This window comes from Eretmochelys imbricata, chromosome 23, assembly GCF_965152235.1.
Source record: "Eretmochelys imbricata isolate rEreImb1 chromosome 23, rEreImb1.hap1, whole genome shotgun sequence".
Classification (NCBI taxonomy): Eukaryota; Metazoa; Chordata; order Testudines; family Cheloniidae; genus Eretmochelys; species Eretmochelys imbricata.
In genome coordinates, this window is record NC_135594.1 from 1,475,393 (window position 1) to 1,536,340 (window position 60,948).

At 68.6% G+C, this 60,948-nt stretch overlaps 4 protein-coding genes across 5 annotated transcripts in view; 1 reads left to right on the plus strand and 3 right to left on the minus strand.

Annotated features, from left to right (window-relative positions):
• SIPA1L3 (signal induced proliferation associated 1 like 3) overlaps positions 1–10,969 on the plus strand; it is a 112,600-nt gene extending 101,631 nt beyond the window's left edge. Inside the window, exons 16-22 of one of the 2 annotated variants that reach the window (XM_077840083.1) lie at positions 337–558; positions 3,623–3,785; positions 4,203–4,404; positions 5,301–5,444; positions 8,240–8,345; positions 8,972–9,053; positions 9,335–10,969. In XM_077840083.1, the coding sequence (XP_077696209.1) occupies positions 337–558; positions 3,623–3,785; positions 4,203–4,404; positions 5,301–5,444; positions 8,240–8,345; positions 8,972–9,053; positions 9,335–9,481 (1,066 nt within the window). In that variant the 3' untranslated portion in view covers positions 9,482–10,969. Of the gene's footprint in view, positions 1–336; positions 559–3,622; positions 3,786–4,202; positions 4,405–5,300; positions 5,445–8,239; positions 8,346–8,971; positions 9,054–9,334 lie in introns of those variants that run through there. The other variant, XR_013348630.1, reaches the window with a different exon arrangement.
• A 1,961-nt stretch (positions 10,970–12,930) lies between these two features.
• On the minus strand, positions 12,931–25,607 carry DPF1 (double PHD fingers 1). The gene is made up of 12 exons (XM_077840094.1): positions 25,561–25,607; positions 21,361–21,521; positions 19,535–19,642; positions 18,988–19,115; positions 18,697–18,786; positions 18,354–18,432; positions 16,823–16,957; positions 16,163–16,213; positions 15,234–15,353; positions 14,683–14,795; positions 13,141–13,222; positions 12,931–13,001 (listed from the first exon to the last, which is right to left on the minus strand). Exons 1-12 carry the CDS (start codon positions 25,590–25,592, stop codon positions 12,931–12,933), a joined length of 1,170 nt encoding a protein of 389 aa, XP_077696220.1. The 5' UTR covers positions 25,593–25,607.
• Positions 25,608–32,049: 6,442 nt separating this feature from the next.
• NUMBL (NUMB like endocytic adaptor protein) lies at positions 32,050–44,009 on the minus strand. Its single transcript, XM_077840243.1, is given in 11 exon segments — positions 32,050–33,063; positions 33,065–33,400; positions 33,402–33,583; positions 33,942–34,094; positions 34,379–34,669; positions 35,417–35,588; positions 36,269–36,409; positions 36,637–36,711; positions 37,092–37,166; positions 37,603–37,743; positions 43,947–44,009. Coding segments are annotated over 10 exon segments (1,692 nt in total). The 5' UTR covers positions 37,729–37,743; positions 43,947–44,009; the 3' UTR covers positions 32,050–32,922.
• Positions 44,010–46,632: 2,623 nt separating this feature from the next.
• COQ8B (coenzyme Q8B) lies at positions 46,633–57,998 on the minus strand. The gene is given in 16 exon segments (XM_077840676.1): positions 46,633–47,107; positions 47,945–48,031; positions 48,519–48,584; positions 49,371–49,478; positions 50,012–50,153; positions 51,190–51,283; positions 51,508–51,589; positions 52,132–52,272; positions 52,489–52,574; positions 52,943–53,068; positions 53,331–53,408; positions 53,847–53,913; positions 54,313–54,493; positions 54,495–54,622; positions 57,383–57,491; positions 57,875–57,998. Coding segments are annotated over 15 exon segments (1,773 nt in total). The 5' UTR covers positions 57,485–57,491; positions 57,875–57,998; the 3' UTR covers positions 46,633–46,822.
• Between the last annotated feature and the right edge of the window lie 2,950 nt (positions 57,999–60,948).

Consider the following 60,948-nt stretch of genomic DNA (forward strand, 5'->3'; position numbering starts at 1 on the left):
CCAGCAGGTCAAATGTTATCAGACAGGGCTGGTTTGTAAAGTTCCAGTGTTGCTTTAAATGCTCAGACATGCCAAAGCCCAGGAGACTGGGCCACGTGCTAGTCTCTGGCCCAAACCCAGCGCTACCGTGGAGCAGCAGAGTTTTAATCCCAACCCAGAAACCGCCCGGGTTTTGTAGCGGTTGCATTGTTTTAGAATTGGTGATGAAAGGCTACCCCGTGGGTCATCCCAGAGTGGCTTGTTTCCAGCTGGGGGGCACTGGTGCTGGGGGTGAAATCAGATTTCCGCCTGACCTGGAATTGATTTGCTTTCATTTTTTTTTGTTTTACTTTGTAGTAATTTCAGTTTGCGACAAGGCCGTCCTGCTCAGGGTTACAAAACACCCGTGGCTGAGAATCCCAGGCCCCCACACATGTCCCAGTCCAGCTCATTCCAGCTGTCTGCCTCTGTCCCCAAATCCTTCTTTTCCAAACAGACCAGCAGGGGCAAGCCTGCGTCGGGGTGGAAGAGAGCCGAGGAGACCCCCACAAGACCTGTGGCCTTCAAAGACCCAAAGAAGTAAGTGCTTCTCGTTGAACCGCCGGCTGGTGGGATGGGGCTGAGCAGAGCACCAGGCGTGTGTGATCTCTGCCATGGGGAGCACATTCCGGGGAATGGTACTCGAGCGATAGCCTTCAATAGCTTGCTGTTGTTATACAGACAAAACTGCACAGGATCGTTTCAGGGGACAAGACAAGATATCACGTTTATTAGAATAACACAATTTGATTTAAGACCAATAACTAATATCTAATACCTACGTACATAGACGCACCCCCCCCCCCCAAATGTTCTGCAGCTGCTAGATAGTTACCAGTCCTGAATGTAGCTTGAGTTTATGGCTTGTGGCGGCGAACTGGCCAGGAAAGCCGGGCACAAGGAAGAACTGGGTCTCTGTTGGGCATGCACCGATGCCCTTCCATGTTGGCAGCAGAATGTTACCTTCCAAAGTCTTCCATCTCACCCATCCTTTTTGTAGGCTTTAGTTTGAATCCAGAGTCTATAGGTCTTGCTGTGTCAGGCTGCCTCTGGGTCCGGTGTGAGTGATCACCCTCAATTGCAGACCTGACTTTCAGCCTGGGACCTGGCTTCAATGATTCTTCAATTGTACTTCTGTTCTTTTCTTTTGAGGGTGGACTCTTCTTACTTTGTCAGGGCTGTTGTCTGCATCTTCAGCCCTTGGTGTTTACACTTTATTTTATAAGGACCGGCTGGGGCTGGAGGTTGAGTCCATCATCCATCCATCCCTCATTCCCGCATCGAAACTACACTCATCAGGTTACAGCAGGGTTTAGCGAAAATGAAGTGAGCGTTGTACAGTGGAGTTTGGGTTACACCATGGCCACGTGTAAGGAACGGCAAACAGGGAGCAGACGTTCCCATGTTGAGGCCGTGCAAGTTTCAGTGATTTAAGCAGCAACTGGGTTGAAAATGAAACTCAATTAGCCAGTTCTTGGGGTACCTGGTTTTATGAATGGATGTGGTTTCATTCATAAAACTTTACTTATGAAGTTATGTTAATAAAGTGAACAATTAAAAACAATTTCATGGATCAGTTCTACGCCATGAGTTCTGAGCCGAGCCCGTCTGCATGTGGGAGCCGCGCTCACTCCCAGGCGAATGCTGCGGCTGGGCCAGCCAGTGCCCACTACCTCATTCCACCCTGTGCCCCCAGCCTGGGCAGCTCTTGCTTGGCACCTGAAGAGATGGGCATGGGTGGGCCCCCGTGCCCCTCAGCGCAGGTCTGGAGCTGCTGCTAGCACGTGGGCCTGAGTGCAAGGTAGGAGGAGCTGGAAGAAGGGGGCTGAGTCTCCCCCCACACTCTCTCAGGCTCTGGCGTCTCTGCATGGGTGGCTGTGCCCACAAGGATGCATGGCAAACCTGGCTGGTGCCAGCCCTCCCCAGCACAAGAGGGTTAAGCCAAAGGTCGGAGAGGATGGCGGCCGTGTGCCTGTCTCAGACGACTCCTGCCTGGCTGTGGCGCTGGTGCGAGCAGTGGCTGCTTCCCAACGCCTGGCGCTGGGCTTGGAGCCCGAGAGATGGGCACCTGCCTGCCCTGTCCACCCCGCGCCAGGATCCCTCCTGCAGCAAACAGGCACCCTCTCAGGGCCCTGCACACCAGGGAGAGGTGTGCAGCAGTGCCCCCAAGCAGTGTGGCCGCAGGAGCGGCTGCCTGGGGGCTGCACCGCTGATGCTCCGCCTGGAGCTCCCAGCTACCCGCGGGCCCAGGCAGGTCAGTGCTAAGTCTACAGGGACGCTCTGTACTCCTGGCGCTGGCTTCCAATTGTCTCCTGCCAGCTACTGGGGCCACAGAGACGCCCAGCTGGACCCAGGGCCATTGACTGGTTCATGGAGCCAGCGTCTTGCCAGGGGTCGAAGGAGGAAGAGCAGAGGGGCCAGTGGTAGCATTCCCGCCAGAGAGGGGCCGAAGCCGGCCTGGCGAGAGCCAAGCCCTTGGCGTTCCCGTCGGCCCCGCTCGGGCACCGGCTGTTTGTTAGCTGCATGGCGAGACGCGCTGTGGGCCTGTCATTGCCGCTATCCTGCAATCCAGCTCTGCAAGAGGCAGCTGGGAGCCACGGCTCCTGGCCTTTCAGCTAGCAAGGCTGGTGGATGAAAAGGAGACTGAAGCTGTGGCCACATTCCTGGGGTTTAGGGCCTCCTCTTCTCACTCGTGGGATCCGGGTGGTTCCCCTGCCTCCTGCAAAGGCTAATAAACGGAGCAGCCACTGGCGTCGCCTGGCCCCACTGGATCTGTTGCTGCTCCCGCGCTGGCCAGGAAACAAAAACCACCCCAGAAAAGCCAGAATTGGGCCAGCCGCTGCCTGGACAGTTCAGAGCTTTTCCAGCCCATCTCTGCTGGGCATCAGGAGGGGCCTGCTCCAGCTCGGGCTGTCGAATCACACCACCCGTGAATCTCTCCTAATCACACATGCCCAGTGGGGAGGGAACTGGGCAGGGGGTCAGGACTCCTGGGTTGTAGCCCCACATCTCACCTGCTCTGTTCCTCAGTTTCCCTGCCTATCTCTGTGTTTGTCCAGACAGTGTGCTCTTTGGAGCAGGGACTGTCTCACTGGGCCTGGACAGCGCCTAGCGCATCGGGGCCTGTGTAGCACCCAGCGGGGCCCCCATCTCGGTCGGGGCCTGTGCAGCGCCCAGCACGACCCAGTGGGGCCCCCATCTCAGTCGGGGCCTGTGGGCACAGCTGTCCTACAAATAACTCGCACCAGGCAGAAGTTCGTGAAGAAAATGATTGTTTCCATTGCTCCTGCATGGGCTCACTGCTTTACAAATGGAGTCCTGGCCCAGAGAGATGATGAGTGAAGCCCAAATCCACCCTGAGCACTGCGGGAGACAGAGTTTTCCGCAGGATTCAGATGAGCAGGGGGTGGGGGCTCTCCTGACTGCGAGAAGGGCTGTAAACACCCAGGAGTCTTGGGAGGCAGATGCCCCTCTTGCCTCAGGGCACCTGGTTCAGGTGGCCCTGTGCCTGCAGGGCAATGACCATCGGGCCTGCCGTGCCCTTGGCTAACGGGGGCTGCTCCTGGAGCCAGTCTCTAACCACGTCCCCCCCACACTGCTCTAGGCAAATTGACGTGAACACCAAGAACGTCTTCGGGCAGCCCAGGCTGCGGGCGTCGCTCCGGGACCTGCGCTCCCCGCGGAAGAACTACAAGTCCACCATTGAGGACGACCTGAAGAAGCTCATCATTATGGACGGCTTGGGCCCGGAGCAGGAGAGAGCCATGGTGGGTGCAGGTCGATGGGGTGGGCCCCACAAACAAGGGGGACTCTGCTCCCTTCCATCCATCTAACGGCAGTCAGGCGCTGGAAGGGGGTGATGTTTGTGCTCCAGTGGGCAGGACTGCTCGGTTCTGTTCCCAGTTCTAGGCAGGGAGTGGGGGCTGGGGAACCAGGACTCCTGGGTTCCATCCCCAGCTCTGTCACTTATCTAGTGTGTGACCTTGGGCGAATCCTTTCCCCTCTCTGTGCCTCAGTTTCCCCTCTCACACTGTACTGTGAGGTCTTTGGGACAGGGACAGTCTCTCACCCTGGTTCTGTGCAGTCCCCATCCCCGGTCTCCGATGAGGCTTCTCGGTGCTACTGTGACACTCCCAGTAGCAACCCCTGGGTGCTACCGGAAAGTAACTGTGTTTCTGCGACAGTCTCCGCAGAAGACTCTCCAGCGGACGTTGTCAGATGAGAGCCTGTGCAGCGGGAGGAGAGATGCCAGCTATGCCAACGCCACCTGCTTCGAACAGTCCCTGGCCAGCGACGTCCTCTTCACCAGCACCTACCCCTCCAACACGCTGCCCACCCGGCGGCAGCACCCGCAGCCGGGCACCGGGGGCCTCCCCGAGAAGAAATGTGAGTATGGCACGGGTCTTGGTTAGAGCCGGGGGCTGGCAGCCCGGACTCCTGGGTTCTGTCCCTGGCTCTGGAAGGGGAGTGGGGACTGGTGGTTAGAGCAGGGGCCCAGGAACCAGGACTCCTGGGTTCTTTCCCCAGCTCTGCCCTGGCCTGCTGTGTGACTCCAGCTGTGTCACCTGCCCTTGCTGTGAAAGGGGACGGGGATGTCCCGTGGTTGGGAGGCCCTAGGTGACGAATGTGAGAGACGCAGGGCAGCGTGTGGCGTGGGTGCTGCCGTGATCCCGGTTCGCCAGGGAGCGCACGCAGCGCCCTGCCTGGCAGAGAGGTGCCCTGCGCTGCACGTGTGCTTGGTAGTAGACGAGAGCTGGGTCTCCCCATGGGCAGGCGCAGCTCCCCTCTGGGAAGAGCCAGGGCGTCTCCACCCAGCACCAGGCGGGAGTCCTTGGACCGTCACAGGACCGGTCCCTCCCTCCCTCCCTCTCCCGTGTGCCTCTGCCCGGACATGTCATTGCACCTCGGTCCCTCCTCATTCCTGTGAGCGGCAGTGAGGCCAGGCCCCACTGGCAGGTCTCCCCAGGCTCCTGGGGAAGGGCGGGGCTGGGGTGTGCGGGGCTGGTCTGAGCACAGTCCTAGTGTCCGTTCCAGGAGCCGGGGCAGGGCTGGATCCAAGGGCTGGAGCATGTGGATTCTGCAGACCAGCCCCATGGTGCTAGCGGGGATGATTCGTTGGCCTACAAGCTGGGGGTGCTCATCCCTGGGCTACATTTGGCCCTGGCGTAACCACAGGGCAGTGGGTGGGGGGCTGGCAGCAGGACAGAGTGCTGCTCCAGGGAGGTGCTGGGCTTGCTTTCCGGTACTCCGAGCATCCTCTGACCCCTGTGCTCTCCCCAAAGCCACCATCTCTGCCTCGGAGCTGTCACTGAGCGACGTACGGGACAAGCCCACGAGACGCCTCGACCCGGGGCTGATGCCCCTGCCCGACACGGCAGCTGGCCTGGAATGGTCCAGCCTGGTCAATGCTGCGAAGGCCTATGAAGGTAGGAGCGCCCTGAGTCTGCAGAACGCTCGCTCCCCGTGGCCAGGGAGCTGCGCCCTGCCACACTGGAGGTGGTGCTGCTGGCTGCCAATCCACGTTAGCCAAGCCATGCCCAGACAGCTGCGGCGTTGGGAAATTATTGCCCAGTTAATGGCAGTGAGAGGGAAACCGAGGCACGACCTCCCTTTGCAGGAGGCGACGGTGATTAATACTGACCATGGCATTGTTGGCCGTAGAGCTCTGAGATCAGAGCTGGGCAGAGGGCAGCAGAGTGGGGAGAAGGGCTGGGCAAGGTGCTGAACTAGGGGTACGGGGCATGCTGCAGCACCCCCTGGCTGGAAGTGGTTTCCATCACATCCAGGGTTTACAGTTCAGTTCAGTGGCTCTCAGCCCCCACTGTATGCATTGTTCCAGCACCCTGGGGCTGGGGGCAGCAGGGTAGGACGTGATATGGGGGTTTCTGGGACAGTGACGGGAAGTGGGTATGAATTGGGGGTTTCAAAGGCAAGTGGCTAACGTGCGTCATCCGTGCACCGTCCCTGTGAGCCTCTGTCCCTCCGCTCCATCTCTGCCTCCCTCAGCTCCGACTCGGAGCCAGAGAGCCCCAGGCCAGCGGGACCAGCGGAGTCCCTCCACGCTGCCCCCTGCCAGCTCAGCACTTGGTCAGTGTCCTCCAGAGGGAGGGGCAAGCCCCCAGGTTCAGAGCCGTCCTGGGATTTGGGGGGCTTGGCTCAAGCCCCCAGAGCGGGAGCAGATTCCAAGGGGCGAGTGTCCCGGTCGGGTCTCTTCGCAGGGAGGGGCTCCCGGCTGCGGGGTGTCTGTAGGGTGGCGCTGGGCGTGCGAGGAGGCCCCAGCTCTTCGGAGTCGCCGTAAGGAGACAGTCTGCGCTGGGTGGGTTCCCTGCACTGCAGGAGCTTGGAGCAGCTGGTCACAACAGTCCCTCCGCTCATTGCTCGGATTCCCTCGCTCCCTCCCCCTAGAGCTGCCCTGCCAAGTGATGTCTTTGCTGCTGCCCAGCCCCTCGTGTGGCTGCCCTCCCCTCCCTGGCCAGCCCCACGCGGCCGGCCACGCCCAGGGCACTGGAGCCACAGGCTGGGAAGCAAAGGTGTCCGGACCTGTCGACTCTCCTGTCCATGCGTCACGCTCACGTCCCGGGAGCCCCACCCCGGGGTTCTGGCAGGGCCGGGAGACGCACGGGAGCCCTTGTCGTGCCACTCAGGGAGAAATACGGGCGCTCCCAGCACCCTCCCGTGACCGAGACCCCTCCCCAGGTAGGAGGCTGTTCCCTGGCTCTGTGCCAGCACCAAGACCCCACTGCTGCGGTGAGTGTTTGGGACCCCGTGGTCCTGACTTGGGCAGCACTGTTAGTGGTTAGAGCACAGAGCTGAGCGCCAGGAAGCCCCAAATTCTGTCCTCTGGAGTGCAATGGGGCCTGGTCAGGGGGAGGAGGGGTGGGGGGTGGGTCTAGTGCTGAGCATTGGCTGCACCCCATCGGCGTAGGGGGGGAGCAGGGCCCCCTGTATCCCATCAGCTCACGCAGCCCTTCTGCGTTGCTGCCTCTCCCTACTTCCAGCATCGTGGGGTGGGGGGGGTCTGCTGGTGGGGTGCGTCCCCCTGCTGTGGTCCCTGCACCAGCCCTCACGGGTCCCCTTGCGTTGTGGGGTGAGCCGCCCCCCTGCTCCTCTCCGTACCCGGCTGCCGCCTCTAAACAAAGCTGGGTCCCCCATGCCATCGCGCCTGTGACTCCCGCTGCCGCCCGCAACCCCAGGGAGCCATGGCCTCGCCAGCCTCCTCGCTGACATGGCAAAATAGACAGACCCTGTTGGGACAAGGCTGCTAGCCTGGCGGAGAGGAGCTGTGTGCCATGGGAGGCCAGCGCTGGGAGCGCAGGCCTGGCCCGTGCCTTAGCAGGGAGAACTGAGCCCCCACAGACTCTCACCGCCCTGTCTCTTCCCATTCCCTCATTGAAATGTACCTATCGGGGGGGGGTTGGGCAGCTGCTTCAGCCCCACACAAATACTGCCCCCCCATTCCTAACCGTGTCCGTTCCCAGTGAAAGGGAAATTTCAACCCCCGAATTTCTGCTTGGAAGAGAAAGGCGTGTAGCCAGGGTGAGCAGCAGGGCAGCACAGCGAGGGTTAACCCTGGAAGGTGCTGCAGGTGGCCGGGGAGGGGACAGTACTTCACCCGGCATCCCAGCTGGTCCAGGGGCTAGGCCTGTGCCCGGTGGGGTGTCCTGCGAGTGCTCGGCATACCGGTGCTGTGGAGACTGGCACCCCATAGGCCAGAGTTGCCGGGGCTTGTGCCACTGGCATTTCCTCCTGGGTGCATTTGACGTAGTTCGCATTTGGCCGTGGCACATCATCCATGGCACGCACGGCCCTGCCTGGGAGCTTGTCCTGGACCAACCGTGCAGGAGTCACACTGGCCGTTCCCAGGAGGGGCAGAGAGCCCAGCCAGCCCTTAGCCCGGTCTCTGCCCCCGACTGCTGGCCATCTGTGCTGCAGGACGGGCTCCCCTCAGGCTGAGAAAAGCCTCGATTGCAGCCTGGGTCTCCCCCCCCCACCGAGGCCCACGGAGGGCCGGGCGGGCCGGGCGTGAGTCAAGCCGAGGGCACTGCCTGGTGACTGGGCTCTGGGAGGAGCTCCTCTCCAGCACACAGCTCTGCAAACAGCTTCCGGCGAGGGCTGATGCGGGCAGTGCTCAGGCCCAGGGAGTGCGGGTGCCCTCCAGGCAGGGCCGAGCTGCCTAGGCAGCATGGGCGCGGCAAAGCAAACCCCCTCCTTTACCTTGCAGTGCAGAGAGCCGTCTCCCTCTTCTCCCTCAACGACTCGGTGCTGAGCCCCGCCGCCCCGCCAGCGCACAGCCCGGGCCCCACGCCCCGCACCACGCCCACCATGAGGTAAGCGGGGGCGCCTGGTTCTGTGCCCGGGTAAGCCCCGGCCCCTCTCCGTAACAGGGCAGACACGGCTGGGTGGGCTGGGCAGGTGGCTGGCGGGACAGGTGTGTCTAGCAGCAGTCGGGGCAGCGAGCGCCTTCCAGGCCTGGGCTGTGGGCGAGGGCAATCCAGTGCCTCTTCCTGCTGGCAGGAACCCAGCCGACCTCACATGGCCGGCGTGTCATGGCGCTGCAGCCAGAGTGCCACGGGGCAGGGCCCCGTAGGAGCAGTCTGCTAGCTATAGGGGAGCGGGGGGCAGACACTGCAGCCTCAGCCGGCCTGCCTGGCGGGAGCCCCCCATCAAGGCTGCATCCTCACGCCCCTGGTTCTGTGTGTGTCTGTAGGGTGGTGCTCGCATTTCATCCATCCCCATCTCACACCCACAGCCTGGCCAAGGAGACTGTTCCCCCACCCCGAGGCTGCCCTGGCCTGTGCTCCCGGGGCTCCCTGCACCAGCGGGTTAAGCCAGGAGGCTGCCCGGCATGCCCAGGGGCTGCAGCAGGTCTCCACAGCCCTGCCAGCTCCTCTTGTCTGCGCTGGGTCCCCATTGCCGTGGCGAGATGCACTGACCCATGTTTTCCCCTCCCCAGCGAGGAGCTGCCCCTGGACCTGACGGGGAAGGTGTGTCAGCTGGAGGCCATGCTGAAGCAGCTACACAGTGACCTGCAGAAAGTAAGGGGCTCGCACCAGGGCTGCCCCCCTCCCCTTCTGTCGGCCCCACAGGGCACCCCCTTCTCTCTGCCGCTGGGCAGCCTCTCGGAAAGCTCCATCGGGCGGGCGTGCCTGCCTGTGCCCGGGGGCTGGGGTGCCTAGCAGGTTTGAGGCAGGCGGGCTGGGAGTCAGGACTCCTGGGTTCACTCCTTGCTCCTGAGCCGTCAGCAGGCTGGTAGCCCAGCTGGGGGTGGGGCTGGCTGCAGCTGGGAGCTCTCCAAACACCCCCCTCTCTCGCTCAGGAGAAGCAGGACAAGGTGATGCTGCAGGCAGAGGTGGCCAGTCTGCGCCAGAACAACCAGCGGCTGCAGGAGGAATCGCAGACGGCCAACGAGCAGCTGCGCAAGTTCGCCGAGATCTTCTCCAGCCCTGTGGATAAGGAGCTGTGAGCTGCCCCTCTCGGGCGCCAGGTGCCAGGCACACCCAGCGCTGTACTGAGATCTTCTCCAGCCCTGTGGATAAGGAGCTGGGAGCTGCCCCTCTCGGGCACTGGGTGCCAGGCACACCCAGCGCTGTACTGAGATCTTCTCGAGCCCTGTGGATAAGGAGCTGGGAGCTGCCCCTCTCGGGCGCCAGGTGCCAGGCACACCCAGCGCTGTACTGAGATCTTCTCCAGCCCTGTGGATAAGGAGCTGGGAGCTGCCCCTCTCGGGCACTGGGTGCCAGGCACACCCAGCGCTGTACTGAGATCTTCTCGAGCCCTGTGGATAAGGAGCTGGGAGCTGCCCCTCTCGGGCGCCAGGTGCCAGGCACACCCAGCGCTGTACTGAGATCTTCTCCAGCCCTGTGGATAAGGAGCTGGGAGCTGCCCCTCTCGGGCGCCAGGTGCCAGGCACACCCAGCGCTGTACTGAGATCTTCTCGAGCCCTGTGGATAAGGAGCTGGGAGCTGCCCCTCTCGGGCGCCAGGTGCCAGGCACACCCAGCGCTGTACTGAGATCTTCTCCAGCCCTGTGGATAAGGAGCTGGGAGCTGCCCCTCTCGGGCGCCAGGTGCCAGGCACACCCAGCGCTGTACTGAGATCTTCTCGAGGCCTGTGGATAAGGAGCTGGGAGCTGCCCCTCTCGGGCACTGGGTGCCAGGCACACCCAGCGCTGTACCCCAGGCTGCCGGCTGGGTGGGGGCAGCAGTGACCTGGATGACGCAGGGCACTGGGGAAGCTTCTGATGTGCTGGAAGGGGCCTGTGCTTGGAAGCAGCATTGCCGGCCCTTCCACGCCTGCACCATGCCCCTGGCAATATGTGGCTAAACACGGGGATTTACTGCTCCGTCACCCTCCAGGCGGTGCTGTGTGTCAAGCCAGGGATCCGTGTCTGTTCTCTGCCACACCACCAGGATGTTCTTGGGGCACCAGTGCCAGACGTTAAACCTCATGCAAAGAGCACTGCTGGGCACCTGGGCCGGGACAGTGACTTCCTCACCCTGGAGGGGATCTGACCCGTTGGGGGGTAGGGGAGATCTTGGGCACGCATCGTCCAGGGCGACTGTCTCCTGGGCGTGAACCTTTACTAATCTAGGAAATATCCCTGTGAAATGACTTGATTCCAGCCGTGGGTACTGGAACAGCCCTTCTGCACTACGTTACACAGCCTGCATCTTCTGGCCAGGTCCCCCGGCCGTCTGCCACGGACATAGCACTATGGGGCTGGACGGGGTCGGTCGCTGTCACGGCCGCTGGGGGGGGCAGGGTTTCGGGTGTATAATAATTATAATGGGATGGGATCCATACCTGGGAGAGAATATAAAAATCGCCCCTGCCTCTGGCGAGCACCCCTCAGCGCTAAGTTATTTTCCAGAGAAGGCACTGCTGAGTGCGGGTCAGGCCCTGCAGGCAGCTTGCCATGTAAATGTTCTTTATAAAACACTATATTTGTATAAAGGAGACGCTTTGTAAGGCTCTTTCCATGCGATTTCTGTACACGGCGCCAGGCGGCGGGGAGCATTTGCAGCGGCCACGAGGTAAAGCAAGGAGCAGCGTGTGCCGGGGAATGAACCTGCGGTTACTGCGCTTGGTGGGTAACCGTAAGATCCGCAGGGCGTGCGGTGGGAGAGACGTCTGTCACCCAGAGCGGCTCCTGGGCAGCTAGATCAGCGTGTGGCCGGTGGGGTGACCCCCCAGAGCACCCCCCCAATTCCCTTTTATAGCTGCCTCCAGAATCCAAGCCCAGCGCTAACAGCGGGGCTCCGGGTAGCCGCCTGGGGAGGCTTTCCTGGGGGCTTGCCCGGATATGGCCCGTTGTTGCTTTACTTCTTTGGCCACGCAGTCACGGGGCAGCAAGGTGCTAATTTCATGTCGGTGCATGAAATCTCTTGTGCCCCAGCGAGCAGGCACGGGCCAGGTTCCCGGCGGTGCTGCGCATCGCTTCCAATCAGCTGGACATCGCAGCCTCCTGATTGACCCTGCTGGGCGAGGGGGCAGCACCCCTCCCCACCTCTCCTTGGGCTGGGGAAGGGAAGACCCTGGGCTGCAGAAACTGCCCGAGCCCGCGGCTGCTGCCTGTCCCGTCGCGGCGTGTTAGCTGCAGCTGGTGTGGCCAGTGCACCATGGCCCCGTGCCCAGGTCAGGAGCCCCCGCCGTGGGCTGCCATCTGCTCAGCCATGAATTCAGCCTGATGGGAGGGCTGAAAATCCCCTTTATCCTGAGCACCGTGACCCCAGCAGGGGCCTGCTACCATAACATCACTCCCCCCCAGAGTGCAAAGATTAACCCAGCAGCTTGGGGTATAATCTGGGTAAAAAGTAGGTCACACCTGAAGGCTGCACCTAGCAGCCCCCACACATACCACAGGGGGGGCTGGGTACGCTGGTTGCTGTGATGCCCAGGGCCAGGGGGTGCTGGCCAAACTCCCTGTGTGCACCCCATCTCTGGGGGTGGAGGGGCTGGGAGCCTGGACTCCTGGCTTCTCTCACCAGCTTGGGGAGGGGAGTGGGGTCTAGGGGTTAGACGGGGGGGGGTGGGAGCTGGGACTCCTGGGTTCTCTTGCCAGCACTGGGGGGGGGGTCTAGGGGTTAAGGGGGGGGCTGGGAGCCCGGACCCCTGGGTTCTCTCGCCAGCTCTGGGGAGGAAAGACGCCAAGGCCGGGCCATGGACCATGGTTTAATGCACAGAACAATCCAAGCACATTGCAGACGGCAGAGTACCAGCACGACACCATGAACGAGGGGCGGGGGGGGGCCGTGCGGGCGGCGGGAATTGCCCCCGGGCTGACCACTGCTCGAGCCCCCACCTGCCCCTGGCAGCTTTTTTACCCCCCCCCCCTTTTTTTGAACCAGGAACAACAGAAAATAAACACCCACATCAAACAGCTTTAGTGAGGGGCACTGCCCCCCCCCACGGTTCCTCTTGTACTAAAATAAATACACCCCAGCTGGCTGGGGGGGCCCCATGAGATGCCGCACGGGGGCCTGTGCCAGGGAACAGGGGAGCAGCAGTGAACGCACTAGTCCCCCCCACCCCAGCACTAAGGGCCTGGAACAGCTGGGGGGGGGCAGTGCTCCCCCCCCCCCCCACTGATGGTCCCCACCCAGCCCCGGGAAAAGGAAAAACAAACAATTCTATTTCCACATCATGCAAAAGCCCCTTCCCCTGCATCCCCCAGCCAGTCGGGGGGGGTCTCTGGGGAGCAGCCCCCCCCCCGGAGCACCCAGGCCCAGCACGCCCCACCCCCCCCACCTGGAGTTATGGCTTTGAGGAGGATTTTGGCTGGGGGGGGCATAGGAGCCCCCCCGGGTGCAGGGTTTGAGGGTGCTGGAGTCTGGGGGCGCATGGCTGGGGGGTCCTCCCACTCGCTCTGGTGGCGGTGCCCCCCCAGGGAGCCCTCTCGGGGGGGGCAGCGGCTCTAGGTGAGCGTGATGTAAGCCGAGGCCTTGTCCTTCAGCAGCCGCAGACACAGGTCACAGCTCCAGCTCCCTGTGGGCGGGGGGAGAGCGTCAGCCTGGCCCCCCGCCGGCCCCCCCGCCGGCCCCCAACCTAACCCGCAGCCCCTCCCTGCAGGGGAGCCCCGGCCCATCAGTCCCCCCAGCCAGCCTTGGGGGAGCGGGGGGCTCACCTTCGGGGGGCTCTGCCATGGGGGGGTTCAAGCAGTACATGTGGTAACCCCGGTCGCAGTCGTCACAGAACAGCAGCTGGTCCTGCCGGGGCAGGGGGGGAAAGGCAGGTCAGTGGGGAGCAGTGACCCCCGCCTCCCCTGGGGGGCGCCCGGGGCAGCGATGGGACCCACTCCTGGGAGGGGCAAGAGGGAGGGAGGGGCTGGCAGGTCTGGGGGGGGAGGTCAGGGCCTGGCAGGTTCGGGGGGGGGCAGGGGGAACAGCAGGTGGGAGCGGGGGGCTGCAGGGGGAGGCGAGTACGGGAAGCGGGGGGCTGGCGCGTACGGGAGCGGGGGGCTGCAGGGGGAGGCGCGTACGGGGAGCGGGGGGCAGTTAGGGGCTGCAGGGGCTGGCGCGTACAGGGAGCGGGGGGGGGGCAGGGGAACAGCAGGTGGGAGCGGGGGGCTGGCGCGTACGGGGGGCGGAGGGCTGCAGGGGGAGGCGCGTACGGGAGCGGGGGGCTGGTGCGTACGGGGAGCGGGGGGCAGTTAGGGGCTGCAGGGGCTGGCGCGTACGGGGAGCGGGGGGCTGGCGCGTACGGGGAGCGGGGGGCTGCAGGGGCTGGCGCGTACGGGGAGCGGGGGGCTGGCGAGTACAGGGAGCGGGGGGGGCAGGGGAACAGCAGGTGGGAGCGGGGGGCTGGCGCGTACGGGGGGCTGGCGCGTACGGGGGGCGGGGGGCTGCAGGGGGAGGCGCGTACGGGAGCGGGGGGCTGGTGCGTACGGGGAGCGGGGGGCAGTTAGGGGCTGCAGGGGCTGGCGCGTACGGGGAGCGGGGGGCTGGCGCGTACGGGGAGCGGGGGGCTGGCGCGTACGGGGAGCGGGGGGGGCAGGGGAACAGCAGGTGGGAGCGGGGGGCTGGCGCGTACGGGGAGCGGGGGGCGCGTACGGGGGGCGGGGGGCTGCAGGAGGAGGCGCGTACGGGGAGCGGGGGGCGCGTACGGGGGGCGGGGGGCTGCAGGGGGAGGCGCGTACGGGAGCGGGGGGCTGGCGCGTACGGGGGGCGGGGGGGCTGCAGGGGGAGGCGCGTACGGGAGCGGGGGGCTGGTGCGTACGGGGAGCGGGGGGCAGTTAGGGGCTGCAGGGGCTGGCGCGTACGGGGAGTGGGGGGCTGGCGCGTACGGGGAGCGGGGGGGCTGGCGCGTACGGGGAGCGGGGGGCTGGCGCGTACGGGGAGCAGGGGGGGCAGGGGAACAGCAGGTGGGAGCGGGGGGCTGGCGCGTACAGGGAGCGGGGGGCTGGCGCGTACAGGGAGCGGGGGGGGCAGGGGAACAGCAGGTGGGAGCGGGGGGCTGGCGCGTACGGGGGGCGGGCGCGTACGGGGAGCGGGGGGCTGGCGCGTACGGGGAGCAGGGGGCTGCAGGAGGAGGCGCGTACGGGGGGGCGGGGAGCGGGGGGCGCGTACGGGGGGGCGGGGGGCTGCAGGGGCGGGGGGCTGGCGCGTACGGGGGGCGGGGGGCTGCAGGGGCCGGGGGTGGGGGGCTGCAGGGGCCGGGGGCGGCTCACGTCGTTCTCCGAGGTACCGCAGAGGCTGCAGGATTTGCACTCGATGCACTGCCAACGGTAGGTGCGCACGGCCGCCGTCATGTTCGCCGTGAACTGCAGACACGAGGGGTGACCTGCGGGGGGCGCAGAGCGGGGAGAGTCGGGGGGTGGGGGGTGGCCCAGAGCAAGCGATTCCCCCCCCTACTTCCCCCGGCACCACCTGCCCAGCTTGGGAAGCCGCCCCCGCCAGGGCAGGGCGAGGCCAGGCTGAGACCCAGCAAATTCAGGACACCAGCCGCAGCGACCCCCCAGCCAGGGGCGTCCCAGGCCTGGTCCCGTGCCCCCCGCAGGGGAGCGAAATGCAGAACAGCTCAGCCTGGCCCCATTTGCCCCGGGCTGGGGGGGGGACGGGGGGGGGGGAAACGACACCTCGTCCTCCGCGCGTGCCCAGAGCAGGGCTCACCCCCTCCGGCAGGGGCAGCGCGACCAGCCGCGCCCGGCTCTGCCCCCTGCCAGCTCCCCCCCGTCACACCCGCGCCCCCGGCTGCCCCGGCCTGGCCGGGGGTCGTTACCGGAGCGCCCGCAGTCCGCGCAGGAGATGAGATCCTCGGGGCAGCCGGTTTTCTTGGCGCCGCCGAGACAGAAATCGCAGTACCCGTTGGGAATGACCGAGCCGTCCGGAGCTTTCTTAGCTGGAAAACAGCGAGCAGGGGCGGAGATGAAGGGGGTGCAACAGGCTCGGCCCCAGGCAGCCCCCCCACTAACACCGCCCCCACCCCCGGCCCTGGGGCACCCGACACAGCCCGGTACCAACGTGGAATCCCTGGGTTATGCAACAAGCCAACCCTCCCCCCGCCCAGCAACCTCCCCCTGCTGCGAGCTTCCTCCGCACAGTGCCCTGGCAGACTGACGCTGCCCCCAGCTGCCCACCCGCGGCCTTCCAGGGCCCTGCAGGCCCCGCTCCGGGGGGGAGCCAGGAGCCAGCGGGTTTTTGTGTTTTTCTCCCCTTTCTGGCTGGGAAGGGTCAGCCCAGCCTTGGCCCCGGGGCCAGACCTGGGCAGCTCCCAGGGAGGAATCTCACTCAGAGCGTTTTCCTCCCCAGGGCCGGGCGCAGTCGGGGTGAGATCCAGGAGAGCTGCTCCGGCCCAGCCCCCCGCGCCGGGTGCGGCCACACACCGAGCTCTCGGGCCAGATGGTCCCCGGGCCTGAAACTGCACCAATCTGAGTCCTCCAAACCTCTCCCAGCAAACGGGGTTTGGCTCCCTCATGTCTGAGATCACAGCCCCATGGGGCACTAGGGGGCACTGGGCTGCAGGACGGGGGGCTCGGCGGGGGGCCTCTCCCCTGGCAGGCAGGGCTGGCCCCGCTGCCCCAGGCAGTCACTTTCCTCCTTTCCAGGTCCCCTTCAAGGCCCCAAACTGGGGCTGGGGAACCGGGCCAGGTGTCGGGCCTGAGAGCCGGGTTGGGGGCCCTGCCCCCACCTGGGGTGTGGGGGGGTTACCTGTGTGTCTGCGCTGGTTCTCGGGGACCCAATTCAATTCTTTGTAAAACTCTGATGGGAACAGCAAAAACCAGACAGAATGAGGTTAAAGCCAGCTGCCCCCCCCCCCAAGTCCAGCTCCCCAACAGACAGAGATTGGGGGAATCCCCCACCCAGAAACCCCTGACTAGAGCGTGGGCCCTGGGGGAGGAGCCCGGTCCGGTGAGCCCCCAGGGCTCCCTGGCACCCCCCGAGCAAAGGGACCTCCGGAGGGGGGCTGGACATGGAGCAGGAGGTAGAATGGGGCCAGGCTGGTTCCCCCCAAAACTACCCCCCCACTGAACAATTAGAAACCAGGCAGCACCCCCTCCCCCCCCCACAGTCACCCGGCTGTGGGGCGCTGCAAGGCCCCCCCCACCCCACAGTCGGGCACTGCAAGGCCCCCCCCACCCCACAGTCACCCCGGCAGTGGGGCGCTGCAAGGCCCCCCCACCCCACAGTCACCCGGCAGTGGGGTGCTGCAGGGGCCCTCCCCCCCCCACAGTCACCCGGCAGTGGGGCGCTGCAAGGCCCCTCCCCCCCCCACAGTCACCCGGCAGTGGGGTGCTGCAGGGGCCCTCCCCCCCCCACAGTCACCCGGCAGTGGGGCGCTGCAGCCCCCGTGGGGCCCCCGGGGCTCACGCTTGTGGTTGTTCTTGCGGGGCAGGGGCAGGGGGTGTCGCTCCGCGTTCTCCTCGCCGCCCTCCTCCTCCGCCAGGTGGGTGTGGGTGTAATGATAGCTGAGCCCCGGCCGGTTCTTGTAGCGCTTCCCGCAGACTGGAGGGAGGCAGGGTCAGAGCCCCAGACCAGCCCCCCCGCTTCAGACCCCCAGGAATCCCGCGGGCGGGGAGCTGAGAGGTGCGCCCTGCCTCGCCGCCCCGGACGCCGGGGTCCCATCCACACCCCAGAGCCGGGGGTTGTAGGGCCCCCTAGTGGCGAGTGTCCTGCCTCGCCGCCCCGGACGCCGGGGTCCCATCCACACCCCAGAGCCGGGGGTTGTAGGGCCCCCTAGTGGCGAGTGCCCTGCCTCGCCGCCCCGGACGCCTGGGTCCCATCCACACCCCAGAGCCGGGGGTTGTAGGGCCCCCTAGTGGCGAGTGCCCTGCATTGCCGCCCCGGACGCCTGGGTCCCATCCACACCCCAGAGCCGGGGGTTGTAGGGCCCCCTAGTGGCGAGTGCCCTGCCTTGCCGCCCCGGACGCCGGGGTCCCATCCACACCCCAGAGCCGGGGGTTGTAGGGCCCCCTAGTGGCGAGTGCCCTGCCTTGCCGCCCCGGACGCCTGGGTCCCATCCACACCCCAGAGCCGGGGGTTGTAGGGCCCCCTAGTGGCGAGTGCCCTGCATTGCCGCCCCGGACGCCTGGGTCCCATCCACACCCCAGAGCCGGGGGTTGTAGGACCCCTAGTGGCGAGTGCCCTGCCTCGCCGCCCCGGACGCCTGTGTCCCATCCACACCCCAGAGCCGGGGGTTGTAGGGCCCCCTAGTGGCGAGTGCCCTGCATTGCCGCCCCGGACGCCTGGGTCCCATCCACACCCCAGAGCCGGGGGTTGTAGGGCCCCCTAGTGGCGAGTGCCCTGCCTTGCCGCCCCGGACGCCTGGGTCCCATCCACACCCCAGAGCCGGGGGTTGTAGGACCCCTAGTGGCGAGTGCCCTGCCTCGCCGCCGCGGACGCCTGGGTCCCATCCACACCCCAGAGCCGGGGGTTGTAGGACCCCCTAGTGGCGAGTGCCCTGCCTCGCCGCCCCGGACGCCTGGGTCCCATCCACACCCCAGAGCCGGGGGTTGTAGGGCCCCCTAGTGGCGAGTGCCCTGCATTGCCGCCCCGGACGCCTGGGTCCCATCCACACTCCAGAGCTGGGGGTTGTAGGGCCCCCTAGTGGCGAGTGTCCTGCATTGCCGCCCCGGACGCCTGGGTCCCATCCACACCCCAGAGCTGGGGATTGTAGGGCCCCCTAGTGGCGAGTGCCCTGCATTGCCGCCCCGGACGCCTGGGTCCCATCCACACCCCAGAGCCGGGGGTTGTAGGGCCCCCTAGTGGCGAGTGCCCTGCATTGCCGCCCCGGACGCCTGGGTCCCATCCACACCCCAGAGCCGGGGGTTGTAGGGCCCCCTAGTGGCGAGTGCCCTGCGTTGCCGTCCCGGACGCCTGGGTCCCATTGCCACACACTCACTGTCGCAGACGTAAGGCTTGTCACGGTCCTCCAGTGAGGGGGCGTCCTGCCTCTTCCGCATGCCCCCGATCCCGTAGGCCTGGGGGGCCGGGAATGGGGTGAGATGCAGCAGGACAGCACCCCCCCGGCTCCCACCCCAGGCCCTGCACAGAGCCAACAGGGGTGGGGATGCCCCGGGGGGCTGGTCTCTCACCAGCTCCCGCTCCCCCATACACCTCCCCATCCCCGGCCCCTTCTCCCCAGCTCCCCGCACCCGGAGACCCCCCCAGCTCCCCACCCCCATACACCCCCCCTTCCCCCATCATCCCAGCTCCCCCTCCCCCACAGACCCCCCCCGCCCCACCTTGCCCTTGGCCTTGTTCTTGCGCCGGGGGATGTCGTCCTCCAGGTCGTCGCCCTCCAGGTCGTGGGGGAACTCACCCACCTGCTGCTTCTGCCACAGACCGGGGGGGGGGGTCAGAGCCGGGGGGGGGTCAGAGCCCTGCCCCCCCCACAGCACCGCCACGCCAGGGAGCCCCCCAGGGATGGGCTGGGGGCAGGGACCGAACACAAGGGGGGCTCACCCCTGGGAGGGATTGGGGGGCCCTTGGGGGGAGATTGGTGCCCCAAGGGGGGGCTGCGGGGGGGTCCTCACCTGACAGTCCAGCACCAGTTCCTCCTCCTTCAGCTCCGTTTTCTTGTCCCCCGTCTCGGCACAGAGCAGGGCCTCCAGCACCGGCCCCTCCGGGAGCCCCCCCTCCTTCTTCAGGGGGGCCTCGCAGTCTGGGGGAGCATCACGTCAGAGCGGCTGGGCAGGGCCCCCAAATACAGACCCCCCCAGGTGCTCCGACACCTTCGGAGAGACCCCCCGGTAATGCCCCACCCGCTGCAATTCACCTAAATGCCACCCAAACGACCTCCAGCCACGCACCGTGGTCACGTGGGGCTGTGATTAGGGGGTGCCCCCCACCCCTAGGCTCTGATCTCCCTCAGCGTTACCATGGAAACCAACTGGGCCCCCCCAACGGCCCCCCTCCTCCCAACCTCAGCCTCGCCTGTCCCCCCCCAAAGCCCCTGGTGTGGGGGGGATGATCTGGGGGCCACAACAGGGAGGGGCTGAGAGCACCAGGATCAGAATCTCCCCCCATTCCCCCATGCCCCCCCCGACCGCCCCCCCATCCCCCGCCCTCCTGGTTCCTTACCGATCTTGAACTCACAAGGCCTCAGACGTGGGTCCTCCAGGATGTTCAGCCGCCGTTTCTTGCGCCAGCAACGGGCCGGGTACGTGTAGATCTGCCCCGGGGCCAGGCCTGGGGGGGGCACGTGAAATGAGCACCAAGAGTCCCCCCCATCCCCAGTCTTCATAGCCCCACGCTCGGCTGCAGGCGCTGCGGGTCGCGATTGGGGGGGCACCGGCAAGGCTGTGGGTCGGGGCGGTGCCGGCAGGTCGCGGGGGGCACTGGCTGGGGTGAGATGTGGGTCGGGGGGGCCACCGGCGGAGCTGCGGGTCGGTGGGGGGCACTGGCTAGGCTGGGGGGGCTGCGGGTCGGGAGAGGGGGGCACCAGCAGGGCTGGACTGGGGGGCTGCGGGTCGGGAGTGAGGGGCACCGGCAGGGCTGTGGGTCGGGGCGGTGCCGGCAGGTCGGGGGGGCGGGCACTGGCTGGGGTGAGATGTGGGTCAGGGGGGCGCCGGCAGGGCCGGGCTGGGGGGGCTGCGGGCCGGGAGCGGGGGGCGCCGGCAGGGCCGGGAGCCGGGCTGGGGGGGCTGCGGGCCGGGAGCTGGGGGCGGCGGCAGGGCCGGGCTGGGGGGCGCCGGCAGGGCCGGGCTGGGGGGGCTGCGGGCCGGGAGCGGGGGGCGCCGGCAGGGCTGGGGGGCTGCGGGCCCGGAGCGGGGGGCGCCGGCAGGGCCGGGCTGGGGGGCGCCGGCAGGGCTGGGGGGCGCCGGCAGGGCTGGGGGGGCTGCGGGCCCGGAGCGGGGGGCGCCGGCAGGGCCGGGCTGGGGGGCTGCGGGCCGGGAGCCGGGCTGGGGGGGCTGCGGGCCGGGCCGGGGGGCGCGGGCCGGGAGCCGGGCTGGGGGGCGCCGGCAGGGCTGGGGGGCTGCGGGCCCGGAGCGGGGGGCGCCGGCAGGGCCGGGAGCCGGGCTGGGGGGGCGCGGGCCGGGCTGGGGGGCTGCGGGCCCGGAGCGGGGGGCGCCGGCAGGGCCGGGAGCCGGGCTGGGGGGGCTGCGGGCCGGGCTGGGGGGCGCCGGCAGGGCTGGGGGGCGCCGGCAGGGCTGGGGGGCGCGGGCCGAGCCGGGGGGCTGCGGGCCCGGAGCGGGGGGGCGCCGGCAGGGCCGAGCCGGGGGGCTGCGGGCCCGGAGCGGGGGGCTGCGGGCCCGGAGCGGGGGGGCTGCGGGCCGGGAGCCGGGGGGCTGCGGGCCGGGAGCCGGGCTGGGGGGGGCCGGCAGGGCCGGGCTGGGGGGCGCGGGCCGGGAGCCGGGCTGGGGGGGGCTGCGGGCCGAGCCGGGGGGCGCCGGCAGGGCCGGGAGCCGGGCTGGGGGGGGCCGGCAGGGCCGGGCTGGGGGGCTGCGGGCCGGGAGCCGGGCTGGGGGGGGCTGCGGGCCGGGCTGGGGGGCGCCGGCAGGGCTGGGGGGCTGCGGGCCCGGAGCGGGGGGCGCCGGCAGGGCCGGGCTGGGGGGCTGCGGGCCGGGAGCCGGGCTGGGGGGGCTGCGGGCCGGGCTGGGGGGCGCCGGCAGGGCTGGGGGGGCGCGGGCCGGGCTGGGGGGGCGCCGGCAGGGCTGGGGGGGCGCCGGCAGGGCTGGGGGGGCGCGGGCCGGGCTGGGGGGCTGCGGGCCCGGAGCGGGGGGCTGCGGGCCCGGAGCGGGGGGCTGCGGGCCGGGAGCCGGGCTGGGGGGCGCGGGCCGGGCCGGGGGGCTGCGGGCCGGGAGCCGGGCTGGGGGGCGCGGGCCGGGCCGGGGGGCGCGGGCCGGGCCGGGGGGCTGCGGGCCGGGAGCCGGGCTGGGGGGCGCGGGCCGGGCCGGGGGGCTCACCTGGCCCCCGGTGGGTCTTCTCCATCCAGATGTAGCAGTTGTTCTGGGCCACGCCGGTCTGCGAGTCGAGGAAGGGCAGGCGCAGGCTGCGCTCCGCGCAGAGCCGCGCATTGTAGCTGCGACAGTGCTCGATGGCCTCGCGGTAGAACTCCTCCCCCAGGCTGGCGAGACGGGGGGTCAGGGGGGCTGGGCCGGCCCGGCCCCCCGACCCCACAGAGCCTCTGAGCTGTCCCCCCACCCCGAGCGTACGCCCCCCCCCCCCCACGGCCCGGCATCACCCACGGCCCGCCCCCCCCACGCGGCCCCTCCGCGCCCCCCCAGCCAGACCCGGGCGCTGCCCGGCCCCACGCCCCCCAGCCAGGGAGCCTGGTGGGCAGGCGGGAAGGTCTGGGAGAGCCCGGCTGGGGGGGGTGAGGGCGAGCGCAGTGGGACAGGCTGGGGGCGCAGGCTGGGGTGTCTGGGGCAGCCAGAGAGGGCAGGTTGGGGTCCTATGGGACAAGCTGGGGGCTAAGGTTGGGAGGGTACGGGGTCAGGCTGGGAGATGCGGGGGGGGGGTTGGGGGTGGAGGTTGAGGGAGCTGCGGGGCTAAACTGGTGGGGCCGGGTATCTGGTTTGGGGGGACTAGGCATGACAGACTTGGAGGTCCGGCTAGGGCGGGGAGGTTGAGGGGCCTGGGGGGCTGGGGAGTCAAACTCGGGGGAGAAGTTGAGGGGTCTGGCAGGGGGGGAGGGGAAGACAGGCTGGGGATGCGGTTTGGGGGAGACCGGCAGGACAGGCTTGGGGGAGGAGGTTGAGGAGTCTGGGGGAGGTCTGGGGGGCAGGCTGAGGGGGGGAGGTTGAGGGGTCTGGGGGGCAGACTGTGGGGGCCGGCTGGGGGGGGAGGTTGAGGAGTCTGAGGGAGAGGTCTGGGGGGCAGGCTGGGGAGGGGAGGTCTGGGGGTCTCCGGGGAGGCTGGGGGGGAGGTTAAAGGGTATGGGGGAGGGCTGGGGGGGCCAGGGGAGGGCTGGGGGGGAGGTTGGGGGTCCGGGGGAGGTCTGAGGGGACAGGCGGGGGGGCCTGGGGGAGGGCTGGGGGGAGGTTGGGAGGCTGGGGGGGAGGTTGGGGAGTGGAGGTTGGGGGGTCCGGGGGAGGACTGGGGGGGCAGGTGGGGGGGGCCCGGGGGAGGTCCGGGGGAGAGGTTGAGGGGTCCATGGGAGGCTGGGAGGGAGGCTGCGGGGGTCCGGGGGAGGGCTGGGGGGGGAGGTTGGGAGGGTCCAGGGGAGGGCTGGGGGGTCCGGGGGAGGGCTGGGGGGGGAGGTTGGAGGGTCCGGGGGAGGTCTGGAGGGGAGGCTGGGGGGGGAAGGTTGGGGGGTCCGGGGGAGGGCTGGGGGGGCAGGTGGGGGGGGGCCGGGGGAGGGCTGGGGGGGAGGCTGGGGAGCGGAGGTTGGGGGGTCCAGGGGAGGGCTGGGGGGCAGGTGGGGGGGCCCGGGGGGAGGTTGGGGGGTCTCCGGGGGAGGGCTAGGGAGGGGGGTTGGGGGGTACGGCTGGGGGGGCCCGGCTCTCACTCACCCCTGGAGCGGCTCCTGCCCGGCTGAGCCCATCCCGCGCCCGCCCCGGACTCCGGCCCGGTTTCATTCATTCCCCAGCCGGGGGGAGCCCATCGCCCCCCCCGCCGCGCCCCGGTGCACGCCGGGAGATGCTGCCCCCCCCCGCACCCCCCCTTGGCTGCGGGCCCGCCCCGGGGCCCGTCCCGGGCTGCGCGAGGCGGCGCTGGGTGCAATGGCGGGGGGGGGCACGGGGGGGTCACAGCTGGAAGCGGGCAGGGACTACAGCTCCCAGCATGCCCCGCGCTTGACAGCTGGCAGGCCCGCCTCCCGAGGGGGCGGATTGGCTGGGCCTGGGCGGGGGGGGTCACTCAGTGAGGGAGGGACCTGGGGGGCTCAGGGAAGGTGCAAACGGAAGGGGGGGCGGATCGGAGACACAGCCCCCCTCTGCTCCCCCTTGCATCCCAGCCCCGCCCCCTCTGCCCCCCCTTTGTATCCAGTCCCGGCCCCCCTCAGTGTCAGGGGAGATGGGGGGGGTTGTGGGTGGAGCCCCCTCCCTGCACCAGCACCCCCTTGCAACTGGGATTAGGGCGGGGCCCTGCCGTGGGGATGGGGCCAGAGGGGTGGGGGGCCCAGCTTACAGTGGGGGGGCTCAGCTGATCCAAGCACGACCCTTTCCCCAGGAAGTTAAAATGAATCTGATCTGACCACCCCCCCACTTGGAGTAGGGGGCGGGGTCCCCAAGGTCCACGACAGACCCCACCTCTGACCTCCCACCCCCTTGTAGCATCTGGAGTCTCCGGGGGGGGGGGGCTCCTTTACTGGACTGCAGGAGGTCGGGGGGACAGCAGGCCCTGACCTAACTCATTGGCCAGTCACTCCTGGGAACAGAGCCCAGGAGTCCTGGCTCCCAGCCCCCTGCTCTGACCACTAGACTCCCCACTCCCCTCCCAGAGCTGGGAGAGAACCCAGGCGTCCTGGCTCCCAGCCCCGTGCTCTGACCACTAGACCCCCCACTCCCCTCCCAGAGCTGGGAGAGAACCCAGGCGTCCTGGCTCCCAGCCCCCTGCTCTGACCACTAGACCCCCCACTCCCCTCCCAGAGCTGGGAGAGAACCCAGGCGTCCTGGCTCCCAGGCGTCTTGGCTCCCAGCCCCCTGCTCTGACCACTAGACACCCCACTCCCCTCCCAGAGCTGGGAGAGAACCCAGGCGTCCTGGCTCCCAGGCGTCCTGGCTCCCAGCCCCCTGCTCTGACCACTAGACCCCCCACTCCCCTCCCAGAGCTGGGAGAGAACCCAGGCGTCCTGCCCCCCGGGTGACCTTGGGCCTCAGTTTTCCACCTGTGACATGGGGCTAATGGCCCTGCCCTTGTCTCTTCAAGCTGCGAGCTCGGGACCGTCTCTCGCGGCTGGGGCAGCGCCCGGCCGGGCTCCGGGCAGGCACCTCCCGTGGCCCGGGGACCCCCCGCAGCCAGGGGCCCGGGGAGGGCGGGGCGGGGATAATAAGATGCTAATGAGGGCCCAGTTAACCCTTCGGCCTCCGGCGGGGAGCTCTAAACACTAGACCCCCCCAGCTGGCGAGAGAACCCAAGAGTCCTGGCCCCCAGCCCCCTGCTCTAACTACTAGACCACCCCCCCAAGCTGGGGAGAGAACCCAGGAATCCTGGCCCCCAGCCCCCTGCTCTAACCACTAGACCACCCGCCCCCCAAGCTGGGGAAAGAACCCAGGAGTCCTGGCTAACCAGTTTTAGCCCTGGCCCTGGGACGGGGGTCTAATGCTAGCGCAGGTGGGACTGGCAGTCGGGACTAGTCCCAGCTCTGCTACAGGCCTTTAGCGAATCCCTTCCCCACTCCATGCCTCAGTTTCCCCCGACCCAGGAGCCGAGTGTCACTAACCACGTCACGGGGATGCTTAGGACAGAACCATCTCAGGCCAGGCGGGGAGGGGCTGTGACTGCACCCCTCAGCCCCCCACATGCGGCGGCAGTGACCCCCCCGCTGGGTGGAAGACACCTGCCTAGACCCACGGCCCGTCTCGCGAGCGGGCGGAGGTGTGGGGCCAGAGAGGTGATGGGCGTGTCTGGGGATGGACGGACAGAAGGGGCTGTACTGGGGGGGGCAGGGATGGCTCTGGACGGGGACAGATCGAGGGGGGGGCTGGCGATAGACCCAGGGATCTGGGTGGGGACCTGCGTGGGGCTGGAGGGACAGATGGGGCTGGCTCAGGGGCTGCCTGGCGCTGGACGCTCAGAAGGATGTGTGGGGCTGGCCGGGGGGGGGGAAGGTGGCGTGGCCGGGGGGGGGGGAAGGCGGGGCTGGCTCTGGCCCAGGCCCCGACCCCCCAAGGAACTTTGTCCCCCTGGCACCGCGACAGCCGCCCCCCCGCCCGCGGTAACTGGGCCGGGGGGCTCGGCCCCGCCCCCCGCCGACCGGCCCGAATCCGGGCTCCAGCGGTGACCCCCCCGGCCCCCCCGGCCCGCCGCACAATGGCATCTGCCCCCCCGGGCGCCCCCCCCGGGGGACCCGGCGCCGACACAGCGCGAGCCCCCCGGGAGGGGATTCAAGCGGTGCGGGGGGGGGGCCGCCGGAGGGGGCCGCCGGAGGGGCGGGGTTTGGGGGGGGCATCAGCTGCACAATGGAGGCGCCCCCCGCTCGGCGCCCCCGGCCCGGTACTCACGACTTGAGCGGGTTATGCACCGCCGCGGCCATCCCCGCAGCCCGGCTCCGCGCCCGGCTCGCCGCAGCCCGCTGCAGCTTCATTCATTCCCCGGGGCTGCCGTGGGGCAGGGGCAGCCAATCGGGGGCCTCCCAAAACTCCAGCTGCATCCTGGGAAACGTAGTCCGCCCCCCACCCCGGTAAGGCAGGCCGGGGCCGTGCACGCAGGGGGAGGTGCCCCCCCCCGCCCGCAGGGAGGGGGCAATTCCACCTTCCTCTGGTTCCCAATGGCCGGGGGCTTCACTGCGGGGGGGTCCCCAGAGCACCGGCTGGGGGTGGCTCATGTGACAGGGCAGAGGGCACAGGTGTGTGTGGGGGGGTCATGGCAGATGTGGGGGGAGGGTCTGTGTGTGAAAACCTTCAGCTCCTGCTTATCTGACCCGCCCTCCCCTCCGTCGGTTCTGTCTAGAGATGGGGGGGATGTGAGCTGGGGGGGGCTGAGCAAATGCCAGACGGGCAGCAGCTTGAAGGGGAGGATCCCCCCCCCCCCCCCCGCAGTCATGGCAGCATCTAGACTGAGGCTCCAGCCCAAAGCACAGACCCAGGTCCCCGCCCCAGATAAAGGCCCTGTCGCCTGGGTCCCAGCCAATGTCCAGCCCCCCGGCAAGCCCCACCCCGACACCAAACCCCCTCCCGCAGGCTCTGCCTGGGCTGGAACGCACCGGTCACGGCTGGCACCGGAGCACGCCCCACATGTGGGGGTCACGCAAGGGAATTGTCACCTGCTGGCCCTTTCTGTGTGCCCACGGACACAGCTTGAAACAGAACCCAGGAGTCCTGGCTTCCTGCCCCCCCTGCTCTAGCCACCAGCCCCCACACCCCTCCCAGAGCTGGGGAGAGAACCCAGGAGTCCTGGCTTCCAGCCCCCCTGCTCCAGCCACCAGCCCCCACTCCCCGCCTGGAGCTGGGGAGAGAACCCAGGAGTCCTGGCTTCCAGCCCCCCTGCTCCAGCCACCAGCCCCCACACCCCTCCCAGAGCTGGGGAGAGAACCCAGGAGTCCTGGCTTCCAGCCCCCCTGCTCCAGCCACCAGCCCCCACTCCCCGCCCGGAGCTGGGGAGAGAACCCAGGAGTCCTGGTGCCCAGCCCCCCTGCTCCAGCCACCAGCCCCCACTCCCCGCCTGGAGCTGGGGAGAGAACCCAGGAGTCCTGGCTTCCAGCCCCCCTGCTCCAGCCACCAGCCCCCACTCCCCTCCCAGAGCTGGGGAGAGAACCCAGGAGTCCTGGTGCCCAGCCCGTGCCCCTGCCTGAAGCTGACACATGCTACACTAGTGCCCGCTGTTGTGACTGGAGCCATGTCCCGAGATGGTCTGAGGCCTGGCGGGGCCCAGGCTGGCGTGGGGGGGTTTCTTCTGCCAGCTGGGGCGTTCGCTGGGGGCATCCCAGGAGCTGGAAATTCCCCAACCTTCCTTTGCTGCAGCGGCCTCCCCTGGGCGGGGAGGGCAGGCTTGGCAGAGAGCCCATCCCAGCGACCCCAGCTCCACCCAGCGAGAGCAACCCGTATGGCCCCGGCCTTTGTCCCCACTGCCCTTCCGAGCCGAGCTGGCCGCCTGCTTCCCCTGTGCCCAGGGACCGCCCATGCCAGGCCCAGAGCCCAGCCAGCAAACGGGAGACCTGCCTCTGCCAGGCCCCAGCCTCGCTGGGATTGCAGCAGTGCCCAGCTGGGACTGGGGGCCCCGTCCAGACCCCGACCGGCCGGGGGCTGCACAGACCCAAAGGGAGACACACCCTGCCCCCAAGGGCTCACAGGTAGGATTTTTATCACCATTTTGCCCCTTGGGAAGCTGAGGCGTGGACAGATGCAGGGACTTGGCCATGGTCACATAGGGAGTCCATGGCAAAGGTGGGAATTGAACCCTGATCTCCTGGGTCCCAGTCCAGTGCCTGCCCCCTGTGTACATGGCAGGGCTCCACATTAAACAGCTGCCCCCCCCCCCCAGGCACGTCTCCTTTAAGAGCCGGTGAGCATCTCTGGCTGCTGGTTACCTTAGCAACCACAAGTGATCCATTTCCTTATTCGAGATAAGGCAAATATATATATCTATCTATATCTGTCTCCCCTCCCCCGCTGCAGCCGTCGCAGCTCCGGGGGATGATGGGAAATCTGCGGGGGGGGGGACGGCATCTCCTGTGCACTGGTTTGCACCCACCAGCGACCCTGGAGTGGGAGGAGGGGCTGGGTGATGGAGCCCCCATGGGGCACTGACCTGCTGCCCTACCCATATCCCACTGCTGACACCAATGTTACCCCCTACTGAGCAGGAGTGGGCATCTGGGCCCTGGAAGGGCGGATCCTGGTGGTAGGGGAATCAGGGAGACGAAAGTTGGGTGAGCACAGGGTGTTATGTGTTTGTTTCCACTCTGTAGCCCAGTCCAGTCCGGGAAGCCCCCCAGGGAGCCCAGCCAGCAGATCATGCCGAGCGGCTCAAACCATGGAGCGGCTGGTCTCCCCAAGAGTCGAAACTTGCTTGTACGCTGGGAAAATTCCCTCAGACGGCAGGGACAGACAGTACCCCCAGGGGGGTGCCGGTCGCGCCCAACCGCTGGCTTCTCTGCGATGAGTTCAGTCAGGCCTCAGCCCAGGCCCCAGCCCAGCTGGCAGGAATCGCCCCATACGCCCCCCATGTCTGGCATGGGGAGGAGCTGGAACTGGATGAGCTGGGAGGGTGGGGGACGCTGAGACTTCAGGGCAGTGCCAAGGCTCTGGCAGAAGTGTGGGGTGGGGGGGTTCTCCGCAGCTGCCAGGACTGTACCCCCGCACGGGATGGATTTGACATTGGTTGGGCTCCTTCTATTGGCCAGTGACCCTCTGGATTTCAGGGCACTGGAGCCCAGGGCTGGGCTAGCAGGGGGCTGCAGGTCAGGAGTGAGGGGCACCAGCAGAGCTGGGGGGGAGCAGGGGGCTGCGGGTCGGGAGTGAGGGACACCGGCAGAGCTGGGGGGGCTGCAGGTTGGGAGTGAGGGGCACCGGCAGAGCTGCGGGGGGAGCCTGGGGCTGGGCTGGCAGGGGCTGCGGGTCGGGAGTGAGGGGCACCGGCAGAGCTGGTGGGGGGAGCAGGGGACTGCAGGTTGGGAGTGAGGGGCACCGGCAGAGCTGAGGGGGGAGCAGGGCGCTGCGGGTCGGGAGTGAGGGGCACCGGCAGAGCTGCGGGGGGGAGCAGGGGGCTGCGGGTCGGGAGTGAGGGGCACTGGCAAAGCTGCGGGGGGGAGCAGGGGGCTGTGGGTCGGGAGTGAGGGGCACCGGCAGAGCTTGGGGGGGCTGCAGGTCGGGAGTGAGGGGCACCGGCAGAGCTGAGGGGGGAGCAGGGGGCTGCGGATCGGGAGTGAGGGGCACCGGCAGAGCTGTTGGGGGAGCAGGGGGCTGCAGGTCGGGAGTGAGGGGCACCGGCAGAGCTGAGGGGGGAGCAGGGGGCTGCGGATCGGGAGTGAGGGGCACCGGCAGAGCTGTTGGGGGAGCAGGGGGCTGCGGGTCGGGAGTGAGGGGCACCGGCAGAGCTGGGGGGAGCAGGGGGCTGCGGGTCGGGAGTGAGGGGCACAGGCAGAGCTGCGGGGGAGCAGGGGGCTGCGGGTCGGGAGTGAGGGGCACCGGCAGAGCTGGGGGGCCCCCTGGCCTGGCGGGGGAGTTGGGAGGGTGCCTTGCGGAGGCGGTGGTGGGAGCTGTACCCAGGTTGGGGGCCAGGCTGGGGGAGGGGTAAGTGGGGCGTTTCCTGTTGCTGGATGAGAACTAGGTGCGGCAGCTGCATCCCCCCCCCAGCCCCCTGGAGTCCCCCCTTCTCCCAACACAGACCCCCACCGCTGCCCCCAGTGTGACAGACCCGCTCCCTTCTCTTCTCTTCCCCCCAACCGTCTTGCTGCCCCCATATCCGCCCGCCCACCCACCTTTCCCCTCTAGGGGGTGCCGGGGGGCCCAGGGCAGAGGCTGGCAGGGTCAGGGGGGGCAGGGAATGGGGCACAGGGCCCTGCCCCCTAGGGAGTGCTGGGGGGGCCCAGGGCAGAGGCTGGCAGGGTCAGGGGGGGCAGGGAATGGGGCACAGGGCCCTGCCCCCTAGGGAGCGCTGGGGGGGCCCAGGGCAGAGGCTGGCAGGGTCAGGGGGGCAGGGAATGGGGCACAGGGCCCTGCCCCCTAGGGAGCGCTGGGGGGGCCCAGGGCAGAGGCTGGCAGGGTCAGGGGGGCAGGGAATGGGGCACAGGGCCCTGCCCCCTAGGGAGCGCTGGGGGGGGCCCAGGGCAGAGGCTGGCAGGGTCAGGGGGGCAGGGAATGGGGCACAGGGCCTTGCCCCCTAGGAGGCCCCAAGGGGTCCAGGGCAGGGGCTGGCTCGGGGGTGCAGGGTGGTGTGGGACCCCCCATCTGCCCCCCCTTGCAGCCTCCTTTCTCTAACCCCCACATCTCCCGCAGAGCTGCCCCAAAGCTGGCTGCGACCCCTGGGCCATGGCTCCCCCCGACAGTTCCCCTGGGCAGGGGAAGGCCCCCCGTGGGGTCCCAAATCACTCGCTGGGGGGCAGTTACCATAGCAGCATTCCCACACCCCCAGCAGAGCACCCCCCTCGCCGGGGGGCACGGTCAGTGCCTTGGGGGGGCTGGATGGGCCATGCCTGGGGGGTGCAGGGGTGACGGAGCCCGCAAGGGCCGTGTGCTGTGCCAAGGCAGCATGGCCTGTGCCCGCCTGGCACCATCCACATCCCACGAGCCCCACGGCACCCGGCCTGCCACGTGGCCGGGTGCGACCCAGCCGCTGGTTCTGGTTCAGGAATTGGGGCTCCCAGGGCTCCGTGGGGCAGCCGGAGATTTGTCACGTCTGCCCTGGGGTGGGGCGGGCACAGGCAAGGGGGGTCCTGCCAGGGGGAGGAGGGGGGGTCCCAGGAGAGGGGTAACCTGAGGGATGCAGATGGGGGTGGCGGGCAGGGTGCGAGTGGGGGGACTTGGGGGGTGTTTCATCATCTAGCCAGACCAGGCCCGTGCCCGAGCCACTGGGGGCTGCAGGGCCTGCTCCCAGGCCCGGCCAGGTGAGGGTGCCATGGGGAGATCCATAGGGCTGGACTCCGGTGCCCCCGGCCTCATTGCTGCAGGCTGAGACCCAGCAGAATCATCACACCCCATGGCCGGCGCCCCCTGGAGGGGACAGACCCTGCCCCATTCCCGGCACCCCTGAGCCAGCCAGTCCCTGCCCTGGGGCCGGGTGGGAGCCGGTGCCCCCAGAGGGGACAGGCCCCGGGTCCAGTCCCCCCAGCAGGTGAATGGGAGGTGCTGGAGGGGGCAGTGCTCCCCATGAGCTGGGGCAGGGGCAGGTGGCTCCAACCCCAGGCTGCCCTAGCTCCCCCCAGAGGAACAGCCCCCTGCCCCGTGGGGGGTCCTGTGGGGGCTACGCAGGGTGAGGCTGCTTATAGGGGGCCCCTCTTCCTGGTGCTGAGATGCTGGGGTGAAGCGCGGGGGGGGGTGTTATACGGCACCTGCTTGCCCAGTATGGAGATGCAGCCACCTCTGGGGCGGGGCGGGGGGGGGATCTTGCAGCTGGACCCAGGGCAATTCCCGCTGTGGCGCCCCCCACCCCCAGGGGCCGGGACACCTGACGCGATCCCAATCCGCTGCTGGGGGGGTCTTAGCTGAATGGCCCCCGCCCGGCGCAGGGCACCAGCCGGCAGCAGAGGGTAGCTTTATTGGCAGTTATTTCTGTCATACAAACGCGGGGGGGGGATTTTAGATACAAAACGTGTGGAAATAAAGATAGAAAATCTCCCGCGCCCCCCCCCCGGCTGGTGTCGCCTCCTGGGGGTCGGTGCAGGGCCCGTGCCAGCCGGAGGGCTGGGGGGGGGGCAGGACAACAGCTGCCTCCCCCTCCCTGCACCCCAGCACCTGCCCCAGGGCTCTGTGCACCTACAACGTGGCTCTGCCCCCCCCCGCCCCAGGGCACCCCCCCCGCCCCAGCCTGCACCCACGGTGTGGCCTCCACTGAGCCGGGCGACGTGGCATTGCCCCCCCCCGCAGCCCCAGCCCCCCGGGGCCCACGAAGCACCTCCGGGTGGTGCCCACGGGGGGCGAATCCAGGCCATGCTGCTCAGGCCGTGGGGCGGATGAGAGGCCTCAGGTGCCCCCCAGGGGTCCGGCCCTGCCCTTGACCCCACACAGCCTGTGGGAGGGGTGTCTGGTCCCCCCACTCCAGGCCCCCCCCCCCCAGTTCCCACAATATCCCCCCTACATCAGCCCAGCAGGTGGGGGACAAGCTGCCACTTCAATGCACCCCCCCCCCACGGGCTTTGACTTGTGGCAGGATCAGGGCAGACAGCTGGGGGGGGCATCTGGGGCACTGCACGCCCGTCTGTCCGTCCATCGCACCCTGGCCTGAGCCCCTCCCCCATCTTCACCAGGATCCCCCCCCCCATCCCTGCCCCCGAACTAAAAATCGAAGACAATAAATTAGAGCCAGGAACAACCCCCCCGCCCCGCTTGGCCAAGGGCCCCTGAGACCCCCCAGGCCAGGCCCAGCCAGGGGTCTGGGCAGGAAAAGCTCCAGCTCTGGGTGTTTTTTCCTATGGGGGGGAAGCTCCCCGCAGAAGATTTAGGGTTAGCATCACCCCTGCTTTGCCCCTCCCTCCAGACTCCCCATCTGGGCCACGCTGAGGGACCCGGGGGGCCACATCACCCCCCAGTAGGTGGTGCTGGTGCATCGTGACCCCCCCCCACTGCTGCAGCAGAGGCCTATGGGGTCGGAAAGGCCAGAACCAAACCCCCCGCCCCCGAGGCAGCTCCCTGCAGGGGAGGCCAATTCCGGCCCCCAGGACCCCATTTTCCCTCCGCTCAGCCCCCCACCACCTGCCCCCAGTCCCGGGGCTGTGGGGCCTCATCTCTGCAGGTCTGACCATAAGACTCGGGGGGGGGGGTTAGCCCTGATCACCCCCGGACCTGGGGGGTGCTCCCTGGTCCAGACCCCCAAAACGTACAGCCCAGGATCCCTCCCCTTTTGCAGCCAGCCAGCTAGGGACCTGTTAACCATTTCATCACCGGGGGGAGGAAAGGCTCCTTACCCCCACGCTCCCCCCCCACTTCAGCAGACCCCAGCCCCACCTCCAGGGACTGGGACCCACGCTCAGCCCCGCATTGGCCCCCCGGCAAAGCCCCCAGCAGCAAAGCTGGTGCGGGCGGGCGGGCAGGCGGGCGGGGGGGAGCAGTCCTGGGGGCCCCTCCCCAGGCTGCCCCCCATTTGACAAGGAGCTGGTGTCCCAGGTTCCGCTGGGGTGGGGGGGTCTCCGTACATCCCCCCCACCTCTACCTGGCCCCATAGTCAGTTCCATAGTGGGGGGCTCGGGGACCCAGGTGGCCCCCCCCAGCTCACAGCTCGATCTCAAAGGTTTTCTGCAGGTCTCCGGCGAAGGGGTTGACTGGGTCGGCCCCCCCGGGGGGCTTGGCCCCCAGCGCCGCCCACTGAGCCTCAAAGGGGTCTGGCTTGGGCCCGGGGGGGGCGGGCGGGGGGGGCCGTGGCCCCCAGCTGGCCCGGCTCCGGGGGCCAGGGGGCGGCGCCGCCGGACTTGGGCCGGGCCTGGGGGGGAGGGGGCAGCACGGGGCCACGCAGCGCAGGGGGGAAGGGGCCGGCCTTGCCCCCCGAGTTCGAGGGCGGCAGCTGGGCAGTGGAGCAGAAGACGTTGGCCACCATCTGGGAGGGGGTGATGCCCACCACGGGCACGCTGGGCGCCCCGTAGGGCCCGGCCAGCGGGTAGGCCCCCGCGGGCACGTGGGCCGGCTGCATGTGGGGCGGCCGGAAGATGCCCACGGGGGCGGGCGCGGCGGCGTAGCTCACGGGGTAGGGGGGGCAGCGTGGCGGGCAGGGCCGCGGGCACGGGTGCCGCGGAAGGGGCCAGCTGCTGAGCTTTGGCCGTCTGGGCCGCCTCCTCCAGCCAGCGCTCGGCCTCCGACGGGGTCCGCTTGTGTCCGGGCTGGAACGGGGGGGCCGGCGAGGGGGCCCCCGCCCCGGGCTCGCCCCAGGCGGCCGGCTCTGCGGGCGAGGAGAAAAACCCACGTCAGGAGCGAGCCGCATGCCAATGCCGGGGCAGGGCGACGGGGGGCTGGCTCCCCAGGGACCCCTCACCCTGCGCTGAGATCGGCTTTCTCTGGGGTGGGGGGCAGGGGCTGGTTATATAGGGGTTTTCCCTCGGGGGGACGGCTTGTCCCTGTGCCCTTGGCACAGTGGGGGTATGGGGCATCCCCGGGCGGGATCCCCAGGAGAGTGGCGCGGCAGAAGGGGCCTGGCACCCCAGGGGGCTCGGCATAGTTGGGGGGACCCCCCGGGGCACACCACGGTGTACCTGGGGGGGCGTGGCACAGGGAGTGGGGCACAGAGGGGGGGCCCGTACCTTGGGGGAGCCCCGCGGGGGGGGAGGCGGTGCCGTCGGTGGCCGTGGGGCTGAAGGGGTCGGCGGGCGGGCGGGCGAAGGAGGCATCGATCTGGCTGCAGAGGGCACTGATCCCGTCGCTGTCGCCGGGCGGGGTCGACTCCAGCTCCAGCACTGGGGGGGTGTGGGGAGCAGAGTTGGGGGGGGCAACTCGGAGCAAACCACCCCCCCTTCCAGTATGGCCCCCTCCCTCTGGGGCTCCCCACGCCCCCCATCTCTTAAAGGGCCGGAAGCCAAGATACCACCCCTAGGGTCCAAGTACCCCCACCCGGCCCCATGCCCGGCTCCCCTGCCCCCCAGCTCCCCCCCCAGACCCCCGTGCCTGGCTGCCTAGCTCCCCCCCGCGCCCGGCTCCCCTGCCCCCGGCCCCCCAGCTCCCCCTCCTGCCCCCGGCTCACCGGCGCCCCGGGCCGGGAAGCCCCCCGTGCGCTGCAGGGTGGAGGGCAGGTCGCTGAGCCGCAGCGAGAGCTGGCGTTTGAAGGGCGAGTTCCTCTGGCTGAGGGCGGGGAAGCCGCGGAAGGAGCCTTGCCGCACCAGCTGCTCCAGGGGCGCGTGGCGACGCGGGATGGCGTGTTGGGGGCCCCCCTCCCCCTTCTCCGCCGGCGAGGGGGCCCCCTGCGGCGGGGAGACGCTGCCCGGCTGGGCGGGGCCGGGGGGCGCCGAGGGGGTGGTGGCGGGGGCGGCCTCCGCTGGCGGAGAGAGTCGGGGTGAGACCCCCCGTGGACCCCCCCCACCACGCCCCCCCCGGTGCCCTCGGCTCCTCCCCCCAGGACGGCCCCCTCCCCCACGAACCTCCCTCCCTCCCCCCACACATTCAAGTCCCCCCACCTCAGACCAAGAGTGGCCCCCGCCCAGCTTGCAAAGTGGGGGCTGGGCGGGACTCAGAGTGGGGCGGCTACCTGGGGGGGGTTAGAGCTGGGCAGGGATGGGGGGCAGAGATGGTCAGAAGCTTGGGGTATTGGGGGGGCAGGTACTCAGAGGGGTGGGGGGGAGAGGGGGCAGAGATGGTCAGGAGCTGAGGGGATGGGGGGCATAGGGGGTGGAACTGGGGGGACGGGAGACACGGGGGGCAGAGCTGGGGGGCGGAGATGGTCAGGAGCTGAGAGTATTGGGGGGTGGGGGAGAGTTGGGCAGGGTAGGAATCCGGAGGGTACTGGGGGGTCGGGGGGCATGAGGGGTGGAGCTGGGGGGGTGGAGCTGGTCAGGAGCTGAGGGCGCGGGGGGGACGGGGGGCATAGGGGGTGGAGCTGGGGGGAAGGGAGACACGGGGGGGCGGAGCTGGGGGGCAGGAGCTGAGGGCGCGGGGGGACGGGGGGACGGGAGACACGGGGGGCGGAGCTGGGGGGCAGGAGCTGAGGGCGCGGGGGGACGGGGGGACGGGAGACACGGGGGGCGGAGCTGGGGGGCAGGAGCTGAGGGCGCGGCCCCCCGGTCACCTTTCTGGCTGTCCGGCGGGCGGGCGGCCGGGGCGCGGAAGGAGCCCTGGCGGGCGAAGCTGGTCCGGTTGGCGCCGAAGGAGGCCGTCACCCCGCACTCCTGCTCCCGCTTCTGCTTGCGCTCCAGGCAGGCGGCGAAGGCGCAGCCCACGGCGTGACTCAGCCGCTCGCCCTGCGGCAGGGGGCAGAGCCCGGTCAGGGGGGGCAGAGCCCGGTCAGGGGGGGCAGAGCCCGGTCAGGGGGGGCAGGGGCCGGTCGGGGGGGGGCAGGGGCCGGTCGGGGGGGGCAGGGGCCGGTCGGGGGGGGCACGAGTGGGCGCAGCGGAACATGAGCAGGCAACGGGGCACATGCGAGACCCAGCGAGCGCGGGTGTTAGGGGCGTGCCGGGGCGGGGGGGGCGTGCAGGGGGCTATGGGCAGGCGTGCCGGGGGCATGCTGGGGCGGGGCAGGGCGTGCCGGGGCAGGGGGGGCGTGCCGGGGGCATGCCGGGGCAGGGTGTGCCGGGGGCTGTGGTCGGGCGTGCCAGGGGCGTGCCAGGGCGGGGGGGCGTGCCGGGGCGGGGCTGGGTGTGCCGGGAGCTGTGGGCAGGCGTGCCGGGGGCATGCCAGGGCGGGGCGTGCTGGGGCAGGGGGGGCGTGCCAGGGCAGGGGGGGCGTGCAGGAGGCTGTGGGCGGGCGTGCCAGGGCGGGGGGGCGCCTGGGGCGTGCCAGGGCGGGGGGCGTGCCGGGGGCGTGCCAGGGCGGGGCGTGCCGGGGGTGTGCCGGGGCAGGGCGTGATGGGGCAGGGGGACGTGCCAGGGCGGGGCATGCCAGGGCGGGGGGGGGCGCCGGGGCACCCCCGGGGGCCACGCACCGAGTCCTTGAGGGCCAGGAAGCAGTGGCAGATCCAGCGGCGGGCGGTGCCGTCGCGGCAGATGTAGGAAAAGGCCTTGTCGAAGTTGCGGTCGGGGGCGCAGAACGAAACCTTCTCAATGGTCTGGTCGACGATGAGATCCTGGGGGGGGGGGGGGGGCGAGGGGGCATGAGACAGGGGCAGCTCATCCCCCCCCCCCCGCTTCCCCCCCCCGCCTCAGCCCAGCGGGAGACACCGCACGTCCACGGGGCTCCCACTGAGACCATGGGGGCTGGGGGGTGGCAGGACCCCCCCACGGCTCCCAACCGCCCCATAACCCCCCCAGCCGTGCCCCCCACAATCCCCAGTCCCTCCCCTCACCCCCGTACCTTTGTTTTGTCGTCCACGACCCGCAGCCCGTCGGCCGACACCCACAGAACTGACTTCACCGACTTGCGCCCGCTCTGCAACCGGGGGGGGGTGTCAGTGGGGGGACACTAGAAACCCCCCCAGCCCATCCCTCGCTCCTGAGCCCTCTGCCCCATGGGGGTGGGGCAGAGTCCCAGGCTGGGGGGAACCACTTCAAAGAATGGAGAAATCCATTAGTGCCCTCAAGGCTGGGGGGAGATTAATGGGGGGATGATGATGGGTAGCTGGCGGGGGGTGCTGGTTAACTTGGTGGGGGCTGAAGGGGGTGCTGGTGAACTCGGGGGGGCTGGGAGTTGAAGGGGGTGCTGGGAAACTCAGGATGGAGAGGGGGGTTGAAGGAGGAGGTGCTGGGGGCCCCCGGTGGGGGCATCTGGCCTAGATCTGCCCCCCCGGCCCCCAGGCCAGCTGCACTCACTGTTTTCAGCTTCTTCACGGCCTCTTCACACACGTGCATCCCCCGGGACTCCTCCACCTCCGCGTGGCCCAGGTACTGCGGGGGGCAGAGGTCAGAGCCAGGCCACCCCCCAAGGCAAGGCCCAAGTGCCCCGTCACCCACCATGCCCAGCGCCACCCCCGGGTTCCCCGCAGGGAGGGGGAGGAGCTGAGCAGGCCCACGTGTGCGAGATGGGGATGTGCAAATCCGGGGCACACGCGTGTGCCTCCCAGGGGAGCTACTGCGAACGTAGGCGTGCAAGCCAAGCGTGCAACCCCCCAGCCTGTGCCTCTCCGCTGCCCACACGTGCAAGCTGAGAACACAACCCCCGACCCACGTGTGCCGGCCGTGTGAGCCGAGCGTGCGACCCCCCCGGACCGGTGGGCACCCTGCTGGGCACGTGTGTGTGACAGCCGCTCGCACACAGGAGTGCGCCGGGGCGCGAGCGGAGGGCGTGCAGGGCGTGCGAGAGCCCCCCGCCCGGCGGACTCACCCGCACGGGGAAGCTGCACTTGCCCCGGCGAACGGCCTCCTCGTCCGCCTGCCACTGGTGAGGCCGGCTGGCCTCGGGCGCGTAGGCCGGCTTCTTCCGCCGCAGGCTCTGCCGGAGCTTGTTCATCGCGCCACGCCGGGCCTGGGGGAGACGGGCGTGAGGCCGGGGGCCCCCACTGCAAACAGGCCCGGGACCAGGACGCCTGGGTTCTCTCCCAGCTCGGGGGGGGGCTAGTGCTTAGAATGGGGGGCAGGGAGCCAGGATGCCTGGGCTCTCTCCCCAGCTCTGGGAGGGGAGTGGGGGCTAGTGGTTAGAGGAGGGGGGCTGGGAGCCAGGACGCCTGGGTTCTCTCCCAGCTCTGGGAGGGGAGTGGGGGCTAGTGGTTAGAGGAGGGGGGCAGGGAGCCAGGACTGCCCTCAGGAGCTGCCAATGTGGACAGACACAAGGATCACTCTGGGAATGTGCACCCCATCTCCGGGGGTCCCCCCCAGTTTGCATGAGCTGCCTCTTCACCCCTGGGAGACACTCAGCCCCTCCCTCCCCGAGCTGGGCTCCCACCACTCGTCAGCCCCTGGTGCCCCGAAATGCAGGAAGGTTCAGGGTGTGCCCGAAACACGAACGGCACGGGGGGGGGGGGGGGGGGCTGCGGGGCCCTGGCAGGGCAGGGTGGTGCTACGGACCTATATAACCCCTTCCCCCTCCAGCCTCCCTCACAGAGGGCATCTGCTGTGGGCCCCTCTGTGCCGAGCTGGCCTGTGCCCCACACGATGCCCCCCCAGCTCCTAACAAGGGGCACAAAAGGGGCCAAGATGGAACCCCCCACCCCCCAAACCGACTTGGCCTGAACCCCCCCAAAGCAGATTGTCGGGGCTGGAGACGGGGGGGCTGTGGCTGGTAGTGGGAGGTGGGCAGGTTGGGCTGGGGGGACTCCTGGGGGGGACAGGGAGGGGGCGGGCTGGGGGCGGGGACAGGGCTGGCTCTTTGGGGGCTGTGGGGGGGGGCAGTGGGGCGATGGGGCCAAGGGGAGGCAAGGCCTGCGTTGGAGGGGGAGTGGGGAAGATGGGGAGGGAAGGGTAGGGGCCAGGCCTGTGTTTTAGGGGGGTGAAGTCCTGGGGGGAGGGGCCAGGACTGCAATGGGGGGGGGAGGGGCCAGGCCCACATCGGGGTCTTGATTTAAACTCAGCCCCAGACAACTGAGGGCGGCCAGAACAAAAGGCCGCGGGGGGGGGGGGGGGGCCCAGCCCCATGGTAACCCCCCTCCCCTGAGGGAGGCAGCTGACCCGAATCAGCACAGGGCTCTGGACAGCTGTCCCCCCCCCCCCCCCAACACCAGCTGGAGCCGTGCGGGGAGGTCGGGGCCGGGCAAACATTTGGCCAAGGGGGTTTGTTTCCTCAGCTGCTTCCCCGCCCCCCCTCCCCTGCCCAGCCCCCCACCCCCCTGCACACCCGATCTTCTGAACACCCCCCACCTGCTCCCCCTAAATACCCCCGCCCCCTTGAGCGTGGGGTGTCCGGCCACAGGGAGCTGGGGTGTTGAGCCCTGGGGGGAGGGGGAAAAGACGCCCCCCCAGCAGGCTAAGGGAATGTGGGGTGTCTTCCCACAGAATGGGGGACAAGTCCCCCCTAACCCCGTCAGCAGTAGCCTGGTGAAATCAAGCGCAGGGCGAGTTCTCCTGGCGGGGGCGGGGTCCTGGCTCCGACAAATCAGACCAGGCTGGACAGTGTCGGGGGCCGCGGCGGGGGGGAAGTGGGGGCAGGAGGGACTGGAATTCAAAGTGAAACTAGCGAGAATCAAATCAATACCAGACCAGCTGCAGCCCCCCACCCAGAGACCCTACAATAACAGCCCAGCCCCCGGAGCCAACACGCCTAGAGACCCTGCAATAACACACAAGCCCCCGCAGACCCTACAATAACAGACCAGCCCCCGGAGACCCTACAATAAACAAACAAGCCCCCAGAGCCAACACGCCTAGAGACCCTACAATAACACACAAGCCCCCGGAGACCCTACAATAACACACAAGCCCCCGGAGCCAACACGCCTAGAGACCCTACAATAACACACAAGCCCCCACAGACCCTACAATAACAGACCAGCCCCCAGAGCCAACACGCCTAGAGACCCTACAATAACACACAAGCCCCCGGAGACCCTACAATAACAGACCAGACCCCAGAGCCACAGCCCCCCGCAGACTCTACAATAACAGCCCAGCCCCCGGAGCCACAGCCCCCCGCAGACCCTACAATAACAGCCCAGCCCCCGGAGCCAACACGCCTAGAGACCCTACAATAACACACAAGCCCCCGGAGACCCTACAATAACAGCCCAGCCCCTGGAGCCCCGACAGGACCAGCCCAGCCTGCCCACCCCCTGAAGGGCTGAGCTCCCCCAGCTCCGGGAGGGGGAGATAAATATTCCCCATTCACGCCCCCCCCATGGGGCTGACGCTGCCCCGCCGGTGCCCAGCTCCCAGCCCTGCGGGAAGCAGGGGAGGAGCTGGGGGGACCCAGTCCAGACCGTGCCCACGGAGCAGAGCCAAGCGGACGCCTCGCCCAGGGATCCGTGCAGCACAGCTGCTGGCATCGTCTGCCCCCACCACAGCTCTGGGGGCTCGGCTCCACTCCGGGGACACCAGGAGACCCCCCCCCACCGTGCCAGTCGCCTGCCAGTGCTGTTCCCCCCCCCCGGCAGGGACCCCAGAGCAGAGCTGAGCTTGGGGGCCTGCTCTGGCCTGGGACACAGCCCTGCCCGTGGGGGCAGCTCCGGGGGGCTCCGAGGCCGGCCCCCGTCCTTGATCAGCTCCAGATGAGGCCTCGCAGGGTGGGCTGGGCGGAGCTGCATTTCTGTGGGTACCTGGCAGGGCACCAACCCCCCTCCCCAAGGCAACTTCGGCCCAAAGCTCCTGACCCCATTTGGTGGATCAATCCAGCCCCACAAGCTCCTTGGGAGGGAGCTATGCTGGTCACAGGGAAACTGAGTCACGGGATGTGACCTACCCCACAGTGACTTATTGACAGCCTGGAATAGAACCGAGGAATCCTGACTCTCTCCTCCCAAAACCAATAGACCCCACTCTCCTCCCAGATCTCCCCCCACTCTACCCACTAGACCCCACTCCCCTTCCAGAGCTGGGGGGAGAACCCAGGAGTCCTGGCTCCCTGACCCCCCCCAGCTCTAACCACTAGCCCCCACTCCCCTTCCACTCCACCCCCTTTGGCTGGAGACTCCAGCAGCAGCTGGCCTCCGATGTGGCTCTAACGGATGCTAATAATTCCAGATCGTTTCCCAACTTCCTGCCGGCTCCCGGCTGGCGTCTGGGACCCCTTGAACCCAGCCGCCCCCCAGCTCCTTGAGCTCAGCCAGGCCGGCCCTGGGGATCTCTGCGGTTGTCTCTGCCAGGGGCCGGGGAATGGGAGCGCTTCCTGTACGCTCCCCCGTGGCAAGCGCTCCCCACCCTGCCCCATCAGCCCTGCTGCCAACCGTCCGCTCCAGGCCCCGGTCCCCGCTCTCCACCCCGGCTGGGCTCTGGGATCCATGGGGAGGACGACCCAGCAGAGAGCTAGCGATTCACACCCCATTTGCACAGGGAAACTAAGGCACAGAGCAATCACAGTGGGGAGAGAGAATTCAGAAGGGAGGAGATCTGAGAAACAGGCCACATCCCTACTGAAGTAGTGTGATCAAGCAGGTAGGGACTAGGGCTGGGAGCCAGGACTCCTGGGTTCTATCCTCAGGTCTTGGCGGGGAGGGGGGTCTAGTGGTTAGAGCGGGGGTGTGGGGGAGCTGGAGCCAGGACTCCCCCGAGAGCTCCCAGCATAAGGTGGGGAACGGGAGGTGCAGGGAGCCAGTGGCAGAGCTGAGAATTGAACCCAGGAGTCCTGGCTCCTGGCCCAGTGTCTTCCCCACGAATGGCCCTGCTGTCCCCTCCAGCTGAGCTGCAGAAGATCCGGGCCTAGCCTGAGTTCAGCGCCAGAGCCCGACGGCCCCTGGCGAGATCCCAGCCTCCGTACAGACTAGACAGGATGAATCGCAGCCGTCTCTGGGGTGGGGTGCGGGGGCCGGTTATCCAGAGACCCCCTTGAACGGTACCAAGATGCAGCCGTCTCTGGGGTGGGGTGCGGGGGCCGGTTATCCAGAGACCCCCTTGAACGGTACCAAGATGCAGCCGTCTCTGGGGTGGGGTGCAGGGGCCAGTTATCCAGGGACCCCTCGCCTGGCGCCGAGATGCAGCCGACTCTGGGGCGGGGCAGTTGTTTATGCAGGGAGCTCTCCCCTGCTGTTCCAGGCGTGGCCTGGACCAAGCTCCAGTGTGTTCGGACTGTGCAGAAATACGACGCTTCTAACGCCCCTCAAAGCACTTCCCAGACGTCACCCCTGCTCCGCGACCGGAGAACGGCGAGCCAGAGAGCTGGGAACCACTTCATCCCTGAGCCCCTTCATGTGGAGCACCCGGGAGCAAACCCGGGAGTCCGGACGCCTGGACCCCGCCTCGCTGGGGAGCGAACCCAGGAGTCCGGACGCCTGGGTCCCCTGCCCAGAGCTGAGGTAGAACCCCAGAGCCCCAGTCCCCACAGCTCCCCCTCGTGCTGGCCCCTGCACCCAGCCAGACGCAGACACCCGGGGTCCCGGGCAGCCAGGCCTGGGCGCGGCGGGGGAATAATCCGTACCGCAACAAGGCCTCCCAGGAGCAGCCGGGAAAATAAAGACCCATCCACTCCCCTGCCCCCCTCCACCGGCTCCTGAGTCACTGAGCATCCAGGGGCCGCATGATTAAGGCAAGCGGCTGGGGGGGAAGGGGGGGGTCTTTTGATCATTGCCTGGGATACGCCACATCCTCGCTTCCCCAGCAAAACTCTCACATCCCCAGGCCGGCTGCAGCCGCCACCTGTTCCCAGCGCAAACACGCCCCAGCCTGGGAATTGCGGGGCACGGAGCCAGAGATCAGAGGGGTCAGGGAAGGGGGGGTTGCACTGGGGAAAGCCCCCTTGGTTTGGGTGTGACAAATATCTCCTCCTTCCCTGCCGGGACAGGCACATCCCGCAAAAGATCGGTCACCCCCAGACGTGGAGGCAGCCCCAAGAACTAGCTGTTTTCAGGAGAGGGCATATCGGCCCCTTCCCCATCCACGCACTCCACAGAAGCAGCTCCCCTGTGCGCCGGGCTCCCCTGGCTGTTCTGGGGCGGCCTGAGGTCCCCCCGATGGTCCACACCCCCGTCTCCTGTGTCTGAAAGAAACCGCCCCGGGCGGGTAACCGGCACCGACCTTGGGTGGTTTCTTTGCAGCAGAAGCGGGCACCAGGGCACGGCCGTGGGGAGACCCTAAATCCGGTCTCCCGGGCACCAGCTCCGCTTCCGTCCGCACCCCGTCGAGACGCGCGAACTTGCAAGAGTTTATCGCCCCCCCCGGATAGCATCACCCCTCGCCCTCAGATTCCGATCCAAAACCGGTGCGTAACCCACCGGCGTCAGGCGCGCCAGACGGGGCGCTGTGCAAATGGGCGCCCCCCAGTTCCACGGCGCCCTGGGGCGATTGATCGCGCCCGCGTGGCTTGGATCGATCGCCCAGCCTGCGCCATCTGCCAGCGCTCAGCCCCCCCTCGGCGGCTGCCTCTGGTTTCCAAGGCCCCGAACCACAGTCCTGCCAGATCTGCAAAACGCTAGAAAAATAAATGACACATTTCTCCCCGGCGCGGCTCCCTCCTTTTGGGGGGGCGGAGGGGGAATTTCCCTTTTCCCAGCACTGACGCCCCCCCAGCTCTGCAAAAAACAATCCAATTCCCCATCCCGACCCGAGGCCCAGACCCCCCCCAGTTTCTGCAGGCCTAGGGAAGGGAGCGACCCAAAAGCCCCGCACCCCTGGGGGGTGGACACAGACCCCTCTCTCGTTTATGTGGCTTTGGAGAAAATAATCGGGGGGGGGGGGGGGAGGGCAAAGCCAGGCCCACAGCCCAGCCTCGGCATCTCAGCTGCTCTCCCCGCCCGGACCCAGCACCAGGGGTGGGGGGGCCCCCAGAACTCCCCCCCCCAGCACGCTGCAGACCGCAGGCTAATAAACCCGTCCGGTCGGATGACCCCCCCTCCCCAGATGGGATCTGTAATAAACGCAGGGAGGGGAGAGGATGGGGGGGGTCCCGCTTTGCTAGAGCCCCCCCCCGTGCAGCCGCCACTGCGGGAGGGGGCGGCCCGAGGCGGGCAGGATTTTCGGAGCTGAGCCCCCCCCCCTTTCCGAGGCTGATTATGGCGGGGGGGGCTGCACCCCCGGGGGGGCAGATGCGACGTGCACAAGGCGCGGGGGGGGGGGGGATCGGAGCCCAGGACCCCCCCGGCCAGTCCTTACCCGGGCGCTGGCTCCGCAGGCACCGAGCGGCCCCCCCCGGCCGCCCCCGGCTCCGGCTCCGGCCCCGGCCCCTGGTTACAGTGTCGCACGCACGCGCCGCCTCCCCCGCCCCGGGAGCATTCCAGCCGCTGGCCACGCCCCCCGCCTCATCAATATGCCAATGAGCCCCACGCTCGGCCACGCCCTCCTCGGCGCGAGGTCTCACGGCCCCCGCCCCCACATTGGCCGCGCCTTTCCCAGCGCCTCTCCGCTCCCCTCCCATTGGCTGTGGGATCATGCATATGCAAATGAACTCTGCATTGACCGCAACCCCCTCCTTTCCTCCCGTTATTTACAAACGGCCTCAGCCCCCGCCCCGACTCTTCCCATTGGCCGCTGGGCTCATTAATATGCAAATAAGCCTTCCTGACCTACCCCTCCCTTTTTTTGGTGCAAGAGTCCCTCAGCCTGCTCCCATTGGCCCCCAGGCTCATGCATATGCAAATAGCTCTCCCCACCCAGTGATAGGCACAAGGGTTGCCCCCAGACCGGGCCCGGTGCTCAGAGGCAAGGGTGTGGGGGGGGGGACGGGTGGCCCCTTTACCTCTTGGCCACCTTCCTCCGAACAACGAACCCCCAGAGCGGATCCATCGCTGCCCCCCAACACACACCTGTCTCACCCCAACCAACTAGAACACCAGCCCAGAGCAAGTGAGAGATGGGACCCCCCCCGCCCCCGCTTCAATCAATTGGGAGTGGGGCACCGTTGTGTGTGGACGCCCTTAAATCGGTTCAGACCTGACAGAGGGCGGCTGAGCACGGGCTGGATGGAGCCACGGGCAACCGCCGTTGTTGTGCCTGGGGACCCCCCCGTGCCAGGGGTTAGACTCCGTGGCCCCCTGTCCCACCCCCCCAGGCCCAGCCCCGTGCCCAGCCCGGGCCTGCAGCTGCTCCCGCCCTGCCAGAGCATCGATCCAACCCAGCGAGCAACACCCTACAGGGGGCAGGACTCGTGGGTTCTGTCCCCGGCTCTGGGAGTGGGGTCTGGGGGTTAGAACAGGGGGCCCAGGAATCCGGACTCGGGGGGGTCGTGCCCATCTGTCAAACAGGCGACAACAGGTTGGGGGCTGTAATAAATGAAGGGCCCAGGGGGGCTGGGCTACGAATGAGCCGCCGTGCGGCCGGGGAGGTTCGCCGTGGCCCTGGGATGAATGTGCCATGCTGGGGATAGGATCCGAGGGTCCTGGCTCCCAGGCCCCCCAGCGCTGGGACCCACTACCAATAGAGACCAGTGAACAACCCCATGGCCAGGAAGCAGCTGCCAGGGCCCAGCCTCACCGCCAGATGCGTCACCCGGCCACCCCCAGCCCCACGGTGCCGCCCCGCCAGCCCGGCCGCACTCGGCTCGGAGAGGGAGGGGACGGTGGGGGTGTGACGCCACCTTGCAGCCCATCTTGCTGGCCCAAGGGAAGCGAGCTAGGTGCTGGTGGGGACACACTCAGGAGAGCTGAGTTCCACGCCCAGGCGACGTGGGCATGTTGGCTCTCTGGGCCTCAGTTTCCCCATCTGAAAAATTGAGATAATCCTTCTTTGGTTAGACGGTGAGCTCTTTGGGGCAGGGCTTGTCCCACCCAGTGTCTGGGCAGCACCCGGCCCGACAGGCCCCTGATCTCGGGGTCTGGGCAGAGCCTGGCCCTGATCTCGGTCGGGGTCTATCGTTGGGACTGTGACCCAAGGGATTCTGTCAGCATGAGACAGTCAGGTCCGGCCGCGGCCGCCCGGGCGGAGCTGCGGAAAGCGAACCATCTGGAGCTGGGTTCTGCACGTCCTTGTGGTGGGAAAATCTGCCGTGTTCTTGGGAGCTGCCATGACGTTAGCCGGAAACGAACGCTCAAATTAAAACCAGCTGCCTGCTCCTGAGGAATGGGCCACGGGGCCTTTTCCCTCTAGGGGGCGCTGGCTCCGACCTGACCCCAGCGGGGGACGGGCCGGCTCAGGGGGGCAGGGAATGGGGCACGGGCCTGTCCCCTCTCGTCTGCCTGGGGCCCGGCAGGGCGAAGTACCAGCTCCCACAGTTGGCAGAGACGGCAGCCGGAGCTGGCTTCCCGGGGGGGGCAGCGGGCACACGGCCGGGAGCTCGTCTCCGTCAGGCCAGGCTCCCTGGGGATTTGGCTGTGAAGGGAGGATCCCCGGCAGTTCCCGGAATCGGCTCCCTCATGGCCTGGCCCCATTCGCTCCCTGCTCTGGGGCTGGATTGTCCCCAGTCCTGCCCGCCCCGCCGGGGAAGCTGCAGCGGGGGGGCTGAAGACGCAAGATCAAAGCCTTGGAAAGAGACCAAAAGCTCCTGCTGTCACGGGGCCTGAATGTGGGACACCGGGATGCTGCAGAGCTGGGGGGGGGAGGCTGGCCCTGCTGCGGGGGAGGAGCTGCAAAGATGGGGGGCCCAATGGGGGGGACCCTAAAATGGGAATTGCGTCCATGTCTTTGCCTGGCTCTGCAGGAACCAGCTGGGGGCAGCAGGACTCTGCCCCCCAAATGCCCCCTAACCAACTGGGCCACCCTGTCTCCCTCCAGCTGGGCGAGCCCCTGCCCCCCTGCAGCTCTCTCTGGGGGGAGCAGCAGTAGCGGGGGGGGGGCGGGGGGGCGTGGAATCCGTACCTGACTCGGGGATGGGGGAGCGGCGGGGAAGAAACTGATGAGGCCCAGCCCAGATGCCAGGATTTAATGGGCACGGAGCGGCGACAGGACCGCGATGCTCGCGGGCACGGCGTGGCAGGGCCGTGGGCGCAGCCGGTCCCGAGCTCCCAGCCCACGGCAGCGAGGGCTCCGGTCTCTCCGCTCAGCTAGGGTCTGGGTGCAGGGAGGTCCTGTTTGGGGTCCCAGGCCCTGCCCTGGCGCTAGGCGCCCCGCTCCCGGGCCCAGTACTGCCCGTAGAGCTCCTGGAAGAGGCCGTGGCAGGGGACGTGGGCGCGCAGCCGGGCGCAGAGCAGGAAGCAGCCGGCCAGCTTGCGGTGCAGGGCGTAGCTCTCCTCGGGGGGCGGCGTCAGACGGTGGCGCAGCATGACGGGGATCAGGGCCTGCACGCGCCGCGTGGTGCTCTGGGCCCCGAAGTCAAAGAGCCCCGGGGCGGAGAAAGCCTCCCCCAGGATCATCACCGTGTCCACGTGCGCCTCCTCGAACTCCTGGGCACCGGGGGGCAGGGTCAGCTACTGGACCAGCCAAACTCCTACACAGAACGCCCCAGCTCTGCCGGTGCCCCTCACTCCTGACCCGCGGCCCCTGCCAGCCCAGCCCTTCCGGTGCCCCTCACTCCTGACCCGCGGCCCCCTGCCAGCCCAGCCCTGGGCTCCCCCCAGCTCTGCCGGTGCCCCTCACTCCTGACCTGCGGCCCCCTGCCAGCCCAGCCCTGCCCCCCACCCAGCCCTTCCGGTGCCCCTCACTCCTGACCCGCGGCCCCCTGCCAGCCCAGCCCTGCCCCCCACCCAGCTCTGCCAGTGCCCCTCACTCCCGACCCGCAGCCCCTGCCAGCCCAGCCCTTCCAGTGCCCCTCACTCCTGACCCACGGCCCCCTGCCAGCCCAGCCCTGCCCCCCACCCAGCTCTGCCAGTGCCCCTCACTCCTGACCCGCGGCCCCCTGCCCCCCACCCAGCTCTGCCGGTGCCCCTCACCCCCGACCCGCAGCCCCTGCCAGCCCAGCCCTTCCGGTGCCCCTCACTCCTGACCCGCGGCCCCCTGCCAGCCCAGCCCTGCCCCCCACCCAGTTCAGCCGGTGCCCCTCACTCCCGACCCGCAGCCCCTGCTAGCCCGGCCCTGCCCCCCACCCAGCTCTACCGGTGCCCCTCACTCTCGACCCGCAGCCCCTGCTAGCCCGGCCCTGGGCCCCCCAGCTCTGCCGGTGCCCCTCACTCCTGACCCGCAGCCCCTGCTAGCCCAGCCCAGCCTGGCCCCCCAGCGCCCCTGACTCTCCACCCACAGAGTCCCTGCTTGGCCCCCAGCACACACCCAGCCCAACCGCTCACCTTGGTCTCGAAGCCCGTCATGAACTTCAGGTCTTTGGATTTCTGGAGCACCTTGGCCCTGTCCCCCTCGGCTGCAGCTTTCACCACCTGCGGCAGGGAGCGGCCAGGTGAGAACAAGCTGCAGGACGCCCCCTAGTGCCGCCCTAGGGTCAGCCCTGACTGCCAGCCCCCGCCCCTGCTGGCCCCTGCCCCCTGCAGCACAGCGCCCCCTTGTGCCGCTCGCCAGCACCGACTGCCAGGGGAGAGCACCCCCCGTCGCATTGGGGGCAGCACAGACCCCGACCGAGATCAGGGCCCCTTAGCACCAGCTACCACACAGAGAGTGAGAGACGGTCCCTCCCCAAAGAGCTCCCAGTCTGAACAGACACAGGGTGGGAGGAGAAACTGAGGCACGGGGCGGGGCGCTAACTTGCCCAGAGCTGGGAAGGGAATCCAGGTGTCCCATCAACGCAGCGCCCTAGCCCCCTGCCCCCTCTGCCTCTAACCCCGTGGGCTCCGAGGCAGCAGCCAGGACGTCCCCAATACAGACAGGTAGGCTCCTGCGGGGTGGGCGGCCAGGTGAACGCGCCCATACCTCGATGTAGTGATGGGTGAACTCTCTGCTGAAGGGCCGGCTTGCTCCAAAATCCAGCAAGGTCACCTGTAACGAACGACAGCAGCGGCTCAGAGCCCCGGGCAGCTTCTTAGGGGGCTGCCTGCATTGGGCTGCGGCTCAGGCCTGCTCCGGGAACGGGCACCACACCAGGAAAAGTCAGGATCGCCTGATTTCGAGCAGGGCCCCACCCCGCACACCTATGGAACTCGCTGCTGCTGCTGGGCCCTGAGAATGCTCCGTACTCAGCTGGCCTTCGCCGGCGGCTGGGGCTCTGCCTGGCGCTCGGCCAGAGGGGTTTTTAGCTGATGTATTTTTTATTGCCCGGGCCACGGAGCGGATCTGCGAGCTCCTCGCTGGAGAGAGGACCCGATGAATAATTCAGCCGCAGAGCACTGGGTGGATTGGGATCGATGCGCCCCATGGGATGGAGGGGGAACTACTATGCATATTAGGGTAGCCATAGAGGCCAGGGGGGTAATTACTATGTATATTACAGTACCCCTAAAGGCCAGAGTTGGGGGGCAACTATTACATGTATTAGGGTAGCTCCTAAAAGCCAGGGTCCTGGGGGGCAATTACTATGTGTATTACGGTAACCCCACCTCCGGGGTGGGGGGGGGGCCCTGGTGTGACTCTTGCTCCCAGCAGAGACCCTGGAGCCAGCAGCCCCGTGAGGGGCAGAACTGTGGAAAGGGGGCCGGGGAGATCCCCCCACCCCCGGGAGGCTGGCATGGGCTCACCCGCTCTCCTGCAGCCCCCCTGGCTCCAGTCTGTCCTGCAGAGCGTGCCCCCCCCATGGTTCCCCTCCCCCGGCCGGGGCCCACACCCCACCTGGTGCTTGCGTGCGTCGTAGAAGAAGTTGGCCCAGTTGGGGTCCGTCTGCATGAAGCGGAACTGGAAGAGCTCCCGCAGACAGAGGCGCAGGACATTGTGACAGATCTGGGGGGGCAGCGGGGGAAGGGAATCACCGGCAGGCCGGGCCCTGGGATCGCAGTTATGGTAGCTTCGATCGGGGGCCCTGCCGCGCCAGGCGCTGCACAAGCATGGAGCCAGCCAGGGCCTGCCCCACAGGGTCATAATCCCCACTCTGCCGACCTGGAGACATGGGGACCGGCTCCAGGGCACACAGCAGCTTAGAGGCAGAGCTGGGATAGAACCCAGGCGTCCTGGCTCCCATCCACCTGCTCTCACCACTAGCCCCCACTCCCCTCCCAGAGCCAGGGATGGGACCCAGGAGTCCTGGCTCCCAGCCCCCCTGCTCTCTCCACTAGACTCCATTCCCCTCTCAGAGCTGGGGAGAGAACCCTGGAGTCCTGGCTCCCAGCCCCCCTGCTCTCACCACTAGATCCCACTCCCCTCCCAGAGCTGGGGAGAGAACCCCGGAGTCCTGGCTCCCAGCCCCCTGCTCTCACCAATAGCCCCCATCCCCCTGGGGGGGCAGCCCGGCTGTCGTGCTCGTTGGATCAGCTCACCTCGTTCCGGATGTCCTGGGGGAGCTCCAGGCACTGATCCAGGGGGACGCCGCTCCCCAGCTCCATGGTCAGCACCCGCCGTGTCGTCAGCTCGCCCACCACCCTGGGCACCTCGAAGAAAGGGTCGCCGGCCAGGAGCTGCCTGGGGGGGCAACAGGATGCCGCTGGATACCCCCGCTTTGCCAGCCAGGAGCCCCCAGCCACTACCCCCAGGGGCAGGAAGCCACCAGGCCCCCACCTCTGAGCTGGCAGGACATTGCTTCTAGGGGTCCGGGCAGCCCTGCTAGAAGGGGGCCAAGGAGTAGCCCACAGGTGGCTTAGCTCAGTTGGAGCCGTGCATGCCGGGACACGGAGTCCCCGGGGGCCGCCCCGCTAACGCCGGAGCCGGGCATGCCGGGACACGGAGTCCCCGGGGGCCGCCCCGCTAACGCCGGAGCCGGGCATGCCGGGACACGGAGTCCCCGGGGGCCGCCCCGCTAACGCCGGAGCCGGGCATGCCGGGACACGGAGTCCCCGGGGGCCGCCCCGCTAACGCCGGAGCCGGGCATGCCGGGACACGGAGTCCCCGGGGGCCGCCCCGCTGACGCCGGAGCCGGGCATGCCGGGACACGGAGTCCCCGGGGGCCGCCCCGCTGACGCCGGAGCCGGGCATGCCGGGACACGGAGTCCCCGGGGGCCGCCCCGCTAACGCCGGAGCCGGGCATGCGGGGACACGGAGTCCCCGGGGCCGCCCCGCTAACGCCGGAGCTGGGCATGCCGGGACACGGAGTCCCCGGGGGCCGCCCCGCTAACGCCGGAGCCGGGCATGCCGGGACACGGAGTCCCCGGGGGCCGTCCCGCTGACGCCGGAGCCGGGCATGCCGGGACACGGAGTCCCCGGGGGCCGCCCCGCTAACGCCGGAGCCGGGCATGCGGGGACACGGAGTCCCCGGGGCCGCCCCGCTAACGCCGGAGCCGGGCATGCCGGGACACGGGAGTCCCCGGGGCCGCCCCGCTAACGCCGGAGCCGGGCATGCCGGGACACGGGAGTCCCCGGGGGCCGCCCCGCTAACGCCGGAGCCGGGCATGCCGGGACACGGAGTCCCCGGGGGCCGTCCCGCTGACGCCGGAGCCGGGCATGCTGCCCTGAATGTGGGCTGGGGAGCCAGGACCCTGCCCAGGGGCCCCGCGGTTGGTACCTGAAGCTCCGGGCACAATCGGCCTCGCGCCGGTAGTCACACTCCCACTCCAGCTCTCTCTGCAGCACTTGCAGTGTGTTGTTGGCGAAGAGGCCTGGGGAGGGCGGGGGAGGTGGGGTGAGGCTGCGGACTCGGGGAGGCTCCCCTCTGCCTGCAGCAGGCGATGTAGCCCCCGAGGGAAGGGGGCACTTTGTACCCAGGCTGGCGGGGTCAGGAAGGAAGCCCCAGGATAGCAGGACACGCCCAGGGGAGGGGGCAGGCGAGACGCTGGGTAACGCCCCCGCCTCCCCGCCCCCCGGGCCCGGCGCAGACCCTTACCTGCCGGGAGCACCACGGTGAGCCTCAGCAGGGCCACCAGGTTCTCCACGTCGCTCCGGATGCTCTGGGCTATGCCCGGGTACTGCGGGGAGGGAGAGAGAGGCGCTGGCTTGGAGAACGGAGCGGGGAGCGCCAGGCCCCCCCCAGCTCGGAGCCCTTCCCAACCCCTGCCCAGGGATCAGCCAGGGCCACTGCCCCACTCAGCAGAAACTGAGGTACCCAGAAGGGAAGGGAGCTGATTCAGGTCACAAAGCAAGGCAGTAGCAGAACTAGGAATAGAACCCAGGAGTCCTGGCTCTCAGCCCCCCTGCTCTAACCACTAGACCCCACTCCCCTCCCACAGCCAGGGGGAGAGAACCCAGGAGTCCTGGCTCCCAGCCCCCCTGCTCTAACCCACCAGACCCCACTCCCCTCCCACAGCCAGGGAGAGAACCCAGGCGCCCTGGCTCCCAGCCCTCCTGCTCTAACCACTAGACCCCACTCCCCTCCCAGGGCCAGGGAGAGAACCCGGGAGTCCTGGCTCCCAGCCCTCCGCTCTAACCCCTCCCTGATGCTCCCTCTGTAATTGGCCCTGGGTACCCTGAGGCTGCCACCCATGGGTGCTGGGGGGCACAGGCTGCTCACCTGGATCTTCATGGCCACCTCCGTCCCGTCGCGCAGCACCCCGAGGTGCACCTGGCCGATGGAAGCCGCTGCGAAGGGTGTCTCCTCAAAGGAGGCCACCTTCTCCCGCCAGTCCGGCCCCAGCTCCTCTGCCAGCACCCTCTGAAACGCCGAGGGGGGGGAGAGACAGGCTCAGCCGGCGCCCTGCCCCGGGCCAGCCCAGCCACCCCCCGGGGGCACGCCGGAGCATCTCATCTCTTGGGCACCGGCTCCACAGGCCTGGGGGATCTCAGTCCCGTCGCCAGCAGGACGCTGCAGCAGCAGCCGGGCTGTGCCTGGCTCCCCCGGGATACACGCCGTGGGGCGGCCCTCACTCACCCTGGTCTGCCAGGCCGGCATGAAGTCCGCGCTCTGCCGCACCCGCGCGAAGATCCGCTGTAGCTGCGGGCTGAGGAAGCTGTCATCTGTGGGGAGAAGCCGGCTGCTCAGCGGGGTGCTCCCGGGCCCAGACGCGCCCCCCACACCCCAGGAGAGGCAGCCAGGCTCAGACTAGAGCCCCCCTGTGCAGCCCAACCCAGAGAGCCTGGCTCCCTGTCCCCCATCCCTGCCCTGGGGGTTACAGCTCTAACCGCCCTGCTCTACACCCTGGGCCCCTATGTCAGCTAGAGCAGCCTGCGGGTCCTGAGCATCACTGACACCCAGCCCGTGACATTCGCGTGCCCGGCATGCAGGGTGGGGGGCTTTCTGTGCACACCCACCCCTCCAGGGACGGGCCCTTCCCCCAAGGCTGAGGGGCCAGGGCCAAGGGGGGGCCAGGCGGGCAGGCGCCTACCTTGGATACTCAGCATCTGTCCGATTTTGAGGGCGGCGCCCCGCACCTTGCACAGCGTGTCCACGATCCGCGCCGCGTTGGCCTCCGACAGGAAGGGGCTGGAGCCTGGGACGGGGCTGCTGCTGTCTGCGCAAAGGGGGCAGGGAGTGAGGTGGGGGGTGCGGGGACCTAGGGCTAGTTCCTTGGGGGACTGACACCCACATCTCAGCAGCCACCGGCCCCCATGGGAGATCAATGGGCCAGCAATCCAGTTCCCTCTGACCCCTGTCCCAGCTCCCCCCACCCCCTCCCCAGCCCCCTCCACCCCCTAGAGGTATATGGGCCACAGGGATCCAGTCTCCAGGGCTGCCCCTTTGAGAGCCAGGCAGGAGCCAGCCCCACAACTTACCCCTTGGCTTCTTCTCCCCACTGAGCGAGTTCTTGGCCACCTCTGCCAGGGCCCCGATGCCCAGACCCACCGCCAGACCTGGGGAGAGAGGCACAGGTCAGAGGGCTGCTCCTTGGGGGGCTGGGCAGCGGGGGACCCCGCGGGGGGGGCTGAGGGGGCACGGCCGGGGATCCCGCACAGGGGGAGCCATTGGCCAGGCTGAGACGTGGGGTGCGCTAGCCCCTTGCTGGCAGAGGGTGTTGGCCAGTCCCCAGGGGGGTCACGTTCTGCGTTCGGAAAGGGGCTGCGAGGGGGGCAGGAGGCCCCCCCAGTACATGCACATAGCACTAGAATGGAGCGGGGAGCGCTAGTGATCTCACCCCCTGGTGATACAACACGCACGGACAGAGCAGGGCCCGGCCCGGCCCGGCCCGTCCAGCAGGGGGCAGGAGGGAGGGAGGGAGGGAGACCCCCCCACGCCCTCCCCAGGGCAGGGACACTGACCCCCCCCCAGCCCCGGGCTCTCGCGGACTCTACCTCCGAAGCTGGCGAGCCGGCCGACGCGTGACGCGGGCACCGTCCGCTCCCGGGCTCTCTCGCTGAGCTGGCGGGAAGAGAAGAGGGGCAGGGCTGTGGGGCCAGCGTGTCCAGCGGGGGAGGGGGCAGGGCTGTGACGCGGGGGCTCCGTTCCCACGCTCAACCACTGCCCCTGCCCGGTGACCCTGGGGACGTCCCTGCCCCGCCTCGTGCCTCGGTTTCCCCTCTCCCTGTGTCGGTCTGCGCACTCCTTGGAACGCCCAGGACTTTAGTACGTGCTGAGGCCCCTTTCAGGTGTCCCAAGCACCCCCTGCCCCAGCCCCTTTTGCCTGTCCTGGACCAAGAGTCCAATTAAAAGACACCCCCCCAGCCCCCTTTCCCCAGACAGCACTCCCGCCCTGCATGCCAAGGCCTGGCTGTGCCTGCACCCCCCTCCCCCCAGCATCTCCTACTGACCCCTCCTCACCTTCTGCCTAGGAGCCCGAGCCGGCTCCTCCGGGCCCATCTTCCGCCTGGCCTCCCGGGCTCTGCGGATGTCATCGGCCGCCAGGGCTCCCAGGGCCGCATCTCGGTGGAAGAGCCGGCCGGGGCCAAGACCGGGGCACCCGGAGCCCCTGGTGCCGGCACGTGCCGTGGGCAGGGGGGGGAGAAGCCCTGGGAGCTGTGGGGGGTCTTGCTAACAGAGACACGCCTGGGGGCTGCTGGGGGGCCCCATTTGGACCCCATGTGCCACCTCTCTCTCTTGGGACGAGGTCCTGGGGCCCCCAGACTCCTGCCTGGAACAGGAGAATCAGAGAATGCGTCTGTGCGTGTCCACGCGCGAGTGTGAGTCCGTGCACGTGCGTCCGTGCACAAGTGTGAGAGGAGCTTGCCCTGAATTCCCTTCACACGCCCCCACGGCACCCGGCAGGTCACGGGCACTGCCTGGACCAACCCACCCCGCCCTTTCCCCTGCGGAAGCCCGGAGGGCGACGGGGAAGAGCCAGCGTCCAACTGCACCCTCCGTGAGGCCGTCAGGGTGGGAACACTACTGGCTTCTCACCCACCTGGGCAGGGAGGAGAACCGGCTACTGGGCCAGCCCTCACAGGGTCTGGATGGGCCCAAGAGGATACAGCACCGAGCGCGGGACCGGAGAGTCAGAGAAGTACGAGTAGAGAGAGACACGGAGATGGGAGGACAGAAGGATACACACAGTGGTGGAAGAGAGGGACGGATAGACGGGGGCTGGGATGGCTGGAGATGGGGCGGAGGGATGGATTCACAGCGGGAAGAGAGGGACGGACGGACGGGGTGGAGATGGGAGGACGGATGGATACACACGGCGGTGGAAGAGAGGGACGGATAGACGGGGGCTGGGATGGCTGGAGATGGGGCGGAGGGATGGATGCACACCGGGAAGAGAGGGAGGGACGGATGGACGCGGTGGAGATGGGAGGACGGATGGATACACACTGGGAAGAGAGGGACGGATAGACAGAGGTTGGGATGGACGGAGATGGGGCGGAGGGATGGATGCACACCGGGAAGAGAGGGACGGATGGACGCGGTGGAGACGGGAGGACGGATGGATACACACGGCGGTGGAAGAGAGGGACGGATGGACAGGGGGTGGGATGGACGGAGATGGGAGGACGGATGGATACACACCAGGAAGAGAGGGAAGGATGGACGGGGGCTGGGATGGCTGGAGATGGGGCGGAGGGATGGATACACAGCGGGAAGAGAGGGAGGGACGGATGGACGCGGTGGAGACGGGAGGACGGATGGATACACATGGCGGTGGAAGAGAGGGACGGACGGACGGGGTGGAGACGGGAGGACGGATGGATACACACGGCGGTGGAAGAGAGGGACGGATGGACGGGGGGTGGGATGGACGGAGATGGGGCAGAGGGATGGATGCACACCGGGAAGAGAGGGACGGATGGACGGGGTGGAGACGGGAGGACGGATGGATACACACGGCGGTGGAAGAGAGGGACGGACGGACGGGGTGGAGACGGGAGGACGGATGGATACACACGGCGGTGGAAGAGAGGGACGGACGGACGGGGTGGAGACGGGAGGACGGATGGATACACACGGCGGTGGAAGAGAGGGATGGATGGACGGGGGCTGGGATGGCTGGAGATGGGGCGGAGGGATGGATACACAGCGGGAAGAGAGGGAGGGACGGATGGACAGGGTGGAGACGGGAGGACGGATGGATACACACGGCGGTGGAAGAGAGGGACGGACGGACAGGGGGTGGGATGGACGGAGATGGGGCAGAGGGATGGATGCACACCGGGAAGAGAGGGACGGACGGACGGGGTGGAGACGGGAGGACGGATGGATACACACAGTGGTGGAAGAGAGGGACGGATGGACGGGGGCTGGGATGGCTGGAGATGGGGCGGAGGGATGGATGCACACCGGAAAGAGAGGGACGGATGGACGGGGGCTGGGATGGCTGGAGATGGGGCGGAGGGATGGATACACAGCGGGAAGAGAGGGAGGGACGGATGGACGCGGTGGAGACGGGAGGACGGATGGATACACATGGCGGTGGAAGAGAGGGACGGATGGACGCGGTGGAGACGGGAGGACGGATGGATACACACGGCGGTGGAAGAGAGGGACGGACGGACAGGGGGTGGGATGGACGGAGATGGGGCAGAGGGATGGATGCACACGGCGGTGGAAGAGAGGGACGGATGGACGGGGGGTGGGATGGACAGAGATGGGAGGACGGATGGATACACACCAGGAAGAGAGGGATGGATGGACGGGGGCTGGGATGGCTGGAGATGGGGCGGAGGGATGGATACACAGCGGGAAGAGAGGGAGGGACGGATGGACGGGGTAGAGATGGGAGGATGGATGGATACACACAGCGGTGGAAGAAAGGGACGGATGGACGGGGGGTGGGATGGACGGAGATGGGGCAGAGGGATGGATGCACACCGGGAAGAGAGGGACGGATGGACGGGGTGGAGACGGGAGGACGGATGGATACACACGGCGGTGGAAGAGAGGGACGGACGGACGGGGGGTGGGATGGACGGAGATGGAGATCGGAGAGAGGGGCAGCTACGTACGGCGATGGACGGAGGGAAGAACAGAGACGGGACGGAGCTGAGAGAGGGGGTGGCCCTGCTGTAAAGGGTCGGACACCCAGGGCGAGGTGGACGGACGGATACGCGCAGAGACGGAGTGGCCGGGCGGCTGAAGAGGGACGGGATGGAGACAGGGCGGACGGAAGGACGGACAGGCGCAGATGGACAGGGGGACGGACGGGTGCAGGGGGGCAGAGATGGGGTGGGTGGATAGACGGAGAGGGGGACGGAGGGATGGAGGGGGGGACGGATGGGGATGGGACGGACGGGGGGACAGGTGCAGATGGACGGAGACGGGACAGAAGGACGGCGACGGATGGACGGGGGGACGGGCAGGTGCGGGGGGGACGGGGGGCTGCATCTGGTGACAGGCCGACGGCCCCGCAGCCCCTGGCCCCCACCGCCCGCCCCGCGTGTGCCCGGCCGGGGTCACTCACCCTGCGTCCGGCCGGCGCCCAGGTCCGGGGCAGCCCCCGCGGGGCCCCCCCCAGCACCTCGCCCAGGGCGCCCCGCAGCGCCCCCCGCAGCTCCGGCCACATGCTGCACCTGGGGGGGCAAAGGTCACTGGCCCCGCCTAGCCCCCCCCCCGAGAACGGCCCCGCCCCCCACCCCCGGGGGTCGCCCCTCCCCCCACGGCCCCTCCCCCTTCCCCGGGGGTCACCCCGCCCCCCACGGCCCCTCCCCCTTCCCCGGGGGTCGCCCCGCCCCCCCACTGCCCCTCCCCCAACGCGGGGGTCGCTCCTCCCCCCACGGCCCCTCCCCCACCCGCGGGGGGCGCTCCTCTCCCCACGGCCCCGGCCCCGGGGGTCGCCCCGCCCCCCACCCGCGGAGGTCGCCCCGCCCACCACGGGGGTCGCCCCCCCACCGCGGGGGGCGCTCCTCCCCCCACGGCCCCTCCCCCACCCGCGGGGGTCGATCCCGGTTCTCACCCTGGTCCGCCGCCCCGCGCCGGCTCCTGCTGCCGACTCCGCTTCCAGGTTCTGCGGGGCCCCGCCCCTCCGGCCGAGAGGAGCCAATCAGGGCCCTGGCCGCCTGACTGCCGGCCGGGACAGCCAATGGGAGGAGCTAGAAAGGGGCGAGGCCCCGCCTCCTGCTGGGGTCTGGGAGCGCTCACGTGTGTTGGGGGCGGGGCAATGCACGCGCATTTGTACACTCGCTGACCCTTTGCACTATCGTTGCACACTCGTCACAGACTCGATGGCTCCTTCCACACTCACTGCCACAGGGTGTTGTCATTGCACACTCGCTGCCCCATTGCACACTGATCGCACACTCCCCAGTGCACTGCACGCTCGCTGCCCCATTGCACACTGATCGCACACTCCCCAGTGCACTGCACGCTCGCTGCCCCATTGCACACTGATCGCACACTCCCCAGTTCACTGCACGCTCGCTGCCCCATTGCACACTGATCGCACACTCCCCAGTGCACTGCACGCTCGCTGCCCCATTGCACACTGATCGCACACTCCCCAGTGCACTGCACGCTCGCTGCCCCATTGCACACTGATCGCACACTCCCCAGTGCACTGCACGATCGCTGCCCCATTGCACACTGATCGCACACTCCCCAGTTCATTGCACGCTCGCTGCCCCATTGCACACTGATTGCACACTCCCCAGTTCCTTGCACGCTTGCTGCCCCATTGCACACTGATCGCACACTCCCCAGTTCACTGCACGCTCGCTGGCCAGTTGGACACTGATCGCACACTCCCCAGTTCATTGCACACTCGCTGCCCCATTGCACACTGATCACACATTCCCCAGTTCATTGCACACTTGCTGGCTGGTTGCACACTTGTCCAGCTCCTTGTTCACTCCATGATGCTGCCCATGGGTTCCTGGTCCGCCTTGAGGCCAGTGGCTGGATTCGGGCCTGTGCAGAGCTGGGATTTGGCTGATCCCGTCCCTGAGGTGCCTTCCTCCCCCCAGCATGGTTTGGGCTGAAAGGTTAAAAGCTACAATAATCTTGTCAGGGCACCTGGGGGTGAAAGGGCGAGTGGGGGGACCCCGGCTCTGCCCCAAGAGACAAAAGCCCCCCAGGCCCCAGCTTCCTGCACGTGTGACCTTTGCAGAGTCTGTGTGTTACGCCGCAGCAAAGCCGGGGCCACGTTGTCATGGGGCCACACACGAAGGCTGCTCCGAACTCCAGGGCAGGGAGGGCTCAGACAAGGCGAGAACCCAGCCCCAAAAGCCCAGCCCCATCCCTGGCCACCTGAGCAAAAGGAGAATCCCCATTAGCTGTTAGCAGTACAGGGCTTATGACACTAGATAAGGTCCATCAATGGCTATTAGCCAGGGTGTACAGGGACCGTGTCCCTAGCCTCTGTTTGCCAGGAGCTGGGAAAGGGCGACAGGGGATGCATCACTCGGTGATTCCCTGTTCTCTTCATTGCCTCTGGGGCACCTGGCACTGGCCACTGCCGGAGGACAGGACACTGGGCTAGACGGACCTTTGGGCTGGCCCGGTCCGGCTGCTCTTGTGTTCACAGAGGAGCATTTAGGATTGCATCCAGTACAGGGCAACACACGCAGAGCAGGGCTCAGCCCCTCCAGCAGGGGGCAGCAGGGACACACCCACACCCACACCCAAACACACCCACACACGCAGAGCAGGGCTCAGCCCCTCCAGCAGGGGGCAGCAGGGACACACCCACACCCACACCCACCCACACCCACACACGCAGAGCAGGGCTCAGCCCCTCCAGCAGGGGGCAGCAGGGACACACCCACACCCACACCCACCCACACCCACACACGCAGAGCAGGGCTCAGCCCCTCCAGCAGGGGGCAGCAGGGACACACACCCAAACACACCCACACACGCAGAGCAGGGCTCAGCCCCTCCAGCAGGGGGCAGCAGGGACACACCCACACCCACACCCAAACACACCCACACACGCAGAGCAGGGCTCAGCCCCTCCAGCAGGGGGCAGCAGGGACACACCCACACCCACACCCAAACACACCCACACACGCAGAGCAGGGCTCAGCCCCTCCAGCAGGGGGCAGCAGGGACACACCCACACCCACACCCAAACACACCCACACACGCAGAGCAGGGCTCAGCCCCTCCAGCAGGGGGCAGCAGGGACACACCCACACCCAAACACACCCACACACGCAGAGCAGGGCTCAGCCCCTCCAGCAGGGGGCAGCAGGGACACACCCACACCCACACAAACACACAGACCGGGGTGGGGGAGGAGACACACACAGACAGCGCCACCTGTCTCATCTGAGGACCTCCAAGCAAGACGAGGACCCAAGAAGAGACAAAACAATCTCCCATCACCCTTGTGCGAGCCCGAGTGAGCCAGACACCGCGAGCGAGCGCTCGCTCTGCCCCAGCAAGTGCCCTGGGGTGGGACTGGAGACCTTGCCTTGGAGCTGCATTCAATTTGGTTGAGAGAAGCAACTTAGTACAGAGGGTGCGTGTGCGTGTCCCTGCTGCCCCCTGCTGGAGGGGCTGAGCCCTGCTCTGCGTGTGTGGGTGTGTTTGGGTGTGGGTGTGGGTGTGTCCCTGCTGCCCCCTGCTGGGGGGACTGAGCCCTGCTCTGCGTGTGTGGGTGTGTTTGGGTGTGGGTGTGTCCCTGCTGCCCCCTGCTGGGGGGACTGAGCCCTGCTCTGCGTGTGTGGGTGTGTTTGGGTGTGGGTGTGGGTGTGTCCCTGCTGCCCCCTGCTGGGGGGACTGAGCCCTGCTCTGCGTGTGTGGGTGTGTTTGGGTGTGGGTGTGTCCCTGCTGCCCCCTGCTGGAGGGGCTGAGCCCTGCTCTGCGTGTGTGGGTGTGTTTGGGTGTGGGTGTGTCCCTGCTGCCCCCTGCTGGGGGGACTGAGCCCTGCTCTGCGTGTGTGGGTGTGTTTGGGTGTGGGTGTGGGTGTGTGTCCCTGCTGCCCCCTGCTGGAGGGGCTGAGCCCTGCTCTGCGTGTGTGGGTGTGTTTGGGTGTGGGTGTGGGTGTGTCCCTGCTGCCCCCTGCTGGAGGGGCTGAGCCCTGCTCTG

Bases quoted from the DNA above. Each gene is read 5' to 3' on its own strand.
- DPF1 (XM_077840094.1), bottom strand. From the start codon at position 25,592: ATGGCCGCGGCGGTGCATAACCCGCTCAAGTC. The intron at 18,787-18,987 runs GTGAGGACCCCC...GGTCTGTGGCAG, and splicing joins AACTGGTGCTGGACTGTCAG to AAGCAGCAGGTGGGTGAGTT. The intron at 16,214-16,822 runs GTGAGCCCCGGG...TGTTCCCATCAG, and splicing joins CCGCAAGAACAACCACAAGC to AGTTTTACAAAGAATTGAAT.